This window comes from Schistocerca cancellata, chromosome 1 (genome assembly GCF_023864275.1).
Source record: "Schistocerca cancellata isolate TAMUIC-IGC-003103 chromosome 1, iqSchCanc2.1, whole genome shotgun sequence".
NCBI lineage: Eukaryota > Metazoa > Arthropoda > Insecta > Orthoptera > Acrididae > Schistocerca > Schistocerca cancellata.
Genome location: NC_064626.1, coordinates 854,772,145 through 854,824,268, shown reverse-complemented (window position 1 = coordinate 854,824,268; position 52,124 = coordinate 854,772,145). Strand labels below are relative to the sequence as shown.

The 52,124-nt window shown below is 43.1% G+C and overlaps 1 protein-coding gene and 1 non-coding gene across 2 annotated transcripts; both read left to right on the top strand.

The window, feature by feature from the left end:
- Window positions 1-9,303: 9,303 nt before the first annotated feature.
- Window positions 9,304-28,492, top strand: LOC126189057 (uncharacterized). The gene is made up of 3 exons (XM_049930912.1): window positions 9,304-9,477; window positions 16,244-16,657; window positions 25,356-28,492. Exons 1-3 carry the CDS (start codon window positions 9,316-9,318, stop codon window positions 26,019-26,021), a joined length of 1,242 nt encoding a protein of 413 aa, XP_049786869.1. The 5' UTR covers window positions 9,304-9,315; the 3' UTR covers window positions 26,022-28,492.
- Trnas-cga (transfer RNA serine (anticodon CGA)) lies at window positions 20,321-20,395 on the top strand. The gene has a single exon. It is a non-coding gene; the product is annotated as a tRNA-Ser (tRNA).
- Window positions 28,493-52,124: the final 23,632 nt, after the last annotated feature.

Genomic DNA, 52,124 nt, shown 5'->3' with positions numbered 1-52,124 from the left:
ACTCCGGGATGATGATGGCATTGAAACAGAGGATGACAAGCGTAAAGCTGAAATACTAAACACCTTTTTCCAAAGCTGTTTCACAGAGGAAGACCGCACTGCAGTTCCTTCTCTAAATCCTCGCACAAACGAAAAAATGGCTGACATCGAAATAAGTGTCCATGGAATAGAAAAGCAACTGGAATCACTCAACAGAGGAAAGTCCACTGGACCTGACGGGATACCAATTCGATTCTACACAGAGTACGCGAAAGAACTTGCCCCCCTTCTAACAGCCGTGTACCGCAAGTCTCTAGAGGAACGGAAGGTTCCAAATGATTGGAAAAGAGCACAGGTAGTCCCAGTCTACAAGAAGGGTCGTCGAGCAGATGCGCAAAACTATAGACCTATATCTCTGACGTCGATCTGTTGTAGAATTTTAGAACATGTTTTTTGCTCGAGTATCATGTCGTTTTTGGAAACTCAGAATCTACTATGTAGGAATCAACATGGATTCCGGAAACAGCGATCGTGTGAGACCCAACTCGCTCTATTTGTTCATGAGACCCAGAAAATATTAGATACAGGCTCCCAGGTAGATGCTATTTTCCTTGACTTCCGGAGGCGTTCGACACAGTTCCCCACTGTCGCCTGATAAACAAAGTAAGAGCCTATGGAATATCAGACCAGCTGTGTGGCTGGATTGAAGAGTTTTTAGCAAACAGAACACAGCATGTTGTTATCAACGGAGAGACGTCTACAGACGTTAAAGTAACCTCTGGCGTGCCACAGGGGAGTGTTATGGGACCATTGCTTTTCACAATATATATAAATGACCTAGTAGATAGTGTCGGAAGTTCCATGCGGCTTTTCGCGGATGATGCTGTAGTATACAGAGAAGTTGCAGCATTAGAAAATTGTAGCGAAATGCAGGAAGATCTGCAGCGGATAGGCACTTGGTGCAGGGTGTGGCAACTGACCCTTAACATAGACAAATGTAATGTATTGAGAATACATAGAAAGAAGGATCCTTTATTGTATGATTATATGATAGCGGAACAAACACTGGAGCAGTTACTTCTGTAAAATATCTGGGAGTATGCGTGCGGAACGATTTGAAGTGGAATGATCATATAAAATTAATTGTTGGTAAGGCGGGTACCAGGTTGAGATTCATTGGGAGAGTCCTTAGAAAATGTAGTCCATCAACAAAGGAGGTGGCTTACAAAACACTCGTTCGACCTATACTTGAGTATTGCTCATCAGTGTGGGATCCGCACCAGATCGGGTTGACGGAGGAGATAGAGAAGATCCAAAGAAGAGCGGCGCGTTTCGTCACAGGGTTATTTGGTAACCGTGATAGCGTTACGGAGATGTTTAACAAACTCAAGTGGCAGACTCTGCAAGAGAGGCGCTCTGCATCGCGGTGTAGCTTGCTCGCCACGTTTCGAGAGGGTGCGTTTCTGGATGATGTATCGAATATATTGCTTCCCCCTACTTATACCTCCCGAGGAGATCACGAATGTAAAATTAGAGAGATTAGAGCGCGCACAGAGGCTTTCAGACAGTCGTTCTTCCCGCGAACCATACGCGACTGGAACAGGAAAGGGAGGTAATGACAGTGCCACGTAAAGTGCCCTCCGCCACACACCGTTGGGTGGCTTGCGGAGTATAAATGTAGATGTAGATGTAGATGTAGATGTTCCTGTTTTTATGCGTTTGGGCGCTGATGACCACGCTGTTTAGCGCCCGTAACCCTCAAATATACACACACACCTCAACACTCAAAAAGAACAACAGGAAAATGTCTAAGCGGTAATCGACGCTAGCGCACGGGGAGTTTTCGAATACTTTGTCGGCTTTCCCTGCCGGAAACACAACTCTGTGGATAACTCGAGAACTCCGTAATGATAACCACGTTAAAACACTAACTACGGACCAGTGGGCTCTCGTTTTCCACCTCAACCCCGCAAGAAGCTGGCGGCCAGTTGCCTCTCTGTTTCGTGAGCTCCCACGGCCCCGCGAAATTGTTTAAAATATAGGCCTTTCAGGTAAGCAGAAAACAGAAGCAAAAAGAAAGCACTGACGTTATCCATTCCCCTGCTCATGCTTACAGCGCCCCTGAAGGACCCCTTCTCCAACGGCCTCCAGAGGAAATTTTGCTCTCTGTAAAAACCCGTGCGATCCCGACTGTGCGCAGACACAAAACTTTACCGGTTCTTCAAGTGGTTAAGTGCGCGAGTCGTCGCTTTTCAAAATAGGTCAGCTGCGCATGTTGGTCGATTTTCTAGCCACACGACATTTCCATTTTTATTTTGAGTCAAATCAACTGCACGCAGAGCAGAACACAAGTTGGCACTACAGAATTTTTCATCGTGTTTTGAGGGATTTATGAGACTCTCTGACTGCTAAGCTTGACCACTCATACGTATGGTTCAAAATACTTGATACATGGGGGGAATAAAAAGTAGTGGCGAGACTGTTATAATTCATACCAAAATTTACTGACATACATTCACTGTTTTAAGCGCCCTCGATATAAAAGCCCTGAATCTTGATCACATTCTCCCACACGCATGGCAAGCGTCACACACTGTCAGTACGTCCACTGAAACGTCCCCTTAGAAAAATTATGAATTACTGTGCTGGTAAACTTCTACGTTATTTGATACAAAGACAGCTGAGTAAAACTGAACGTACTCAGACAGTTCTCTCTTTACTCATTCTGATCATCACTAAACTGACACACAATAATTTTTTAGCGCAACGCAGTCTGACTTTCAATAATCCCTACAAAAGAATGGCCCTGACTAACAATAACCTATACCTTTCTCGAATCACTTACCTCACAAAAATCTTCGTTACTCGAACTACAGCAATACAGCGAACGCCAATACTGCCAGCTAAATAAAAGATTCTAACTATTGAAGCCACTAACTACTGATAGGCATAGTTAGCAAATGAAAGATTTAGATAGAGAACAAACAATGTATTTACCTTAATAGCGTTCAAAAGTCATAAAAAAATTTTGTGACATCCAAGTAAACAAATTTCCGTTTTCTAACGGACACACGTCCAGATCATCCGCTCTCAAAACTCCGCCATCTCTCTCCCCACATCCACCACTGCTGGCGGCTCACCTCCAACTGCACAACGCTACGCGCTGTTCACATCTAACTGCCCAACACTAAAATAGCGAATATTCCAACAATGAGTCCAACCAGGCACAGACTGCACTCAGCACAGTCAGTGATTTTCATTCAGAGCGCTACGTGGCGTTACCAACATAAAAACTTAAACAGCCTACTTACACCATCTCTGTCGACGTCTCAGAAGCACCGTCCTGTGCCACGGATGATGATGTCTTCTCTAGATTTGTGGCACATGCCATGAGGAGTTTCCTTCATTTTGGGAAAAAAGGTCGTAACAGCATAGACTCATATCGGGTGAATGCGGCGATCTACATCTACATCTACATCTATACTCCGCGAGCCACCTTACGGTGTGTGGCGGAGGGTACTTATTGTACCACTATCTGATCCCCCCTTCCCTGTTCCATTCACGAATTGTGCGTGGGAAGAACGACTGCTTGTAAGTCTCCGTATTTGCTCTAATTTCTCGGATCTTTTCGTTGTGATCATTACGCGAGATATATGTGGGCGGTAGTAATATGTTGCCCATCTCTTCCCGGAATGTGCTCTCTCGTAATTTCGATAATAAACCTCTCCGTATTGCGTAACGCCTTTCTTGAAGTGTCCGCCACTGGAGCTTGTTCAGCATCTCCGTAACGCTCTCGCGCTGACTAAATGTCCCCATGACGAATCGCGCTGCTTTTCGCTGGATCATGTCTATCTCTTCTATTAATCCAACCTGGTAAGGGTCCCATACTGATGAGCAATACTCAAGAATCGGACGAACAAGCGTTTTGTAAGCTACTTCTTTCGTCGATGAGTCACATTTTCTTAGAATTCTTCCTATGAATCTCAACCTGGCGCCTGCTTTTCCCACTATTTGTTTTATGTGATCATTCCACTTCAGATCGCTCCGGATAGTAACTCCTAAGTATTTTACGGTCGTTACCGCTTCCAATGATTTACCACCTATGGCATAATCGTACTGGAATGGATTTCTGCCCCTATGTATGCGCATTATATTACATTTATCTACGTTTAGGGAAAGCTGCCAGCTGTCGCACCATGCATTAATCCTCTGCAGGTCTTCCTGGAGTACGTACGAGTCTTCTGATGTTGCTACTTTCTTGTAGACAACCGTGTCATCTGCAAATAGCCTCACGGAGCTACCGATGTTGTCAACTAAGTCATTTATGTATATTGTAAACAATAAAGGTCCTATCACGCTTCCTTGCGGTACTCCCGAAATTACCTCTACATCTGCAGATTTTGAACCGTTAAGAATGACATGTTGTGTTCTTTCTTCTAGGAAATCCTGAATCCAATCACAAACCTGGTCCGATATTCCGTAAGCTCGTATTTTTTTCATTAAACGTAAGTGCGGAACCGTATCAAATGCCTTCCTGAAGTCCAGGAATACGGCATCAATCTGCTCGCCAGTGTCTACGGCACTGTGAATTTCTTGGGCAAATAGGGCGAGCTGAGTTTCACATGATCTCTGTTTGCGGAATCCATGTTGGTTATGATGAAGGAGATTTGTATTATCTAAGAACGTCATAATACGAGAACACAAAACATGTTCCATTATTCTACAACAGACTGACGTAAGCGAAATAGGCCTATAATTATTCGCATCTGATTTATGACCCTTCTTGAAAATGGGAACGACCTGCGCTTTCTTCCAGTCGCTAGGTACTTTACGTTCTTCCAGCGATCTACGATAAATTGCTGATAGAAAGGGGGCAAGTTCTTTAGCATAATCACCAGTATCTCCCACCCTCATGCACGCGGGACCTCCTGCATGGGTTTCACCCTGTGGAATAGTGCACTGTCATGAAGCATGACAGATGGTGCCGTCGCTTTTTCTCAGAGTGGGACGAAGGTGATATCACAAGAAATGGAAGTAGCAGGGTGTAGTGACCGTCAGCCCCTGCAAGACAACGTGATGCAGGATTAACCCACAGTAAGCCACTATAACCATCACTTTGGTGCCAGCTGGTTCACAACGCACGTTCTGTTGGCGAGGAGAACCAGGGCGTTTCCGTTCATCGGGCTGACCTTGAATGATATCCCTGCCACCCCAAATACTTTCATGCATCCCGCCGATGTACGATATGCCAATGCTGCATCACCACACGCCTCGCGCAAACCCTGAAAGGGTGGTTGTGCATTCAGACCACAAGCCTCTTCAATCCTGATCCACGCACGATTTTCATGTTTCCTAAGCATACTATTACGGTGCTTGAACTGACCTTTCTCACTTTCATACAGGACACACTGCAACTGACTCAAACACAACCATCGCCGCTCACTGCACTACTTCAACTGACCTTTTGTTATCAACTACGCACAGTGTGCGCGTCATTGGACACACTTCACTCATGTTACGGCAGTATTGCCACTACTTTTTATTCAACCCTAGAAAATGCCCGTAACCATAATTGGGCACTCGTCAAGGTATTGAAAATGGCACAGAAACTATTCTCTTTTCGTATGATAATAATAAGAAAAGATTTTTACAATATTCAAACGTGTCGTAGTTCCATTTATGAACTTTAAAATCAATTTCTCTATACACCGTATATCTTCACGTTTTGTTGCTAGATAGGTGAAATGGTTCAAATGGATCTAGGCACTATGGGACTTAACATCTGAGGTCATCAGTCCCCTAGACTTAGAACTACTACACCTAACTAACCTAAGGACATCACACACATCCATGCCCGAGGCAGGATTCGAACCTGCGACCGTAGCAGCAGCGGACTGAAGCGCTAGATAGTTGAGGCCCATCTGTATCACTCATTTCAGCGTAGGTTGTTGTCTGAATTTGAGCGGTGGCGTCAACAAAATGACATAAATGGGGATGCGCACTTTGAAAAATAGGACCGGAAGCCCCGTGAAATACCCCACAAGCACTGGTTGTTCTTTCAGAACTTACAGTAGTGGAAGCCCAAATTTCGAGTGGAAATCCACATTCTGAGTGTATATGATATCATGATCAGCAAAATATGTAACATTTTCACCTTTGGTTTCAACGCTCATTAAATCTTCAACAAAAGCACCCCCAACCTCGTCGAGAGGGAGATAGTAGGGCAATAGGGCTGCCAACAGCTCAATGGAATCATTACCAAGCAGCAAATAAAACACTCACGCGGAGTCGATCTGTTTATAAAGTACACCATCACGCGCCGTCGATGTTTGGTGAGATAATTCTGAACCTGCTCTCACGCAGTTGGACAAACAGTAAACCTTTTCAGGCTCAACCGGCACCCACCCGTAAAACCAACCGTTTACAACAGAGGTAGTCAAACTTTTTTGCTCTAATACCAGTACTGACACTGTAACAGTTGTGCGTATATTTAAATGCATCAGGGAATATTTGTCACGATCACTGATGTTTACTAAATGTTTTGAATGTCATTTTCCTTTTACTCAGTCTGTTGTATTACAACAGCCTTAATTTAATTTCATATTCCTTACTAAAAATAAGTGTCGCATTTAAAGATGACTATCTCAGTAATACGCGTTCACTTATCTATGTTACTATTGGGTCAAAATGTATACAATAGCGGCTGATCTCTATGAGTCGCACGTGCCTGTCAGTTGTCAGTAGTGTAAAAGCGACAATAAAACATTCCCCTGTCACATCCTCTAATCTCGTAGTGGCCTTACTAATTATCCCTCTGCCCCAAAGGTAAGCAGCGAACTTCACTCAGCTCAAGGTCGAATTTTTGTTTGTTACTGAGCGAGAAAACTCATAAGAAGCTTCTGACGTTAGTTGAACATGGATTCGGCTACCTACATTACTAAGCGACTGTCCTGGAAGCTGGTTCCAGTTGTAGGTTGTCTAGCGACTTACAGGGAAAATAAAAATTTTATTTTCAGTATTTCGCGTGACTATTGACCGAATTTAAAAATGTAAAACACCATCATAATCTGCTCATTAAGAGGTATAATATACGTTAAAAATTTAGCACAATTAGACAAGTATTACCACTGGAAACTGTGTGTCTTGAGACAACACAACTGACGTAGCCGACCGGTGTGGCTGAGCGGTTCTAGGCGCTTCAGTCTGGAACCGCGCGACCGCTACGGTTGCAGGTTCGAATCCTACCCCGGGCATGGATGTGTGTGATGTCGTTAGGTTAGTTACGTTTAAGTAGTTCTACAGATAATTTCAAATCTTCATGAAACTTTTCTTCGCTTCCGCCCCCGTCCCCCCCCCCCCCCCCCAAAAAAAAATGATTGAAGCAAAGAAATGTATCACTCATCACATTTTCGCAGTTCATTGGAGTAAAACATCAGCATCAGACATGACGTTCTAATTTATAATTTCGTTACTATCGACACTATTCTCAATAAAGTTTGTAGACAGCATCCAAATAGAACACTAAATGAACGTGCAAAATTTTAACAGTGTACGACACATAGTTCAGGAGATGTGACGTCGTAAACATTGAGAAGCACGAAAAACTTAATTTTGGTTGAAATGGAGCTCGAATTATGCAGACTATGATCATCTACATTTTCGTAATGAGAGCCTTATCGACTACCAACAAACTTTAAGCAAAATTTCTAATCTCTTCTAAAGTTTTTCTCTTCTACGTGCTTAACGTCTAGTCGTTGTTGTTGTGGTCTTCAGTCCTGAGACTGGTTTGATGCAGCTCTCCATGCTACTCTATCCTGTTCAAGCTGCTCCATCTCCCAGTATGTACTGCAGCCTACATCCTTCTGAATCTGCTTAGTGTATTCATCTCTTGGTCTCCCTCTACGATTTTTACCCTCCACGCTGCCCTCCAATACTGAATTGGTGAACCCTTGACGCCTCAGAACATATCCTACCAACCGATCCCTTCTTCTAGTCAAGTTGAGCCTCAAACTTCTCTTCTCCCCAATTCTATTCAATACCTCCTCATTAGTTATGTGACCTACCCATCTAATCTTCAGCATTCTTCTGTAGCACCACATTTCTAAAGCTTCTATTCTCTTCTTGTCCGAACTATTTATCGTCCATGTTTCACTTCCATACATGGCTACACTGCATACAAATACTCTCAGAAACGACTTCCTGACACTTAAATCTATACTCGATGTTAACAAATTTCTCTTCTTCAGAAACGCTTTCCTTGCCATTGCCAGTCTATATTTTATATCCTCTCTACTTCGACCATCATCAGTTATTTTGCTCCCCAAATAGCAAAACTCCTTTACTACATTAAGTGTCTCATTCCCTAATCTAATTCTTTCAGCATCACCCGACTTAATTAGACTACATTCCATTATCCTTGTTTTGCTTTTGTTGATGTTCATCTTACATCCTCCTTTCAAGATACTGTCCATTCCTTTCAACTACTCTTCCAAGTCCCTTTTATCTCTGACAGAATTACAATGTTATCGGCGAACCTTAAAGTTTTTATTTCTTCTCCATGGATTTTAATATCTACTCCGAATTTTTCTTTTGTTTCCATTATTGCTTGCTCAATATACAGATTGAATAACATCGGGGAGAGGCTACAACCCCTTCTCACTCCCTTCTCAAACACTGCTTCCCTTTCAAACGTCTAGTATGTAACGTATTAACTCATCTGCATAGCAAACAAATGTTTGAAGCTGTTTTACACATGGGAGTTCGATGTTTTAAACAATCGCGTTTTCACTGTTTAATTGCTAAATTCAAATTTTAAAATACGAATGAGAACCGCGGGCCGCACGAATACATCATTCGGACCGCATGCGGCCCGCGAGCCGCAGTTTCACGACCGCTGGTTTAGAAAAGTTAGCGAAAATTCGGCCCATCCTCTTCAGGCCGAACAAAACCCTCTTTCCCGGCCGCTGGAAACGGGCTGAGGCGACTACCACAGCGAAACATGACTACAGCGACTGGGCTGCCTGGAAGTGACGTATTACAATTCACTTGTGTTTGTTTACACTGATCGGTCAGCTGACAGTGAGAGGAGAATAGACTCACCCGGTATTTCCAGCCATGTGTACGAGTCCCTTGCAGACATGTGTGATGCATCGCGCTGCGGACCAACGCTCCCTCGTGACTCACCACCAGAGTCGCGGAAAAATTTGAGTGCATGCTGGAAGTGGCCGTTGACTCGGATGAGAGGCGTGGAAGGGGGTTTCCGCAGGGAAGACGCGACACCTTATCTAGGAGCGCGCCGCCCGCGGCAGCTGCCAGTCGCTCTCTGACAACCGCACCATGCTGACCGCCAACCCGCTGGTGCTGCTGCTGCTGCCGCTGCTGCTGGCGGCTTCGTGCTTCGCCCAGGACCAGACGCCGCAGGTGCGAACCACCCTGGGCGACGGCACCTGCTCTCTCCAGGCTGCTACCATCACCTGTGTCTGCCGCCCCGGCCAAGAGGTTAGTCAGGTTCTACCACTGGCTCTTCTCACATCCTACCAAATCGGGACGACAGTGCTCCCACCAACATGACGCTTTTTCGCCAATGGTTTTCTTTAGATTTCTCGCTTCCTCTATTCGTTTTATTAGGTTGTTGCAAAAGTTCGTAGCGTTTTTCAAAAAAAAGAAAAATGGCTCAAATGGTTCTGAGCACTATGGGACTTAACATCTGAGGTCATCAGTCCCCTAGAACTTAGAACTACTTAAACCTAACTAACCTAAGGACATCACACACATCCATCCCCGAGGCAGAATTCGAACCTGCGCGGTTCCAGACTGAAGCGCCTAGAACCGCTCGGCCACCCCGGCCGGAGTAGCGTTTTTCCATAAGTATAATAAACACAACAGATACATACAACAGAGACTTTCGTCAGTAAAAATAAATTGTCCTTCACTATTTACAATAGCCTGCCAACGCTGGGATAACTTTTCGAGTCCGCAGCTCGTGGTCGTGAGGTAGCGTTCTCGCTTCCCGCGCCTGGGTTCCCGGGTTCGATTCCCGGCGGGATCAGGGATTTTCTCTGCCTCGTGATGACTGGATGTTGTGTGATGTCCTTAGGTTAGTTAGGTTTACGTAGTTCTAAGTTCTAGGGGACTGATGACCATAGATGTTAAGTCCCATAGTGCTAAGAGCCATTTGAACCATTTTTTTTAACTTTTCGATTTCGCGACTGCAGAAATGACTTGGTTTTGAGGCGCAGAATCCGTCGAGCCACGTTCGGAGCGCATTTTACACTGGTAGCAGTTACTTCTGTAAAATATCTGGGCGTATGCGTGCGGAACGATTTGAAGTGGAATGATCATATAAAATTAGTTGTTGGTAAGGCGGTGTCAGGTTGAGATTCATTGGGAGAGTCCTTAGAAAATGTAGTCCATCAACAAAGGAGGTGGCTTACAAAACACTCGTTCGACCTATACTTGAGTATTGCTCATCAGTGTGGGATCCGTACCAGGTCGGGTTGACGGAGGAGGTAGAGACAATCCAAAGAAGAGCGGCGCGTTTCGTCACAGGGTTCTCTGGTAAGCGTGATAGCGTCACGGAGATGTTCAGCAAACTCAAGTGGCAGACTCTGCAAGAGAGGCGCTCTGTATCGCGGTGTAGCTTGCTGTCCAGGTTTCGAGAGGGAGCGTTTCTGGATGAGGTATCGAATATATTGCTTCCCCCTACTTATACCTCCCGAGGAGATCACGAATGTAAAATTAGAGAGATTCGAGCGCGCACGAAGGCTTTCCGGCAGTCGTTCTTCCCGCGAACCATACGCGACTGGAACAGGAAAGGGAGGTAATGACAGTGGCGCGTTAAGTGCCCTCCGCCACACACCGTTGGGTAGCTTGCGGAGTATAAATGTAGATGTAGATGTAGAAAGGAAGGTCCTTGAAGGATGTTCGATAGTGAGCGGAAAAGGTGAAAATCTGAAGGCGCATCAGGTGAATACGGTGAGTGCGGAATGACTTCCCAACCCACTGTCACTCTAGCAGAATGCTGGCGGAAATTATAGTGGAGTAGTATCACTTAACTAGTCTTCCTAGTCTTTTTCGTCAATTGTTGTTAACAATAAACATCAGCAGTGATGGTTACATCTCGGGGAATTAATGCATAGTACACCACACCGCTACTGTTCCACCAGATGCACAACATTATCTTTCGTGGATGCGCGCATCTCTTTGTACGGGAAGTTGCTGCTTTTTTTAGGCTCAACCATTCCTTTCTTTGCCTTATGTTAGCATAAGGACACCATTTGTCGTCACCAGTAGCGCTACAGGATAGGAATGGTCGTCCTTGTTCATGAGCCAGTTGATCAAGAGCAAGAAGAGATACACATGTGGTTTACCCACTGATTTTTGTGTTTTTGGCTTAGAATGTGCGATCCGCTTTACCCGATTTTGGAACCTTCCCCGTTGCATGAGAATCTCTCACGATGCTGGAATGATCTCATTTCCTCACATTTGCCAACTCTCGAGTACACTGACGTGTATCGTTGTGGATTGATATCACACTCTTATTCTTTTTACCGTGTTCACTATTCTCATGTACCATAAACATCGTAACTTTTACTCACTGAGAAAGTCTGATTAGAAGTAAGACAGGGAGTGAAGGCACACATGAAATGAATGCGTAAATAAATAATATGGCAACAAGAAAGCCGCACTGTGGTAAAACTGTATGTCACAGAAAAAACTGAAGTCTGATATGGATTAAATTCCCCAAAAACCATGGGATTAAACCATCAGCTATCAAAGAATCATTATAAAAAAAATTTTCGTTTGTTTGTATCTCCATTCAATAGACCACCGAAGTTTCCACATCTCACCTGTAAATTCTGAAAACATCCTGTCCCTGTCTCGCAAACAGGAAAAGGAAGCAGATAACGTCCTAAGGCGAAGGAAGAGCAACTTGCAAGGCTTCACAGAATCTTGCAGCTCACTGCAAAGGCGGAATACTTGGTTATCTCTGTAGGAGCGTCCGAGATTGTAGAACAGTTGCACGCCTTATCCGGAGTCCATATACAACTCAGTTTGCCGACGCCGTTAGATAAGAAGTGTGCTCCCACCGCTAATTCCGTGCTGCTTTCTTCAGATTGCATGGCTGCTAAAGGGCATAGAATATCTGAACTACTGTACAGGGTCGACGCGGAGATGTGTACCGCACGTTTGTAATACCGTGATCTCTGTTCCCATACTTTTAAGGAAAAATGTAGTTTTAGTTCATCAGAAACGATCGTTTTGGGAAACGAAGGACGATGAAAAAATCGTAAGTATGTTAATACATGTCTGGAGCCAACTTAATTGCTTATAAGACCTTTTTGTAAACAGGTTGGGCAAATGTTCATCTTTGCAAGGCGTTATGAGTAGTCGCTGTGTCTGATTCGCCGGATTACTCATATTCCTACCAATAGTAACGATATTAATAACAACTAGTAACACCTGTAGTTGAAGTTCGACTAATCGTGTTTATAAATTAACGAAATTCCATTTTTATATAATTAATTGGAATTTATTCGTATGCAGATACTTAGTTCTTAGCTGAACACTACATTTCAAAACAACAAAAGATTTGTCATTATCAATGTCCACGTCATTCCTATTACTTTGTCAGTGCAAAAATTGTCTCTCTCTAGCTGCTCGTCTCTCAGTCCGATACTCCCAGAACACCGGCGGTCAACAAACAATCCATATAAGATTGATGACGAACCTCTTCACGGCGAAAAATTCGAAATGTATATGCATAGTCAGCAAGTCGGATAGTGGATCCAATATTTTTTGGAACAACTTAAACAATCCAGAATGAGATTTTCACTCGGCAGCGGAGTGTGCGCTGTTATGAAACTTCTTGGCAGATTAAAACTGTGTGCCGGACCGAGACTCGAACTCGGGACCTTTGCCTTTCGCGGGCAAGTGCTCTACCAACTGAGCTACCCAAGCATGACTCACGCCCCGTCCTCACAGCTTTACTTCCGCCAGTACCTCATCTCCTACCTTCCAAACTTTACAGAAGCTCTCGACCCCCCACGCCCCCCCGCTCATGAACGTACGTATGCTTCAACAGGATTGGGCTACCTGTCACACTTCACGCGAGCAGTCGGTTTTCGTGCGACATCCTTTACTACACTCCTGGAAATTGAAATAAGAACACCGTGAATTCATTGTCCCAGGAAGGGGAAACTTTATTGACACATTCCTGGGGTCAGATACATCACATGATCACACTGACAGAACCACAGGCACATAGACACAGGCAACAGAGCATGCACAATGTCGGCACTAGTACAGTGTATATCCACCTTTCGCAGCAATGCAGGCTGCTATTCTCCCATGGAGACGATCGTAGAGATGCTGGATGTAGTCCTGTGGAACGGCTTGCCATGCCATTTCCACCTGGCGCCTCAGTTGGACCAGCGTTCGTGCTGGACGTGCAGACCGCGTGAGACGACGCTTCATCCAGTCCCAAACATGCTCAATGGGGGACAGATCCGGAGATCTTGCTGGCCAGGGTAGTTGACTTACCACCTTCTAGAGCACGTTGGGTGGCACGGGATACATGCGGACGTGCATTGTCCTGTTGAAACAGCAAGTTCCCTTGCCGGTCTAGGAATGGTAGAATGATGGGTTCGATGACGGTTTGGATGTACCGTGCACTATTCAGTGTCCCCTCGACGATCACCAGTGGTGTACGGCCAGTGTAGGAGATCGCTCCCCACACCATGATGCCGGGTGTTGGCCCTGTGTGCCTCGTTCGTATGCAGTCCTGATTGTGGCGCTCACCTGCACGGCGCCAAACACGCATACGACCATCATTGGCACCAAGGCAGAAGCGACTCTCATCGCTGAAGACGACACGTCTCCATTCGTCCCTCCATTCACGCCTGTCGCGACGCCACTGGAGGCAGGCTGCACGATGTTGGGGCGTGAGCGGAAGACGGCCTAACGGTGTGCGGGACCGTAGCCCAGCTTCATGGAGACGGTTGCGAATGGTCCTCGCCGATACCCCAGGAGCAACAGTGTCCCTAATTTGCTGGGAAGTGGCGGTGCGGTCCCCTACGGCACTGCGTAGGATCCTACGGTCTTGGCGTGCATCCGTGCGTCGCTGCGGTCCGGTCCCAGGTCGACGGGCACGTGCACCTTCCGCCGACCACTGGCGACAACATCGATGTACTGTGGAGACCTCACGCCCCACGTGTTGAGCAATTCGGCGGTACGTCCACCCGGCCTCCCGCATGCCCACTATACGCCCTCGCTCAAAGTCCGTCAACTGCACATACGGTTCACGTCCACGCTGTCGCGGCATGCTACCAGTGTTAAAGACTGCGATGGAGCTCCGTATGCCACGGCAAACTGGCTGACACTGACGGCGGCGGTGCACAAATGCTGCGCAGCTAGCGCCATTCGACGGCCAACACCGCGGTTCCTGGTGTGTCCGCTGTGCCGTGCGTGTGATCATTGCTTGTACAGCCCTCTCGCAGTGTCCGGAGCAAGTATGGTGGGTCTGACACACCGGTGTCAATGTGTTCTTTTTTCCATTTCCAGGAGTGTATTTTGAATAGCTCCCTTCCCGGTTGTTATCAAACGATGTTTAAAGGATGATTCAAAATATTGCGCACAAGCGGAAGGAGCTGATCAGAGGAGTCGAAATACAATGCCTCTGGAACTGAAACTTCTGGTCTTGGAACTAATCCTGAGCGTGTCTCCTGACGGCACATCCACAGCTGTTATTCATTGTCATTGACAAAATCTTGCTTATTCGAGGCATGTTGCCACGGGATGGTAGGGCCGCAACTGTTCAGTGCTGAGGACACATGTGAAACTGATATTTCCATTTGGATGCCATGATATTTTGTAAACCAAAATTGTCAACATTTTCTATCCTGTAAATTTGATATTTCTGTACTTTTAAAAATCTTGTCAATAAAGAAGACAATGGTTGTGGCAACACGATAGAAAACTAATAGGCAGCCATATGCGCACGCGCGTATGTGGGAAGTCGACACTTATAAAGGTGTCCGTAGACTGTTGTAGGTGATATTTGTCAGTTTGGTTGTGTCAGTCGGTTTCAACGTACACATAAGCTAACATCAGTGAGGGTACTTGTTGCCCACATTGCCTTTTGGTACCATGTTGTACCATATTGGTACCATACAGTATGGATAATTACGGTTAATAGCGAGGTATGTCTACAAGCATATGAACACCTGAAATATGGACATACGTACTATTTGCACACAGTATTGTAAGACATTTATTTTGTAATTTTTAGGTGTGTGGTTTGAGAATGAGCGTGTCAGCCCGAAACCGGTAACCATTACAGTTGAATTTCATATCACTCCAACTGAGGCGACAAAAAGAAAGCTATCCAATTTCCTCAACTATAAAATCCGCTACAGTTTCATGCCATGTGCCAGGGGTACACCATTTTGTCATATTTTCAGTTGTGTACTATTTATGGACTCCCATTTTAATATATACCTGAAGATGGGTTAAAGGTCCCGAAACCGGATTGTCCTTTCCTTTTTGGAAATAAATAATATTTACAACTGTAGCGGATTTTATCACTGATGGTAATCCTGAGCCGACGAAAGCTTTGAAATGTCAGCTACAAAAACGACAATCAATCAAACATGCCGTGAGTTCAGAAAAGATAACTTACTGTTTCTGTGAACGTAAAATGGCTTATGGGGACATATTAAAAGCCACGTGTATGTGACACCAGCTGCCGGCAAAGAGACACTTCTCGCCTCGATACTTGCAACTTCTGATGAGGTAGGGCGCTGCCTGGCTTACTTGTCACACTGCACCAGAATATTCTACGAAGATGTTGCGCAACTACTGACTGTCGTGGTCGCCATTTTGAACGCCTTCTGTAAAATACAGGCCGTGCGGTTCTAGGCGCTACGGTCGCAGATTCGAATCCTGCCTCGGGCATGGATGTGTGTGATGTCCTTAGGTTAGTTAGGTTTAATTAGTTCTAACTTCTAGGCGACTGATGACCTCAGACGTTAAGTCGCATAGTGCTGAGAGCCATTTTTTTGTAATACACAACGCTGCAGAGTAAACAAATACGCTATCTTTGCTTAACTTACTAATTATCCTCGTTCTTCCTGGTATTCCAAAGCGCTCACTGGCTGAGGTACACATTTACACAGTTGTGTCCTTCGTAATGTTTGGCTCTAGTCTCTCGGAGAATACTTGAGAGGAAAAACAGCCAGTGTCAATTGCATTCTACGAATTTCAGGCGCTGGAGCTGACGGCTCCCTTCATGGAGGGCAGCGGCGCGGCCGAAGTTCTGCAGGTGAGCAGCTGCCCGTCGGTGACGTTCGCCTTCCCGCCGCTGCAGAATCTGCACACGCTGCAGGTCGCGCACACCGCCAGAGCCACGTTCCAGGAGAAGGCGTCGCCCCTGCTGCGCCACCTTGCGCTCGTGAACATCTCGGAGGTGGAGCTCCAGGGCCCCACCTTCCAGGGTGCCGCTCTGGAGACGGTGCTCCTCGACGGTGTTCGTATCAGCGTTGTTCGCAGTGGGGCTTTCGCCGGCCTCAGCAAAATCCAGAACGTCACATTCAGAGACGTGCGCTTCAACGCAGTACTAGAGGGTGCTGTCGAACTCCAGATGGTTGGCAACTCGGAGCTCACTATCCTGAGAAGTGAAGTAAGTAATCAAGTGGAGAAACAACGAGATTAATACTTTTTTTTATTACTGTGAGTCTTTACATTATGAGATAAAAGTCAAAAACACTTGCTATTTGGGCGTTCTTTAAGCGATACCTGCCCTTTGGAGTACTTTCGCCTAACGTGTGTTAAAATACCAGTGTCGTCTTTATTTTTCCTCTTGTACTTGTTTCTTACTCATTATGCATCCATTGTTAAGTAAAGGCACCTTCATTCTTTCTGTTTCACTCGATTCCATGCTATCAAGCATCCCTGAGTGCCAACAATATTTTTTATATTATCAAGCCATTTATTCTACGGCCTCTTGGCACTTATTTTGCAGCCCGAAGTTCTATGGACCAAGTTATGTCAACATCTGTTTGAATCTTGTGTCGCTGTGAAGTCCGGACGAAGTAGTTTTAGTCTAGTAGCTCTCTCGAAACTATGAGTTGCCCATAGTTGTCTTCTGCTAGCGTCCTTCCTAATTCTGCAAATATCTCCCGATTGTTCTTTCTACACGCCATGAACCTTTTCCATACTCAAAGATTCTCTTCCATAATCCATTAGTGGTAGGCCGCAAGTCCCTCACTCTTTTGTTCACAGGTTTACAGACAGATTGTTATTCTCCAGGATGAATTGAAGTTTCCCTATTGATACACAGCTAAATTAATCGTAGACCTATACTCATTGTGCAGTTACGCTCTGTGGCTGGCTTCTCACAGTTGAATTTTAAGCAAAAGGCAGTTGTGTACCATTAAACATTCAACATATTCCAGTTACATATCGTTAGTTGTGATACTCATTCATTTTGAGAGATATTCGTTTCCGAGCCAGCTTCATTTCTTGACTCAGGCCTTCACTTGTGTGCACGTTGTTGTCCAGAAGCGCAGGAATTTCAGGCATTGGCCATCGATTTTAGTCACTTAAGTACACTCGCATTTTAGCAACGTAATACCTTAAATTTACATTCAAAGCACCAGGACGTTCAGTCTTCAAACCAAATAGGAGAGACCGGGTATGGTAGTCACACGGTCTGATTGTTCCATAGTCAATAACTCGGCCACCAGAAGACTCACTGTACTGGAATGACTTTGTTAAGAGCAGTAGTTTCCGTCGAGTGTGTGAGGAGCAGTCTATATCTGTTAGTAGCGCTAGTTAGTAAATTTTAAAGCATTATTGTCGTTTGACTGAACTACAGGACTTTTTGCTGTACTGGTGCTCGGATTCTACATACACGCGGCGTATAATTGAATATACACTGAAGAGCCAAAGAAACTGGTACACCTGCCTAATATCGTGCAGGGCCCCCGTGAGCACCCAGACGTGCCGCAACACAACGTGACATGGACTCGACTAATGTCTGAAGTAGTGCTGGAGGGAACTGACACCATGAATCCTGCAGAGCTGTCCATAAAACCGTAAGAGCACGAGGGGGTGGAGATCTCTTCTGAACAGCACGTTGCAAGGTATCCCAGAAGCGCTCAATAATGTTATAATGTTCATTTCTGGGGAGATTGGTGGCCAGCGGAAATGTTTAAACTCAGAAGAGTGTTCCTATAGCCACTTTGTAGCAATTCTGGACGTGTGGGGTGCCGCAATGTCCTGCTGGAATTACCCATGTCCGTCGGAATGTACAATGGACATGAATGGATGTAGGTGATCAGACAGGATGCTTGTGTACGTGTCACCTGTGAGAGTAGTATCTAGATGTATCAGGGGTCCCGTATCACTCCAACTGAATGCGCCAAATACCATTACAGAGCCTCCACCAGCTTGAACAGTCCGACCAGGCAACATGTTTCCAGTCATCAACAGTCCAATGTCGTTGTTTACAGGCCCAGACGAGACGTAAAGCTCTGTGTCATGCAGTCATCAAGGGTACACGAGTAGACCTTTGGCTCCGAAAGCCCATATCAATGATGTTTCGTTGAATGGTTCGCAGCTGACACGTGATGGCCCAGCATTGAAATCTTCAGCAGTTTGCGAAAGGCATCCACTTCGGTCACGTTGAATGATTCTCTCCAGTCGTCGTTGGTCCCGTTCTTGCACGACCTTTTACCTGCCGCGGCGATGTCGGAGATTTGATGTTTTACCGGATTCCTGTTATTCACGGTACCCTCGTGAAATGGTCGAACGGGAAAATCCCCACTTCATCGCCATCTCAAAGATGCTGTGTCTCATTGCTCGTGCGCTGTCTATAACACCACGTTCAAGCTCACTTATATCTTGATAACCTGCCATAGTAGCAGCAGTAACCGATCTAACAACTACGCGAGACACTTATTGCCTTGTGTAGTTGTTGCCGACCGCAGCGCCGTATTCTGCTTGTTTACGTATCTGTATTTGAATACGCATGCCTATACCGTTTTCTTTGGCGCTTCAGTGTATTTTGCGTGGTCTTCCTAAATCGTTGTGAAACATCGTTATGGATATTAGCTAAAGTTTTCGAAATGGCGTTTCGGGTTTGCTTGTCACACAACCAATGGGGATAGCTGTCACACAGGACAACCATCCACGAGAAAGGATTTGCGTTTCAAATTCTGATACCATCCTTCCTCTAATTTTCAGTCCAAAAGAAAATGTGAAAATTGTGTCATGAGTTAGCTATAACTAATAGGCTAGAACTAGTCAATTAGGACCCCTGAAGGTGCCAGTTTCGCCCGAGCTTCTAGCTTCAATAAAACAAACGTTGGCGCCTTTTTCCGATGACTTGTCTACTGTAATGAAACAATACAAGTTTGAAACGAAAGATATTTGAAACATGGACGGGACTGGCGTTACAGCCCAGATGCCAAATCGAACTGTGCCACGGAAAAGTTTCAAGCAAGCGGGGTCGATCGCATGTGGAGAACGAGGTAGCTTAGTTTCTTTGCCTGCTGCTGTTTCTGCTACTGGGAACAGAATTTTAACCTTTCTTTTTTTCCCCGGGTACACTCGCAAGAACATTTTATTCGTGATCGGTCAGAGGGCTGCCGTGGAGCGAGTAACGCTTCTGGATGGATGACGGAATAATATTTATGCGAATTTTTTAAACATTTTGTTGCTAACTCAAAGTGCTCTAAACATAGTATGTGCCTTCTTCTCCTTATAATCATAGTTTACATCTGTCGATTAATGGGCTCAACTATACGAAAGATAAGGAAAAAGTGTACGGACCATTGAAGAAGTACGTGAATACTGTAGTTGATTCGTGGATGTTATATCACCCAGGTTCGAGGATGACAATGTCTCCCCTACCTTCTTAAAATACCACGTCAGAGAATTGTATGAACACTCGTTAACACTACCGTATCGACAATACTACTACAAATAAAGTTATTAAATCGTACGTTTTCCTGAAAAACTTCACAAACTTTAATTTTCATATCATAGTGTTACTACTGAAATGGGCCTGGGCATGGATGTGTGTGATGTCCTTAGGTTAGTTAGGTTTAAGTAGTTCTAAGTTCTAGGGGACTGATGACCACAGATGTTAAGTCCCATAGTGCTCAGAGCCATTTTTGAAATGGGCCTAAGATAGAACTGGGACGCTAAACTTTAGTAAATTTGACATACTGCGCAAACTTTACAGAAGCTCTCCTGCGCAGGAGAGCTTCTGTAAAGTTTGGAAGGTAGGAGATGAGGTACTGGCAGAAGTAAAGCTGTGAGGACGGGGCGTGAGTCGTGCTTGGGTAGCTCAGTTGGTAGAGCACTTGCCCGCGAAAGGCAAAGGTCCCGAGTTCGAGTCTCGGCCCGGCACACAGTTTTAATCTGCCAGGAAGTGTCTTCAAGCGTACCTACAATTATACTACGAATAGGCCTACCGACTTCATCACAAAACGCTTCATTATTTCAACTCGTAATTAAGATCGCAAACGCTAATTGCGTACTAAAAACGATATACAACTAAATCGAACATGCATGCACAATGCATAATAGTATCTCAATAATTCAAATACCTTTTAATCGTTTCCAAAAGTCCTCTGAACTTCAATTCAACTCAAAAGCACGGCGAACATAGGAAGCGCGAGAGACGTTTGGCAGAAAAATGGCGCCAAAGCTAATCAACCAATCACGAGCAACTTCACCTATGGCCACTCTATCCCTATACAGGCTCTCTAGCCAGACCGAAAGCACCGCCATGCTGAGGGTTCCTCCATCGTGTGAAATTCGCAAATGCTCAGTGTGCTGCGGGCCGCCGCTGCCATGGGTTGGAACATAGTGTAGGGACTTCGGGTCTCGCGACCTCAGTTCACTGCTAGGCCACTTGAAAAGCTGCAAGTTTATCATTCCATCATGTCGTTTTCTTGATGGGTGATTTAAAGTCCTCCGTTGGTTGTTGTTGTTGGTTGGTTTGGGGAAGGAGACCAGACAGCGTGGTCATCGGTCTCATCGGATTAGGGAAGGATTGGGAAGGAAGTCGGCCGTGCCCTTTCAGAGGAACCATCCCGGCATTTGCCTGGAGTGATGTAGGGAAATCACGGAAAACCTAAATCAGGATGGCCGGACGCGGGATTGAACCGTCGTCCTCCCGAATGCGAGTCCAGTGTCTAACCACAGCGCCACCCCGCTCGGTTAAAGTCCTCCGTATCTGACTGCTTTTCGTGGTAAACAGGAGCTGGTTTCATCGCAATGCGTTTCTGATCACGACCTCTTGTGTATATTGCACTCTTTGAATTGCATTGTAAATATGTTGCTCCTACTCTGCTCACATCCGTAATATTGCATGGAGTAAATGGTTCCATATTTGGTTTTGTTTCATATCAAACAGAAGCTGGTTTCGGCACACGGTGTCCTGTGGACTTTTGTATGGTTGTTGCCGCTTACGAACCCGTGTGTGAACTGCTCGATTTAAACGCGTTGTTAGTGTATTGCTTTTACTCTATTTTTGTTTGCATCCGTTTTCTTCGCTTTCTCGCATTTAACGGAGAACTCCTTGTTAGTAACTTTTGTCAGAATTCGTGTTCAGCTTTATTACATCTTGTCACGAAATGGGTACGTAACTCTGCTCTTAATGCTGTTTCTTGCTATTGAGAGCCGTGCATTTCACATTGATTTGCAGAGTGTGGCTGTAGATGTAGATGAGTAGTTGCAAATGCAGCAGTAGTTACGCAAATTTATTCACACATTATTAGCAGTAACTACAGACAACACATTGTAAGAGAAATCAATGTACTAGGATCATTCTCTGACTCCGATAAAAATCTGGGAGACAATCTTTAAATGCGAGAAAGAACTAAGAACGGATGAGAACAAAAATAACTTAGAAGATAAGCAATATACTTAGTGTCTTTAAATCACGGAATTCACACATGGTTTCGGAAGCAGCAATAAATAGATATAAGTCCACAGAATATCACGCAATGAAACCAGCGTTATTTTTATGTGAATCAAAAACAAGTATGGAATCATTTACCCCACTCAGTACTGTACACTGGATGTGAGCCATAGTTAAGCTGAATATGAGCAACGTATTTACAATACACTTCAAAGAGTCCAATAGACACCAGAAGGTCGCAATGAGGAAGAGATTGCGATGAAATCAGCTCCTGTGTAATGTTATATCAGATAATTTTTAAGTCGTCATTTTTTCTGTTTTCTGTTGGTCCTTAGCTCTCCACGAATTTTGACTGTAAAATTGTTTGTTTGTAAAATTCAATGTTGTAATTTCGACTGTATGGCCACCGTCAAACGGGAATTAATTGTGCTTTAGCAATAGTCAAAATTTAAAAATGATCATGATGGATGGTACCAGGCGGCTATAATTAAATGTGCAGCTACTCACGGAGTCCCAGTATGGGCTGAAATTATCGTATGGCAGTGAAATTTGGTAGATACTTTAATGTGTTAGTGCGGAGCCGACTCACACTGAAAAAAAAAATTGTCCCAGTTTTGACCACGAAGTGCATATTTGGTGCTACACAAAATGTCATCAACGTCTGTGGTGCTCATGTTGGACAAACCGTGTAAGCAGCAGTTAATAATAAAATCAGCATATGCGTTTCTTATTTATTTTACCTTTTCTGCCGGCCGCTGTGACCGAGCGGTTCTAGGTGCTTCAGTTCAGAACCGCGCTGCTGCTACGGTCGCAGGTTCGAATCCTGCCTCGGACATAGATGTGTGTGATGTCCTTAGGTTAGCTAGGTTTAAGTAGTTATAAGTCTAGGGGACTGATGACCGCAGATGCTAAGTCCCATAGTGCTTAGAGCCATTTTAACCAACTGACCATTTCTGCCTAAGTCTTGTTTCTAACCTGTTACATATGGAAACATTTCTATACGTCTTTCTTGCATTCACAGCGCCATATTTGCATCTGGTGGCCAAAATTGGAACTAATTTTTTCCACTGTAAATCGGTTCCGCATTACTGCGTTAGATATCTACCACGTTTCATGCGATACGATAATTATAGCCCACACTGGACGTCCCTCCGTAGCTACACTTTAGTTGTAACCACCTGGTAGAACAGAGACATTTCCATTCATTTTACTTCCGTTTTCAGCCCAAATGTCACGTTTCAGCTATTAATTAGACTTGTTGTGGCACATCGTGGGGTATAGAATAATTTAATTTGGTCTTATAAACATGTTGTTGTTGTTGTGGTCTTCAGTCCAAAGACTGGTTTTATGCAGGTTTCCATGCTACTCTATCCTGTGCAAACTTCATCTCCCAGCACCTACTGCAACCTACATCCTTCTGAATCTGTTTACTGCATTCATCTCTTGGTCTCCCTCCACGATTTTTACCCTCCATACTGCCCTCCAATACTAAATTGGTGATCCCATGATGCCTCAGAACATGCTCTACCAACTGACCCCATCTTTTAGTCAAGTTGTGCCACAAATTTCTCTTCTTTCCAATTCTGTTCAATACCTCCTCATTAGTTATGTGATCTACCCATCTAATCTTCAGCATTCTTCTGTAGCACCACATTTCGAAATCTTCTATTCTCTTCTTGTCTAAACTATTTATCGTCCATGTTTCACTTCCATACATGGCTACACTCCATACAAATACTTTCAGAAACGACTTCCTGACACTTAAATCTATACTCGATGTTAACAAATTTCTCTTCTTCAGAAACGCTTTCCTTACCATTGCCAGTCTACATTTCATATCCTCTCTACTTCGACCATCATCAGTTATTTTTTCCCCAAATGGCAAAACTCATTTACTACTCTAAGTATCTCATTTCCTAACCAAATTCCCGCAGCCTCACCCGATTTAATTCGACTACATTCCATTATCCTCGTTTTGCTTTTGTTGATGTTCATCTTATATCCTCCTTTCAAGACACTGTCCATTCCGTTCAGGCTGCTCTTCCAGGTCCTTTGCTGTCTCTGACAGTCTTACAGTGTCATCGGCGAACCTCGCAGTTTTTATTCCTTCTCCATGGATTTTAACACCTATTCCGAATTTTTCTTTTGTTTCCTATACTGCTTGCTCAGTATTGTTGTTGTTGTTGTGGTCTTCAGTCCAGAGACTGGTTTGATGCAGCTCTCCATGCTACTCTATCCTGTGCAAGGTTCTTCATTTCCCAATACCTACTGCAACCTACATCCTTCTGAATCTTGCTCAATATACAGATTGAATAACATTGGGGAGAGGCTACAACCCTGTCTCACTCCCTTCCCAACCACTGCTTCCCTTTCATGCCCCTCGTCTCTTAGAACTGCCATCTGGTTTCTGTACTAATTTTAAATAGCCTTTCGCTCCCTGTATTTTACCCCTGCCCCCTTCAGAATTTGAAAAAGTGTTCCATTCGACATTGTCAAAAGCTTTCTCTAAGTCTACAAATGCCAGAAACGTAGGTTTGCCTCTCCTTAATCTATTTTCTAAGATAAGTGGTAGGGTCAGTATTGCCTCACGTGTTCCAACATTTATACAGAATCCAAACTCATATTCCCCGAGGTCGGCTTCTACCAGTTGCAGTGTTGCGTGGCTTTATGCTTTATTACAGACTTACTATTTTATCAGTTGATTTGTTTTCACTACGTAACGCCCGCTGTTTACGTCCTTCTTCGTTGCTGAGCGATGTATCACTTTTCGTTCTGACGCCGCAACTCTTCCTTTCCTACACCTTCACTACTTTTTATCCATATAAATGATGAACTATTGGTTTTGCCGTTTAACAACTTTTTAATAACTGCGGAAGTATTACAGGGATCGGGTCGCACCTAATGTGTCACCCGCCTATACGTTTTACATGAACCTTTCAAGACTCGATCGATCTGTTTACAAAGAGAAAGCAGAATCTCTCTTCCTTCGACGTTGTCCAACAACGACCTAGGAAGCTCGACGCCCTCGCGGCCCAGGCTCTTCCATGGCTCGCGGTAGTTTGCAGCATTCGTTTTATTCCTTGCCCACTTGCCGCTACGTCGAACTTTCGTGGTGATCGTTGGGCAACGTCTTCAGCGTTATCTGCAACATAGATAAACTTTCTTCCCACAGTATTTCTGAAAACCCAAAAACAAACTTAAAGAACATAATAACTGTTCTTACAATTATTCGTATAAGTCTTGGTCGATTTAATGAGGGGTGGGACAGGCCTAAACCTTGTGACACCACACAGTTTTTCCATTCGTCTATAAAGAATTCGTGTTAGTATTTATAAAGATGTGCTACTTTTGAAATTAGTTTGTGGCTTGAAAGCTAACTACTTTCCTCTAGCAGCTGTATTGTGCATACACCCCCTGTACGCCATTTATCCTTGTTCTACAGTTGCTGAGCGTTATGGCATCCGGCATTGTCGTGAAAGGCGTGACGAACTTCACAATGCACGAGTCTAGACTGACGACAAAGGGAGACAACGGTCTGCAGCTGGACGCCGCTGGCGCCGTATCCGTCTCGGACAGCCAGCTGCAGTCGGGGGGCGCACTCAAGCTCGCCGTGCAGTCCGGCGCCCCCTTCAGGTTCGTCAACAACGTCTGTAAGAACTCGTCCTTGCTGGAAGTGGGCCAGCAGCTTCTGCAGTCCGGCGCCGCTTTCGACGCGACGAACAACACGTTCCAGTGCGCGTGCGACCCCGCGCTCGACGCCGTGCTCCGCCTGCCCGCGGCCGCCGCGCTGCTCGACAACAACCGGTGCGACGAGAGTCTGTGCGGGCAGCCGGTGCCGATGCGCGTTCTCGCCAGCTGCCGCAGCCCGAGCGAGAAGCAGGCCGCCTGCCAGGCCGCGCTCCCAGCCGCCGCCGCCACCCCTGGTACAGCCTCCGCACCGCCCTCCACCACTCACCGTTCGGTGTCGACCACGGCCGGCGTCACCGTGTCGCCGAGGGCAGCCAAGCCGCTCAGCCCCGGAGGCAACAACACGGCCACTGCCACCGCCGTCTCCGTGACCGCGGCACTCCTGCTGACAGTGTCTGCTGCCGCGGCCCTTGCTCTGTAGCCAGTGGACTTAGCTCACAGGTTGCCGCGGCGAACAACCGACGTCTACTCTTAGTGATGAAGGCGCCGACTACCCTATTTTGTGGCCAAGGTCGCTCTAGCTTGCCGCTGCAGCTCATCTGTCGCAAGTGGCGAGCGGTGGTACTGTGAAGCCGGTCGACTGTGTCCACCTGGCGACATTCTGGGCTGGAGCCTATCTCTCACTCCGATATCAGCCCACTGGAAAATCAAGTCTCTACTGTCAAACTGGCCAGTACCCCACGTACATAAATCACTCGTTGCCTCTCTACAGAACTGATTAAGTCGGCCCGCCAGTTGCCGCAACATAGATAGCCTGGTAGCAAATTTGAGAACAGTACCTGTGCGAAAAGACGCTGGAAACGAGATGTTCCTCTGTTTTCCCAGGCAGTGCACCAGTCGATGGTCGCCTGCGCCAATTTCCGCAATTACTTAAGAGAACGCCGACAGTACAGTGGTGTGCGTGTAATAATGCGCGTGGTCTACATCTACATTTATACTCCGCAAGCCACGCAACGGTGTGTGGCGGAGGGCACTTTACGTGCCACTGTCACTACCTCCCTTTCCTGTTCCAGTCGCGTATGGTTCGCGGGAAGAACGACTGCCGGAAAGCCTCCGTGCGCCCCCGAATCTCTCTGATTTTACATTCGTGGTCTCCTCGGGAGGTATAAGTAGGGGGAAGCAATATATTCGATACCTCATCCAGAAACGCACCCTCTCGAAAACCTGGACAGCAAGCTACACCGCGATGCAGAGCGCCTCTCTTGCAGAGTCTGCCACTTGAGTTTGCTAAACATCTCCGTGACGCTATTACGGTTACCAAATAACCCTGTGACTAAACGCGCCGCTCTTCTTCGGAAGGGCAGCAACAGGTAGTGTACCACGTAATGCACCAGTTAATAGCGCCATTCGCCCAGGCCTGTCCGTAGGGTGCGCTTCGGGCAGTGCGTAGCACAGTAAGTGTTGACTTTCTTATTACTCTAGGTACAGTGGCGGTATGTAGCCGCTGCAGTGCGCATTGAAGGTGGCATAAAGCAAACACGTCAAGGATTACGTCAAAAAGCGATGAATATCGTTTTCTGAGAGCAAAACGTTTTCTACGGAGTCTCAGAAGCAGGAACAGTGGCCCAGTGTGCGCTTACCCTAACACTAAAGTACTGCTCGAGGCAACTGTTCGAGTGGGATAAAGACACAGAACACACTGGTGGCGCTGTAAGGTATTCTCCCTCTCTTTCTCTCTGGACAGAACGCTTCATACACATGCCTTCTTACTTACACACCACTGAACTTGAAGTCCTTCTGGGTATGAGTGCCGAACTGGAAACACGGCACAATATGCTGTGAAGACCCTCCTAGGCTCGAGAAAGGTTTCTGGACCCTACTACCAAGACAATCTTACCGAGTAGTGTGCTTTCCGTTGTAAAGCTGAGATGTTGATTCCATTTTATCCACAATATTTCGACGACCGGCCCAAAGCCGTCCCAATCAGCTCCCGCAAGCTGTCTTATGCGTAATCCCCGTACGGGTCTGAGCCAGACCAGTGTTCACGCAAAGAGTACACATAACAAAGCTCACAGCACCCGAAGGAGACGACTGGGTCAGTCACTGAATTATTTTGCATGAAACGGAATAAACAGTCAGCTGTTCACCTAAAAGCATATCATTAATCAATCACGACAGGAACACCTAAAAGAACATACAGTCTTCCCTTCTCACTTATATACATTCTGAACCCTGAGCTCTGGTCCCACGAATCTTTGTATTAAAGTAAATTCACAAGCCTGCAACCGCAACCCAATTTGATAAACAAAACATTTGTTCACCAGTTGTCCACAGGAAGTATGTCAATAAAAAGCGTAGTTTCACCACACAGATTCATATGATATGTGACTGGTGCTTATGTCTCACTAAAGGGTACGATTATCGCATTAGCAGTATCGTAATGCAGGGTGGAAAAACAACTGCACATCGCTTCGCAATTTCAGTCGTGGCAGTAAATTCAAAGGTGATATTGCACTCATGCAACAGTCGAGAGCGCAATGCAGTTTTCTGACTCTGACACATTAGTGGTTTTGTAAGAAATTCACGTTAATGTCGCAGACTCCACTGACGCCGCTAGAGATTTCGCAGAGCTGTAGTGCCATGCTAGTGTGATAGAGAATGTGAGCAGCCTGTCAATATGCTGACTTTGAGTGGCAAGTATAGGACGTGTAATTAATTGTGATGTGCCACAATTCAACTTATCCAACCACGTTGTGCATAGTTCCGCTTGTAAAGACTGACTGAACACTGTGAATTTTCTTACTGACACTGAAAATCAAGATTCCTAGTGGAGTTTCTTCAATAAAATTATACGTTACGTCTGTTGTACTTCACTGTTTTTATAAATATTCATAAGTATTAATTATTTATATATGTATGTGTCTGTACGTAAAAATAAATTATCAAATAAAAACTTCATCTTTCGTTGTTATTACGAGTCATTTCCTGGTAAAAATGCGATGCTGGTGTTAAAACATTACGTATGGCTTGGAAAGGAGGATATGCAACGAGGAAAGATAAGCAATGATTATACATTAGCGTATATCTCCACACAAACAAGTGTTTTAAATATTTAGCAAAGAATTTTCACCAGAATGAGATTTTCACTCTGCGGCGGAGTGTGTGCTGATATGAAACTTCCTGGCAGATTAAAACTGTGTGCCCGACCGAGACTCGAACTCGGGACCTTTGCCTTTCGCGGGCAAGTGCTCTACCATCTTTTTTTTTATCTCATTTGGTTCGCTTTTGTTCGTTGAATCTGCTCGGGGCGGACGTCGTAAGACATCCGCTTAAGTTCGTTGTTGATCGATTAACTCAGTTTTTTGTTACAGAGGGCTGCTAACCCTCTGACCGAACACGCTGAGCTACCGTGCCGGCTACCATCTGAGCTACCGAAGCACGACTCACGCCCGGTCCTCACAGCTTTACTTCTGCCAGTATCTCGTCTCCTACCTTCCAAACTTCACAGAAGCTCTTTTGGGAACCTTGCAGAACTAGCACTGCCATAAGAAAGAATATGCGGAGACAAGGCTTAGCCACGCACACTCCGCCGCAGAATGAAAATCTCCTTGTGGAAACATCCACCAGGCTGTGGCTAAGCCATGTCTCCGCCCACACTTCCTGGCGTGAGTGCTAGTTCTGCAAGGTTCGCAGAAGAGCTTATGTGAGGTTTGGAAAGTAGGAGACGAGGTATTGGCAGAATTGAAGCTGTGAGGACGGGGCGTGAGTCGTGCTTGGGTATCCCAGATGGTAGAGCACTTGCTCGCGAAAGGCACAGGTCCCGAGTTCGAGTCTCGGTCCGGCACACAGTTTTAATCTGCCAGAAATTAATTTTTACCAGCTTTGAGTAGGCAGCTTATTCAATGATAGTGAAAAACAGTGAAATAGGGCACTATTGTTGAGCTGTCTTTGCACTTTTGTTGCTAGAAAAGGTTAGTCTCTCGCTTAAGTTAGAAAATAATGCAACAAAGATGCCGTTTGGGCGCTGTTTTAAAGTACTGAATGCTCGAGTGCCTCGAAGCAGGTCAGGCACGAATCATATCGCAGCATGTTTCATGCCAGTCCTTTATGATATGTCTGAGACGTGTTATTGTGAGATGGCAACGTCGCGAAAGTTCTCACCCCAATTATCATTCTCGTCCGCCCAAAAAATAAACTGGTAGTTCCACTCCACTCTAAAATGTCTCAGCTGTTGCACGAGGTTTCTGTATCTGTTCTGGCATGAATTTTAGTGACAGAATTTATACAGCTCGGATTTAATTATCATACTGCTGTTCACAAGCTACTATCTCTCCTCTTCTTTTCTTCCTTCGTGTGTGTCTGCCTGGAGCAAGCCATTCTTGCTGACGCCATTTCTACGGCTTGTTTATCATATATCTGAAGGGTAATTGTTTTTGTTGAGTATCTGCACAGTGTGTCCCAGTTCAGTTAGGACTGTGGCGTGGTAAATAAAAGTTATAGATTCTGTTCACAAAATCACTGTATTTAATTCAAATGGTCTATCAATACACAGCTGAAATCATTTTAAAATGCTTTGAAACAGTCATTGTTGACCTTTCTTGAACTGCAGTATTGCGGTACAATTTTGCTGAATGTCTTTAATTGCGTCGTAAAGGTGACCTTTCATTACCAACTTCAATTTGGGGAACAACCCGAAGTTGGCTGGGGCCAAATCCGGTGAATACGGCGGAAGATCCAGGTCTGTGATCCGTTTGTTGGCCAAAAACTCGGCCGTGATCTTCGCTTTGCGGGCTGAGACGTTATGACAGAGTGGCCATGAACCTGCCTCTCGGTATCTGGGTCGAATTCGACAAATTCTCGCCCACAGAAACAAAACTAAGCACAAAAGTTCACGATGCCCAACTGCTCCACCGCCATTTTCCGACGAGGTCAGACACGTACTGTTACTTTGGGGGCCAGGACAGCTGCTCTTCGACCTTCTACACGGCTGTTGTTGAAACTTCAAGGATCGTAACGCCGCGACTGGCCACGAGATTGCTGTTTCACTTTTGATATGCAGTGGTAGATCCAAGTTCCAACCACAGCGACAACTCGGTATACGCAGATGGTAAGACGTTAGAGTAGATAAATTTCTTTGCCAAGATTGCTAATAATAACCTTTATTCTCGATAACCGGTTTCGATAATCAAAGTTACCATCCTGTGCGGCTGATCCCGGTGTAGGTTCGAGTCCTCCCTCGGGCATGGGTGTGTGTGTTTGTCCATAGGATAATTTAGGTTAAGTAGTGCATAAGCTTAGGGACTGATGACCTTAGCAGTTAAGTCCCATAAGATTTCACACACATTTGAACATTTTTTGAAAGTTACCATCTTCAGATCTGGAAAGGACTTACGCGGTGTGACTATATACAAAACAATGTAGTATAAGGTATAAAGTATAACCAAAGGAATAGAACCACAAATAAATGAAGACATGGGCGGAAAAACGGGCTAACCCTCAAACGTAAACACTTAGAGGTAAGTGCTGCCATCTGTTGCTTGATGCAGAAACTATCAAAATTGACATTGGTCTCATCTCTAAATATAACTCTAGGGTGTAATACAACACAGAGAATTTCTTGCGTTTCGCTAGATATGATTTCTGTAATGCAAAAAATGGGCTAACCTTCCGCTACACTCCGGCTTCCCTGCAGTGGAAAGAAGCTGAATAGCTGAGTAGCAGAATAGCCAGTACTGTGCCATATGATAAAGAGACAACAGGTAATTAACTGTAATTTGAAGAGGTTTGGGGGACGAGGTATATTGGAATTAATAAAAGTGTCAACTCGGAATGTAATCCTAGTGTAATACGTAATATTAAGCACTTTACGAACCTAGGGACATTCAGTACAGAATACAAATACCGGTAGTGAACATGGCGGATGTAGAAATGGGGAAACGTTGACGAAGTCTGAAAAATCAGTGGATATTATCGATAGAGGGAGTGTAATCCTTAGAACTGGCACAAAAAAAGTTGAGAAGAGGAAGCGAGCAGTGGTAAAGAGTATAAGGGTGTAGTGAAAAATGCAACATCACAAAACTCAGACTAAGACTATGCGATAAAATGCTTCGATGTTGTACCTACACGGGTTAAGTTTTTTCGTGATTTCCGAAATCTAAGTAACAATGATCTTCTGGATTCTTATATATGTGAAAATGAATCCTGTCAAGCGGAGATACACTGATGATCCAGAGAGGAGTAGGCGGCAGACAACTAACATCTATAAGGTTTCTGTAGGTGAAACAGACGCTCAGATTTGTTAAAAAAATTGTCTAGCAATCTTCAGTAGAAGCAATGAACACCTGTCTCATGTGATTCAACAAAAGGAAACATCTGAGACTCCTGAAGTTAGTTCCCGTGTTTCATTAGACAACGAAACACACAATGATAGATTTACGTGTAACATTACATTAAAAGCCAAATATTTTATTTAAGGTGGATAAGCGGGTGAGATCGCCTGCATATTATTACTTTCATATTAAGCAATATTAGGGAATTAGCCAGCTAAATAGTTTGACGTTCGCAGTTAAAAAGCGTTCCTTTCCCTGCTACGTAAAGTTAAAAACGGTTCAGTTACATGAGATTCGGAAATACAAAGGCGAATCGGTCAACAAGTTGGTTATGCTGGACCACAATACACAGCTCCAGATAGTCGAATGTCTGAACTGTCACTGGAAGATGTGTAGCATTGGTAGGCGTCTCAACAATCTTATACTCTGTTCCATCCAACTGATGGGAAGAATCAGTTATTTCAATGAACCAATCTATCGTTGAGCAATGTGTTTGTTGCAATGTTACACTCAACGCCGATTGTACCGACAGGGGGAATATTCACTGTCTGATTAGATTTGTAAAATTTACTGGGATCCGTCTTCGAAACCTATCCTTTTTTGAAACCCAATGGTGGGCCTATTGAACCTTTTTGCTTAAAGTCAGTCGACGCATTTCAGATGTAAGTGTGCTGATATTTGCACAGAGCTCAATCCCTTTTCCAGGCCGTTTTAAAACTTCGATTAAGTCGTCAATATCGCATGCACAAGGTTCAGTATCCACAATTTCGTTTTTACCGTTACACTTTATACAGTTTATTGTTGGCCTCTATGATATTTGGAATGGTGGTGTATGTATCCAGACTATTCAGCGCTATACTCCAATCTCCAATTTTTAAATCAATTGGTGGGAAGTAATTCACATGTAGTACAGACGATCGTTCTTTTCAAGTCATGGCATCTAAACATCAGCTGGTGAACGGATGCTTAAAATCCATCCTTATATATAATTCGTAAACGCTAGGAGGAACATGATGCATAGATGACCACATAGGAATGTATTCAAGTTTTGGTAACGTAGAAAATTGTAGATCACGTGTCTTCCTTGTAATTTTTCTGGGGGTGCAGTCGAAATAGTAGACGTTATTTGTATTTCTTTAAAAAAAAATGCTGCCCAGTGTGTTACAACAGATTCTCCTGCTAAATCCAGATTCACAATTCCGCATTCTTCTGATTTCCACACCGTCTTCAGTAATGTATACCTCATAAACACACCTCAGAATTTCGGAATGTTGAATTCCTTCTTAACAAACTTAAGCAGATCTGTATTTTTATGCGCCCTCTCTTGTAAGACTGCTTGGGGGCCCTTTTTTGTTTATGAAAAGACTTAGTCCTTTCTTGTATGGTTTCAAGTATAGCCCTTCTCTAGTGGCTGCTGCCTCCATTATGCGGTTATATCTTCGTGCCTCTTGTAGTTGCTTCTGAGAGATTTTTGCTTTCTTGACAGTCTTGCCATTAGCTGTAGCCAGGCCCGCTGCTTGCCTCCATGGCGGCCGGGTGTAAACCAGATTTTGCCCCTCCCCCCCTCCCCAAAAAAAATTAAAAAAATACAAAACTTTTTTTCACACTCGTATTAAAGACTTGTCATTCGCATTTTCCTGATATAGAAAGTTTTTAATAATAATTTTTACAAATAGAAAATCAATTTACATACTAATCCACTAGCTATTACATAGAAATGAGAATCACTGTTAGGAAATTTAAGGATACTTTAATTCTAGCTTGTTTGCTGACTAGAGTGAAAGTTTCTTCGACACATACATATACACACACAAACTGAACTTTTCTCGCTTTCGTAACTGCGAAATCTTTTATTATCTGTCTAGTATCTAAATTGTCTAAGATCTTATGTTATATTGAAATATCTACATGACTACTCTGCAATTCACATTTAAGTGCTTGGCAGAGGGTTCATCGAACCACAATCATACTATCTCTCTACCATTCCACTCCCGAACAGCGCGTGGGAAAAACGAACACCTAAACCTTTCTGTTCGAGCTCTGATTTCTCTTATTTTATTTTGATGATCATTCCTACCTATGTAGGTTGGGTTCAACAAAATATTTTCGCATTCGGAAGAGAAAGTTAGTGACTGAAATTTCGTAAATAGATCTGGCGCGACGAAAAATGTCTTTGCTTTAATGACTTCCATCCCAACTCGCGTATCATATCTGCCACACTCTCTCCCCTATTACGTGATAATACAAAACGAGCTGCCTTTTTTGCACCCTTTCGATGTCCTCCGTCAATCCTGTTATGTGTGTCGACAGAAGTGCCGACACAGTGTTATTATGAAGGGGCCGAATAGGGCACGCGTCAACTCACGCCGTCCTGCGTTAAGTCTGAAACAGGATACTTCATAAATGCTATAAAGAAAAGAACGGAGCTTCTCGTATACTCAACTTTATTCTCCTGTGTGGTACATCTCCATGGTGAATACAAGTAAGACTCTCTCCAGATATGGTTAACTGCGCCTTGCTAGGTCGTAGCTATGGACTTAGCTGAAGGCTATTCTGTCTCTCGGCAAATGAGAGGAAGGCTTCGTACGTCTAGTCGCTAGCAATGTCGTCCGTACAACTGGGGCGAGTGCTAGTCCGTCTTTCTAGACCTGCCATGTGGTGGCGCTAGGTTTGCAAGTACTGACAGTGGCGACACGCGGGTCCGACATGTACTAATGGACCGCGGCCGATTTAAGCTACCACCTAGCAAGTGTGGTGTCTGGCGGTGACACCACAAATCCCACCTGGTAAGGATCCCACACCGCGCAGCAATATTCTAACAGAGGACGAACGAGTTAGTGTAAGCTGTCTCTTTAGTGGACTTGTTGCATCTTCTGAGTGTCCTGCCAATGAAACGCAACCTTTGGCTCGCCTTCCCCACAATATTACCTATATGGTCTTTCCAACTGAAGTTGTTCGTAATTTTAACACCCAGGTACTTAGTTGAATTGAATGCCTTGAGAATTGTACTATTTATCGAATAATCGAATTCCAACGGATTTCTTTTGGAACTCATGTGGATCACCTCACACTTTTCGTTATTTAGCGTCAACTGCCACCTGCCACACCATATAGCAATCTTTTCTAAATCGCTTTGCAACTGATACTGGTCTTCGGATGACCTTACTAGACGGTAAATTACAGCATCATATGCGACCAACCTAAGCCAACTGCTCAGATTGTCACCCAGGTCATTTATATAGATCAGGAACAGCGGGGGTTCAAATGGTTCAAATGGCTCTGAGCACTATGCGACTTAACTTCTGAGGTCATCAGTCGCCTAGAACTTAGAACTAATTAAACCTAACTAACCTAAGGACATCACACACATCCATGCCCGAGGCAGGATTCGAACCTGCGACCGTAGCGGTCACGCGGTTCCAGACTGAAGCGCCTTTAACCGCACGGCCACACCGGCCGGCAACAGCGGGGGTCCCAGGACTCTTCCCTGGGGAAAACCTGATACCACGTCAGTTTTACTCGATGATTTGCCGTCTATTACTACGAACTGCGACCTTCCTGACAGGAAATCACGAATCCAGTCGCACAACTGAGACGATACCCCATAGGCCCGCAGCTTGATTAGAAGTCGCTTGTGAGGAACGGTGTCAAAAGCTTTCCGGAAATCCAGAAATACGGAATCAACCTGAGATCCCCTGTCGATAGCGGCCATTACTTCGTGCGATTAAAGAGCTACCTGCTTTGCACAAGAACGATGTTTTCTGAAACCATGCTGATTACGTATCAATAGATCGTTCCCTTCGAGGTGATTCATTATGTTTGAATACAGTATATGCTCCAAAACCCTACTGCAAACCGACGTCAATGATATAGGTCTGTAGTTCGATGGATTACTCCTACTACCCTTCTTAAACACTGGTGCGACCTGCGCAATTTTCCAATCTGTAGCTACAGATCTATCGGTGAGCGAGCGGTTGAATATGATTGCTAAGTAGGGAACTATTGTATCAGCGTAATCTGAAAGGAACCTAATCGGTATACAATCTGGACCTGAAGACTTGCCCGTATCAAGCGATTTGAGTTGCTTCGCAACCCCTAAGGTATCTACTTCCATTCGTCTTCCCTAGTGAAGGAATTTCGGAAAACTGCGTTCAATAACTCCGCTTTAGCGGCACAGTCGTCGGTAACAGTGCCATCGGCACTGCGCAGCGAAGGTGTTGACTGCGTCTTGCCACTTGTGTACTTTACATACGACCAGAATTTCTTCGGATTTTCTACCAAATTTCCGAGACAATGTTTCGTTGTGGAACCTATTAAAGGCATCTCGCATTAAAGTCCGTACCAAATTTCGCGCGTCTGTAAATTTTAGCCAATCTTCGGAATTTAGCGTTCTTCTGAACTTCGCATGCTTTTTCCGTTGCCTCTGCATCAGCGTTCGGACCTGTTTTGTGTAGCATGGGGGATCAGTTCCATCTCTTACCAGTTTATGAGGTATGAATCTCTCAATTACTGTTGCTACTATATCTTTGAATTTGAGCCACATCTCGTCTACATTTGCATAGTCAGTTCGGAAGGAATGGAGATTGTCTCTTAGGAAGGCTTCTAGTGACACTTTATCCGCTTTTTTAAATAAAATTATTTTGCGTTTGTTTCTGATGGATTTGGAAGAAACGGTATTGAGCCTAGCTACAACGACCTTGTGATCACTAATCCCTGTATCAGTCTTGATGCTCTCTATTAGCTCTGGATTGTTTGTGGCTAAGAGGTCAAGTGTGTTTTCGCAACCATTTACAATTCGCGTGGGTTCGTGGACTAACTGCTCGAAATAATTTTCGGAGAAAGCATTTAGGACAATCTCGAAAGATGTTTTCTGCTTACCAACGGTTTTGAACAAGTATTTTGCCAACATATCGAGGGAAGGTTGAAGTCCCCACCAACTATAACTGTATGAGTGGGGTGTTTATTTGTTACGAGACTCAAATTTTCTCTGAACTGTTCAGCAACTATATCATCGGAGTCTGGGGGTCGGTAGAAGGAGCCAATTATTAACTTAGTTCGGCTGTTAAGTATAACCTCCACCCATACCAATTCGCACTGAGTATCTACTTCGACTTCACTACAAGATAAACCACTACTGACAGACACAAACACTCCACCACCAATTCTGCCTAATCTGTCTTTCCTGAACACCGTCTGAAACTTCGTAAAAATTTCTGCAGAACTTATTTCAGGCTTTAGCCAGCTTTCTGTACCTATAAAGATTTCAGCTTCTGTGCTTTCTATTAGCGCTTGCAGCTCAGGGACTTTCCCAGCACAACTACAACAATTTACAACTACAATTCTGACTGTTCCTTGATCCAAGCACGTCCTGTATTTGCCATGCACCCTTTGAGATTGCAGCCCACTCCGTACTTTCCCGAGGCATTCTAACCTAAAAAACTGCCCAGCCCACGCCACACAGCCTCCGATACCCGTGTAGCCGCCAGCTGAGTGTAGTGAACTCCTGACCTATTCAGCGGAACCCGAAACCCCACCACCCTATGGCGCAAGTCAAGGAATCTGCAGCCAACACGGTCGCAAAACCGTCTGAGCCTCTGATTCAGACCCTCCACCCGGCTCTGCACCAAAGGTTGTAGTGTAACGACGTATAGGTTTTGTTTAGGAATGACTTTCGTTTATCATATGACCATGTGCAGACTTCGTCACCTACGTCAGTTACAACCCACTTCAAAACGATTTATATTCTTTTTAAATTGTCACAGAATTGTTCTTGAACGAAACTGTAAAACATCAGTTGAGTCGTATGCAAAGAATTACATCACTCGGGCCAATTGGTTTGCGTAAACTTTTCGATTTTAAATTTCGTTTGTTTCTCCTCAGAACTTATATTGACACACTTTATCTTGACTTAATCGATATCAGAATCACACATTGACTAAACTTTTTAGATTCAAAGTTGCGATGACCACTGTCAAAATTCAATAATCTTGTCCAACATACTATTAATCAATTCACACACTTCTTCATAAATAATTCCTCAGAACACGTGTTTCAACTTTAGTAGTATCCACTGTTTTATTAACTTCCTACATACAGACGTCCTGAACCTGAGGCTTAACAGAATAGGACTGACTTTTCAACAAGATTAAGCTCTATATGACTTCATTGTTGTACAAAAAGAGTATACAAATTCATTTTTAATTTTTAGAAGCACGACGCAACAACTCGGTTCCAGGATCTTCTGTTGCTCCTCGGCTGTCGACCCGCGACGTATAGCGGCCAGCAATTTCCTCTCTGGTCGCGGCAACGAAGATGCTGTCTCCGTTCGTTGCGCCGCCCTCTCCGTACATGAAACACATAAAAAAATACAAAACTTTTAGATAATTCACATCTATTACCAATAATAAGAAAAATATATAAACAAACTAAATTAAACTTATAGTCACCTGCAAACTGGGCTGACACTGGTGGATGGGTGACGCTTCTATTTCGCGTCCCACTACATACCCCACCCACAAGCTCAGTTTGTCAGGTTTTTAACCGAAAATAAGACCTTTTCTATATACCATATTTAACTGTTAATACATTTTCCTCACATTTTACGTAATCTAGAGTCCTTGTTCTCAGATAGATTTAATCCTTTTAATACGATATTGTTGTGACTATGTGTCATTTACTCTTAATTGTGCCATTGTGGTAATTCATAACCGAATATATGGAGATTACTCCTCTTCATTTAATAGTTGCTAGTAAATACTAATTTAGTACGTTCTTTAACGTTGTTACATTAGGACAGAGCGTTCAAATTGTGGTAAATTAGTCTCAGTTTTATTCATTTACTAGAGTTACTCTTTCCTAAACTGTACATTACTAATTAGTTTCTCACAATAACTAATAGTACTACTTACTTTACTTCATTCTTTTCCCTAATACCTTATTTATGCCTGAGGTCAAGAAGAAATCAAGCAAAACTTTCTTTAGAATCTCGGCACGGCTTTCTTTGCCTTCGGACACCTTGTTGGGTAATGGCAATTTATTTAGGAGAAACATGCGAGAGAGCCCCGTTTGGTGTGTTCTATATTAACACTATTACAAACCTCTATTAAAGGCACTCTGCTATGTTCTCGTGAGCCATATAGCTCTGGACGCCCATGGTCCCTAAAACTATTAACCATCCCCTTTGGTTCCTACTATCCGAGTAAATTTAAAATATGCAAAATTCCTTTTGACCTAAGAGCAAAATTTCTTCCATATAAATCCCCCTTTTGGTTATCTTCCTCTTTTTGAAGTACCAGTAGATTATTGTAGAACACTTGTTTAAGCTTTCTGTTTCATTCTTTAAAATAATACGTAACTATCACGAAAGCTTCATATGAATAAACTATGAACGCTCTTCCGTGTGTAACACATACTAAATATTAACTTATTTAGGAATGAAGGGTTTCATTTGATCAACACTATATAATCCTTTAATTACACCTGATGAAGGTTCCATAAGAAGTAACACTTTGGGATGTACAATCTTATGTACAACATATGGACCTTCAAAGATAAAGAAGAATTTTCTACATTCCTTACTGATCTTCGAACTTTTAGGATGCGATCGTACTAGCACAAGATCTCCTACCTGAAATGAGGGTTCTATAGCATGTTGATTATAACTTTTAATTCTCCGTTCGGCATTTTTAATAATCTGTTCGCAAACTTTTTCGTCTGGGATGCATTGTTGGATCTCATTTGCTGGTGGCCAAGGTAGAGCAGCTAGTAAAGGCTCACCTATAATTCGTTTGCCTAAAATTTCTATAGGTGATAATCCCGTCGTTAGATGAGGTAATTCATTTAATATCTTTTCGAATTCAGGCATTAGTTTGGCCCACCGAGTATGTTTATGTGCACAATAAGTTCTACATAATCGTCCTAATTCTTTCATGACTCTTTCTACTAAATTACTTTGAGGGTGATATTTCGAAATTAAGATATGTTTGATTCCATATTGTTTTATCATATCTTGAAATCTTTGACTAATAAAGGCACTACCGTTGTCAGACATAAGTCGTTTAGGAATGCCCCAGTTAACAAAGTAATTTCGGGTGAGGCAGCGTATAACGCTTGCTGTATTCGCTCGTTTCAAAGTATATAGCTTCACATGTTTGGACCAACATTCCATTACAACAAACACATAAGTTAATTCTCCTGAACTACGAGGCAGAGGGTCGAAAAAATCTAATGACAGTAGATCCCACAAACCCCGAGGAATTACAGCATATAATTTATAACGCTTAGATTTGTTATTAACTTTAACCTTTTGACAGGTTTCACAAGCCCTAATAATACTTCTCACAATACGGGACATATTTTTGAAATAATAATACTTCATTAGATGTTTAATACATTTATGAATTATAAAATGCCCATAACCTTCATGAATATAAGTAATTAACTCGCCCACAACAGTTTTCGGGATGCAGATTTTCCATCTCTGGTGTTCCCTCTGTGCTTTCCAATACAACAAGTCGTTAAAATATAACCACACACCCCGGGTGTTAACTGTTTCGTCCCCATTATTAATGGTTTGTATATGGTCCCTATATTGATCATCATTTCTTTGAGTGCATCTAATAGCAGTTACTATCCGTTTAACCTTACGTTCGTTCTCCTGAGTTAAAAGGAAATAAACATGGTAATTTGTTCCTGGTTCTTCTGCAATGTTAATATTCTCCATTCCTACGGGGAGTCTCGACAAAGCATCCGAAACTACATTCTGAGATCCTTTTATATACCTAATTTCGTACTGAAATTCTTGCAAGCATAATACCCAACGTAATAGTCTACGGTGAAGTAACCGACAATTGTTCAGAAAGATTAAAGCCTGATGATCAGTATATACAATTGTTTTTCTTCCCATTAATAATCCTCTAAATCGTTGAAAACCCCATACCACTGCGAGAGCTTCCTTCTCGGTTACAAAATAATTTCTTTCGTGTTTATTTAAAGTTCTACTAGCGAATCCAATAGGCCGATATAATCCCTTTTCATTGGTCAGATCACCTTGGAATATTACACAAGACACACCATAATCAGAGGCATCCGTACACATACAAAAGTCCTGATTGAAATCTGGGTGGTATAACATTTTGGCTTCGGTTAACGCTCCTTTTATCTTATTAAAAACTTCCTCTTCCTCTTGTCCCCAGAGCCATACTGACTTCTCTTTCAATAAATCTAGTAATTTAGGATTAACAATATCCGGCCCTGGAAGAAATCTTCTCAGGAATCCTACCATTCCTAAGAATGATTTCAATTGTTTCCGATTTCTAGGACTCGGGCATCGAGCAATAGCTTCAATACGTGCTGGGTCTGGCCTAATACCTTTACTGTCCACTATATTCCCCAAAAATCTCACTTCCTCCTTTCCGAAGTAAGACTTAGATAATTTTAAAGTAACTCCTCTGTCGATTAAACGGTTAAACAATTCCCGTAATATCGTTACGTGTTCTTCCCACGTTTTGGTGGCTACCAAAATATCATCTACATATAAAATAATCTTTTGTAACAATTGCTGACCCAAAGCAGAATCTAATGCCCTAATGAAAGTTGACACTGATATATTAAGTCCAAAAGGTAAAACTTGGAACTGATATGATCTGCCTTCAAAAAGAAAAGCCGTATATTGCCGTGAATCCGGGTGTAATATTACTTGATGGTAGCCAGCAGTTAAATCCATTGTACTCATATAACGTGAACCAGCAATCTTAAGAAGTACGTCCTCCATAGGAATAGGTCTGTCTCTTTCCATCTCTATAATTTTATTTAACTCACGGGCATCTAGAACTAGTCGTACCCCACCAGAAGCTTTCTTAACTACCCACAAAGGACTGTTAAAAGCGCTACATGATCGTTCGATAATGTTTTGTTCTAGCATCTTACTTATTTCTCTACTAGCCGGTTCTTTGAATTGTACTGGAATAGGATAAGGTTTCTTAAAGAATGGTTTTTGGTCTTTAATCTTAAGTTTACAAACGTAATCTTTAATTCTCCCCGGTTCATCTGAGAAGACGGCTCTAAATTCTAACAACAAAGATTCCAACTCTTGCTTTTCTTGTTCGGATAGACAATTCGTAGAATAACATTTTTCTTTCACTTCGGTTTCGATACTGCTACTAGCCTGACCTTGGTATACTTCATATTCAAGATCACTAAAATCTGTTAATAGGCTCATGGTCTGTGCGTACTTAATCTGTAAGGATTCGTAGCAATTTTCCGGTACTTGATTATCAGAAAACCTCACTTTAAAAGCACATGCCTCCTTATGGATGGTTAAGGAAGAGTCTTTAAAATCTAATATAGCTTTATATTTACACAGCCAATCTATACCTAAAATTAGGGCCACATTTAAGTTGGCTACGACAAGTACAGAGTGAGCAATTAATTGTTTAGCAATCTCAAAAGTTAAATAAACTTCCTCAGTAATATTTTGACTTCTTTTACCGGTAACTCCTATCATTTTCACCCCAGTTACAGGTAAGGTTGGGAAATTCCAATATTTTCTTTTAAGCTGGAATAATTCTTTTGATAAAATACTTACTTCACTACCCGAATCAATTATAATATTTATTTCGGTATCTTTAATATAACCTTTAATAACGGGTTTATAAGTTATATTCTCCCTTATCAGATTATCTTCCTGAAGTAAATCTTGTTGCCAGTCACCTTCCATTTGGCAGCTTAATGATAAACTGCAATTGGGTCTTGTATAATCTCGACTAACATTTCCCTTTAGTTGACCCGTACTAAAGGACTTTACTAGTTTTCCGAACTTTCTATGATAACGTCACCTACAACTTGACCTTCATTAATTACTTGAGGGTGGTTTATCTCATGATCTTTAGTGTGTAATTTCCGCATTTTTGAGTTATTGCCACGATTTTGTTGGCTCTCTTTATCTTTAGATTGACGCTTTATATAACAAAACCGGCTATGATTATTGTTATTAGCTTTTCGTGGTTCTGAATTATTATTATTATTTCGAGGATTGTCATTTCTACCAAATCTAAACTTCTCGTCTTCCCTTTCTCTATTAAGTATATCTAACTGCTCTAAATATCCTAACAATTCGCACGGCTGTGACCATTCTCTTTCTATCATTCTTTCCTTTACATAATACGGTAACCTACTAATTAGGACTCGTATTAAATGACTTTCAATAATTGGTTCTTCAATTAATTTAGCACGGTTTAAATGCCATTCAAAATAATTCCTATAACCTCCCCACCGTTTAGAATATGGAGGAGGGTCTAACAACTCTAAAGTTAAGTGTTGTTGTTTTCCTCTTGACCAATAATTTTGTTTAAACTGCTTAACAAAATCATCCCAGTCCCTGAATTCAGTTCTATGCAGTACTGCCCATTCCGCAGCTTCTGCTTCTAAATGTCCTATTACAAATTGAATGCGTTTTTCATTACTCCATTTGGGAGATAATGATGTTTCAAAAGCTTTTATAAAGATTATAGGGTGAAGTTCGCCTCCAGGTTTGAATACAGGAAATCGACTTGCTACATTTGAATTTGTCGTTATATCATCCAGACATTCTGCGAGAGAAATAGTCGGATTTTGTTTAGATTGCGGAGACGGAGTTGCATCGGATTGGCTTGCCGTGATTTCTTTATTCATATTTTTGTCGTCCGAGCCAGCAAATTCGATGCGACTGTTGTCTCTGATTATGTTATTACCTCTGCTATCTGAAATGTTTTCGTTATTATCTAATTCCGATAACCGTTTAGTAATTTCCTGTATTCGCATTTCTGTATTGGAAACGCGATTAGCTAATATCGATTCTTCACTGTGTTCACGATGTGAACGCTCTGTACCTTCGTCAATGTTATTATCTTTGGCAGTCTCAAGGTTACTGCATATTTCAGTAATTAAAAATTTCATGTTTTCGATTTCGGTATGGTCCTTTTCTACTTGATGAGTTAATGTCTCTAATTCTACATTATCTATTGAAGAAATCTCTACAGGTTTGGTAGAGACCTCTTTAATAGATCCCAATAATTCTCTACGAACAGTTTCCGTTTGCATAGAAAATTCATCTCGTAACATATCGTTATTTTTCTGTATTTCATTTACAACTAAGATATTGACACTATCTAGTCTCTCGGTTAAGTCAGTAATATCGTTTCGCATACGAGCTTTTTCCTCTCGTGATTCCTGGATATGTTCTTCTAACCTTTTACAATTATCAGCAATCTTATTACTAAGTCCTACTAGTTTTTCCTGCATTTCAACTTTAGATCACTCTATTTTATCACTTAATTCTCGACTGGTTTCATTAAGATATTCCTGTAGCCTGTCCGTAGATTTTGTTAGCTCCCCTTTAAGTCTAGCAGTAGATTCCTCGTTAGACTGTTTTAACTCCTGTTTTAGTTCCTCTTTCAATCTAGCAGTAGATTCCTCGTTAGACTGTTTTAACTCCTGTTTTAGTTCCTCTTTCAATCTAGCAGTAGATTCCTCGTTAGACTGTTTTAATCTAGCCATAGATTCTTCGTTAGACTGTTTTAATTCCTGTTTTAGTTCCTCTTTTAATCTAGCAGTAGATTCTTCGTTAGACTGTTTTAATCTAGCCATAGATTCTTCGTTAGACTGTTTTAATTCCTGTTTTAGTTCCTCTTTTAATCTAGCAGTAGATTCTTCGTTAGACTGTTTTAATTTAGCGATCGCCCTAAAAAGGGATCTCATGCTCCTATCGGACATAGACTGCTATTCGTCTGACATTTCACTTCCCGACATTATTGTAAGATATTAACTAGTTACACACGCAGACTTGTAATCAACAATCCCGTAAAAGCACACTCCCTATGTACAACACTGCACTTCCAACTTGAAACAAACTCACCGGACACTAATATTGTAGTTTGTAGTTCTCGGTGATCAGTGTGCTGCTATGGGCTGCAGATATAACAGCCGTCGATGCAGCCGCTGAGATGCTGCGACCCCGCTTCCGCAACCGGCAGGACGCTGAGTCGAACACCGGACACGTCACTGGCTGCAACCAGGCCCGGCACCGCCGTAGACAGGCGAAGCCCTCAGCAACACCTCTAATACCAGCCGGAGGAACGCCCCGCAGCTGACGTACTGGACCTGTTAGTTTAGGGAGAAAAAGGGTTGTCGGGGTTTGCAGCGTTCAGCTGCTGCCCAACAGATGCGCCTTCTCGTGGAACAACTGCGTGACCGTACTGCTTGGCTGCGCTCCGTCAGATGCCCACACCCGCGAAGTCGCCGCTGGCTGGTGAAGGCTCCACGAAAACTCGCGTTGACTTCCGAAGGACTCTTGATGCTTTGTTTCGTACCTGTGTGCCTTAGTTGCACACAAGTCCTGTTTCTAAGGTCGCCACGGTGTAGTGTAACGACGTATAGGTTTTGTTTAGGAATGACTTTCGTTTATCATATGACCATGTGCAGACTTCGTCACCTACGTCAGTTACAACCCACTTCAAAATGATTTATATTCTTTTTAAATTGTCACAGAATGGTTCTTGAACGAAACTGTAAAACATCAGTTGAGTCGTATGCAAAGAATTACATCACTCGGGCCAATTGGTTTGCGTAAACTTTTCGATTTTAAATTTCGTTTGTTTCTCCTCAGAACTTATATTGACACACTTTATCTTGACTTAATCGATATCAGAATCACACATTGACTAAACTTTTTAGATTCAAAGTTGCGATGACCACTGTCAAAATTCAATAATCTTGTCCAACATACTATTAATCAATTCACACACTTCTTCATAAATAATTCCTCAGAACACGTGTTTCAACTTTAGTAGTATCCACTGTTTTATTAACTTCCTACATACAGACGTCCTGAACCTGAGGCTTAACAGAATAGGACTGACTTTTCAACAAGATTAAGCTCTATATGACTTCATTGTTGTACAAAAAGAGTATACAAATTCATTTTTAATTTTTAGAAGCACGACGCAACAACTCGGTTCCAGGATCTTCTGTTGCTCCTCGGCTGTCGACCCGCGACGTATAGCGGCCAGCAATTTCCTCTCTGGTCGCGGCAACGAAGATGCTGTCTCCGTTCGTTGCGCCGCCCTCTCCGTACATGAAACACATAAAAAAATACAAAACTTTTAGATAATTCACATCTATTACCAATATTAAGAAAAATATATAAACAAACTAAATTAAACTTATAGTCACCTGCAAACTGGGCTGACACTGGTGGATGGATGACGCTTCAATTTCGCGTCCCACTACAAGGTCCGCAGTCGGTTCTGTCAACGATGCTGCAGGTGGTGAGCTCTGCCTTCATCTCGTAAGCAAGACCGGCAGCCTTCACCCAATCAGATAGCCGCTGGAATCCAGAGAGAATTTCCTCAGATCCAAAGCGACACACGTCATTAGTGCCGACATGTGCCACCACCTGCAGCTGGCTGCACCCTGTGCTCTTCATGGCATCCGGAAGGACCCTTTCCACATCAGGAATGACTCCACTCGGAATGCACACGGAGTGCACACTGGATTTCTTCCCCTCCTTAGCCGCCATATCCCTAAGGGGCCTCATTACGCGCCTAACATTGGAGCTCCCAACTACCTATAAGCCCACCCTCTGTGATTGCCCAGACCTTGAAGGCTGAGAATCATCCTCTGAAACAGGGCAGGCAGCTGCATCTGGCTCAGTCAGAGACAGTGCCTGAAACCTGTTTGTCAGACGCACCGGGGAGGCTTTCAGACCAGCCTCCGGGGACGTCTTTCGCTTCCTGCCACGCCTTGGAACGACCTCCCAAACAACCACAGGCGAGGGCTCAGCCCCACTGGGGGCAGCAACCAGGGCAACCACAGCGGCAGACCGATCTGTGGACAGACGGGACGAGGTTGACATCCCCGTGATACCCAAGTCCGGCTCCCCACAGTGGTGCCCATTGGCAACAGCCTCAAGCTGCGCGTCCGAAGTCAGCGCCGCTTGCAGCTGTGAGCGAAGGGATGCCAACTCAGCCCTCATCCGAACACAGCAATCACAGTCCCTGTCCATTCTAATCGATGTTGAACAACAGTTACTGAAACACGATCCGTGCCTAGATAACGCAAGGGAAACACGCAAAGAATGTATGAACTAACCTGTACAAATGCCTAACGACTGCGCTACAATCTGCCTGAATTTACGATTACAGTAACTAAAACTCGAAATTACACCTCCTATACGAAACCCACACGCAATTTAAGTTAGAATCTACGAAGTAAACACTAAAGCGCGATGCTACAACTCTCAAATACTATAATACGCCCGAAATTTATGAATTAAACAATGCAAGTACCCAAAAACACGCAAAGAAATTAAGAATTAAACTATGTAACAAGTAAGTAAGCTAAGAGTATACGACTTGCTGCCAAATTTGTAAGCCTCTACTGATGCATTATGATCTTAGATAACTTTTTATAATTTTTAATTTCGAAAATGATCTTTCACCGGATGCAACTGTGACTGGCAGAGTAAGAAATATTCTTAGGACTATTGCTGTGTTGGGAAAAATTGATATTAAATAATTTTTGAAAAGATATTGAAGAATCGTATGTGGTTCACAAGACTAATTTTCTAGGAAATGGAACCTTAAAGCGTTGATTTCATAGTACAAATAAGTACCGTCAATGTCGGTTTCATTCCTTGAATGGCCTTTAAGTTTCATATGCAAGTCTTTACAATGTTTCATTAGTTCTTCTTTAGGGTAACTAAATAATGCACAGCTAAAAATACCAAAAACGTCGTCTAAACTTTTTAACTCTTCGAATCTGTTAAGGAAATTGTCTGCTCTAGAATTCGGAAAAAAAATTCTACTTTGAAATTCATTTTGGGGTCTAATGATGTTCATACTGAAACTGGGTCGGTTTTCTTCTTGGGCGAAGTATATTTACTAGAGGGGAAACTTGCTTCAGCCTTTAGATTGATGGCCTCATTGGTAGCTTCTTTTAAAACTGTTTCAAAGTTTTCATCTGTGCGATATTGCGTGAATTTCTCAATCAAGCTCTTCAACAAATTGATGCATATTTGTATTAATTGACGGGTTTTGCAACATTGTACTTAAAGAATTAATTTCGCTCAAAACACCGTGCCAGATTACAACAAAACAAATGAACTTACAATTTTGAATTCGCTCTGAGTGTGGTGGTACAACCCCAACTAGAAGAAGCTTCTGATATTTCCAACAGAGCATCAAATACATTTTCTGTGTAGAACCGTAAGGGCTTGATTGCTTAAGTTCTGCTAGACCATCTCGTAGCACTTAAATCTTTTAGCTTTAGATCTGGTAAATGTTTGCAAATGATTGAGCACCTAATTGTTGATGATGAAAGGAAGACGTAAATTTCTTGAATTATGTCGAAGAAGTTGATGGTCTCGTGAGAAAGATTTGCAGCATCGTTTACCACTAAGTTTAAGCTATGCGCTGAGCATGGGACGTAAAATGCACGCTTATTGATATCCAAAATTCTTTTCTGCAGTCCGCTGTGTTTTCCACGCGTGTTAGAGCCATTATCATAATCTTGTCGGCGTAAATTCTGAATGACCAGGTTCAATTCAGAAAATAAATTCAAAACGAAATTTAACAAACCCTCACCAGTTGAACTGATAATTCGGCAGAAACCAATGAAATGTTCACATATATTATTTGTTTTGTATGGCTTGCATCTGGTGTGCAGTCTAATTTGATGGAAAAATATTTAGATTCTTTTACTTTCTACAACATATGTTTTTGTTTCATTGTGCCTAGTAAATTAATAATTTCATTCTGAATGTGATCTCCTAAATAGTGGGCCACACCATCCGACTTGAGTCAGATTTTGATTCAATTCAGCGAAAATGTACCCGCATAACTGAATCAAAAGATGCCAGCATCTCAAATGCTTTTAAAAAATTTCCATTTTCGTGTTCATATATTTTTTTGGAAGAACTGCGAAAAGCCAGACATTGTCGCGACAAAAACTTAATAACAGCAATAATCCTTTCTAGCACATCACACCAATGTTTTCTTTTTTTCTTTCTCTATCACTCTCAGTTGCATCTGGTTTACAGTGTTCTTTGTTTGTAACATATTATTCAACTGTACCCATGACTTCACATTTTCATTGTGGGAGGCACTTGTTTCGTGTATTTTTTGAGAGTCAATGATAAATGCTGCCAATCTGCAAATCCTTTCATATCAGACAGACTACTTACACTTTTGCTAAACATTTTATAACAGAAACAATACACTGAATTCTTTAATAAAGAAGCCAGTCTCTTAACTTTTGCGCCGTTAGAAAGATTTCTGTAATAGTAAGTATCAGCAAAGTTTCTTCCCTCGTCATTAATGGGATAAGTATGATTATGTACTTGAACAGGACCATGTCTAACTAGATTATTATTAACAAGGCCACAGCCCTGGGGCTTCGCTTAATTGTCAAACTATCACAAACTTCCGCTGTACTGCTTGAAGATTCTTCAGCAGCAACGTCACATGTGTCAATTCTTTCGTTGAGACCGCCAGAGGAACTAAGTCCTCTAATGCATAGTTTCAGATCCAGACGTCGAGCACGTGGCAGAGGCAAGAGCCTCTTGACCGTCATTTACAGATTTGGTCAAACATTTTGTAGTAGAACCTTCCAGTTTTTCTTTTTGCCTTTCCTTCTCTCGTTTCTGATTACGAAACAGCCCCAAAGGGTTTTATTCTTTTCTGTGATTCCTGAAACAATTTTTGGGTCAAACTAATGAAATTGTTTGTTGGTACTCGGTTGAGCAAATTAACAAATAAATTTTCCCGGCGTATAAATGACTATATTCAGAACGTGGTTGATAACGCTACGCAATGTCTCTTAATTTTTACGAAGAGTTTATTAATTTAGGTTACAATTGGCAACAGAGCCAGTAAAGCGGGGCCAATTAATCTATCTAGATAGGAAACCCATTTTATGTATGTTACTGTAATACGGAATGTATTTACTGTACTGTTTGAACATTAGTAAATAGTGTAGCCAATGTGTTGAAAAATGCAGATTCGCTTTTGGCTGACGTTGCATCCATATTCGGTTTAACAGTGAGACTATTGGTGATGTACTGGAGTGATATACAACCAGTAAAAACCGCGACAAAATGTTTCTCTGTTGTTAATCGTCTGTTACGGAAGCCACCTCTCCTTAAATGCGCTGCTACATCATGAGGTTAGTTACTGTGCACAAGGGCGTAAATAACGGTGGGGGGGGGGGGGGGGGGAAGGAGCTGGTCCTTCCCACCCCGAAATGATAAATATAAAGAGAATGGTACGGTATATGAATTATGTTAATGGATGATGCGTGAAAGTATCGCCGTAGTAGACAGCCATACTTCACTGTATTGGTGAAGGGGGTGGGGTGTTAGTGGTGTGAAGTTCGTGCAAGTTCGGGTTGATTCGCTCCGAGTCGTGTTCCGTCCGGCCACTTGCGCGTATGAGGACTATTCTACCACGTTCGGAATAAAGGCCAGTTCACACTATCCCTCTCCGCTCCTGTTTATTTGCGTTCCATTCGGTGTCCGTACCAGCTCAGCTCAGAAAGTGGTGTAGCATTCAGGCTACCTTCCGTCAACGTTCCGTAAGTTGACGTGACAGATTCCTGTTTCTCATCGTCCAGCACGACGTGTCCATGTATAATAGATTTAAAATACAATTTCATACCGTAAGCGCAAAGGAATGTATCAAAATACTCGTTAAATCGTGTCGATTCCATTTTGCTCCAATTCAAAAACAAACTTGATTGTTTATCAATATTCATCGTTCGAAACACATTATTTGTCTTTAGGTAACTGTAAAAATGTAAGCTGATTTCTCCACAAGGAATCCCTGAAAGAGGTTTTAAGAGATACTGTTCAAATGCCGTATATCTTATCCTCATCTCAGCTGAAGTTATGTGTGAGACAAAAAGTTTAGTGATTAAGTTCTGTTAGTTGAAGCATCTCCACATCAGCAACTTAAATCGCATTTTCACTATTTTCATTTGGATAAGTGTTAGATGAGACATTCTTAAAATCTTGACTAATGTTTGAAATATAGTATTATTGCCTCGCTATGTTGGTTCTCCAGCGACTCGACTCGCTTAGTTTCCTCGACGCTGCTATAATCACAAGATGCCGACTACCATGACAGCGTACGGTGCATTATTGAATTCCACGTTGACGCGCTAGTCGGCATCTTGTAATTATGAAAGCGGAGAGGAAACAAAGCGAGCTTCTAGACAACCATCAAGGCGAGGCAATAATAACCCAGATCTTTTCATCATTGTTTTTTTTAAATAGCTATATTTTTTATGATTTCATGTGAACAATTAAAAAGCTTGATCTCGGTAAAGTGAAAGAGGCTTGGGCGCAAATTATCCTCTGCGTATGATACAAGATATCATGGGATGTCTACTTAAAATTAGTTATTTTTACATTAATTTGCCCCCCCCCCAAAAAAAAGAAACATATGCTACACTAATACCCATTATAATTGCTACACCACGAAGATGACGTGCTACAGACGCGAAATTTAACCGACATGAAGAAGATCCTGTGATATGCAAATGATTAGCTTTTCAGAGCATTCACACAAGGTTGGCGCCGGTGGCGACACTTACAATGTGCTGACATGAGGAAAGTTTCCAACCGATTTCTCATACACAAACAGCAGTTGACCGGCGTTGCCTGGTGAAACGTTGTTGTGATGCCTCGTGTAAGGATGAGAAATGCGTAACATCACATTTCCGACTCGATAAAGGTCGGATTGTAGACTATCGCGATTGGGGTTTATCGTATCGCGACATTGCTGCTCACGTTGGTCGAGATCCAATGACTGTTAGCAGAATATGGAATCGGTGGGTTCAGGAGGGTAATACGGAACGCCGTGCTGGATCCCAACGGCCTCGTATCATTAGCAGTCGAGATGACAGACATCTTATCCGCATGGCTGCAACGGATCGTGCAGCCACGTCTCGATCGCTGAGTCAACAGATGGGGACGTTTGCAAGACAACAACCGTCTGCACGAACAGCTCGACGACGTTTGCAGCAGCATGGACTATCAGCTCGGAGATCATGGCTGCGGTTACCCTTGATGCTGCATCACAGACAGAAGCGCCTGCGATGGTGTACTCAACGACGAACCTGGGTGCACGAATGGCAAAACGTCATTTTTTCGGATGAATTCAGGTTCTGTTTACAGCATCATGATGGTCGCATCCGTGTTTGGCACATTGGAAGCGTGTATT

Bases quoted from the DNA above. Each gene is read 5' to 3' on its own strand.
- LOC126189057 (XM_049930912.1), top strand. From the start codon at position 9,316: ATGCTGACCGCCAACCCGCTGGTGCTGCTGCTGCTGCCGCTGCTGCTG. The intron at 9,478-16,243 runs GTTAGTCAGGTT...TACGAATTTCAG, and splicing joins TCTGCCGCCCCGGCCAAGAG to GCGCTGGAGCTGACGGCTCC. The intron at 16,658-25,355 runs GTAAGTAATCAA...CTTGTTCTACAG, and splicing joins TCACTATCCTGAGAAGTGAA to TTGCTGAGCGTTATGGCATC.